Source organism: Limulus polyphemus, unplaced genomic scaffold (assembly GCF_000517525.1).
Source record: "Limulus polyphemus unplaced genomic scaffold, Limulus_polyphemus-2.1.2 Scaffold159, whole genome shotgun sequence".
In the NCBI taxonomy this organism is placed as follows: Eukaryota; Metazoa; Arthropoda; class Merostomata; order Xiphosura; family Limulidae; genus Limulus; species Limulus polyphemus.
This window is the reverse complement of record NW_013665769.1, coordinates 476,233-532,006: the sequence shown is the minus strand read 5'-3', so window position 1 is coordinate 532,006 and position 55,774 is coordinate 476,233. Positions and strand designations below refer to the sequence as shown.

The window sequence follows — 55,774 nt, the reverse complement described above, 5'->3', positions numbered from 1 at the left end:
AAATTACTTCCACGTCATATATATATATATATATATATATATATATGTGTGTGTGTGTGAAACGGATGATGCGCTACTTTGGGCATATAATTAGACTTGAAGGTAAGTTGGTAGAGATCGTGATGAGTAATAAAATCGAATCGGGTATACGCGAACCCAGGGTTGAACTTCTCTATTATAGTTGTTTGGTTGTCAAGGAGACACCGTCGCAACATCAACAAATTTTGTCCAATCGGAACCCTCGGCTACAACTATATAATACACCGCATGTTTTACCCGCAGCACATTTCATTTTTGTAAATGCCCAAATCAAAGCCTCCTTCTTCAGCTCAGCAGGCTTACAAAGCTAAAACCAGATAGACAGTCCAAATAGAAGACCCCGAAACTCGTAATAAAAGTTACAGCCTTTACCATCACAATTAATAATTTGCAGAGTCATACAGTTGACCAAGTAGGAATATGTCTTTGAGAATCAATTTTTTCGCATGTTTCAATCTATAAGGATTTACCAAGAAACAATCAGTACATAACTTAAAAATATACAGAAGTCAAAATACTAATCAAGCAATACTTAAAGGAGATGACCAAATATACATAAAAAATGATGTTTTTGTGAAATACTAGAAATATAATAGTCATTTCCCATACATATATTGTTATTAGGTTATAATTAATTTTTAGAAAACATATTCACAAAACATTTATTTAGATATAATTTTGAAGAAAAAAAAATTAATCATTATTTGCCGTCATATGATGGGCATTCAAGTTGAATAAAGATAAAGCTACTTTATAACCTACAGTGAGGCCACCGAAGTTAAAATGAAAGCCTGCATTATATAAAGGTAAAGTTGCTTTACTACCTGGACAGAAAGACATAGAAGTTAAAGCGAAAGCCTGCTTTACATAAAGGTAAAGCTTCTTTATATCTCATGATCGTTGAGCTTTATTTTTCGAAGGAATACAGTAGTACTGATTATCTGTGCTCTGTATCTTACTTCAATATATAAATACAGGTGACTGTAATTTTAGACTTCTTACTTGAACCTTAAGATATCGTCTTCCAATATGTATTGGCTACAGTGGTTGAGAAAAATATTTGCTTTGCAAACTTGATGGGAAAATTTTGGTCTAATATAATATTTAGCATACAGAATTTTCAGGTTTTGGTGTAATTAGAATTAGTAGATAATCGTGTGATTCAATGATTTTTGGTCTCATTGTCATTTCTTCGTAAAACCCGATCACATTATACACACTATTTGTTCTCTAGTGCTATGTTGAAGCTAAAGTACTGTCTTGAACTTAGTCGACTTAAACATAAACGCCTATATCGTAATTTAAATACAGGTAAGCTATCAAGTACTAAGCGTGACATCTAGTGGTCGGAACAAATATTACAAAAAACACCACAAATGTATTTTAAGGTGACAAATAAGGTGACACATCTTGTTCTCCTAATTTGTATTTCTTATGATAATTTTATTTGATTTTTATGAATTTATTCATGTGAGACTAACGAACGGAAGTTAATACTGATAGACGGTGTATCCCCACGCAATGTGGGTTCTACTTCCGCAGTCACCTCCAAAATCCAGGGCACATTTTATATCCCAGATTATAGACTGTACTCTGGGAATCCTTTTGATTTATGCAGCGACTTTAAGTTAATTTAGTTTTTATGATTGGGCTTGATTTTGTTCATTTATATACACCCATACACACAATCTACATCTTTTGTCCCCGAATTTAACTTGCTAAAAATAAAAATTATTTTGCCTAGTATGTTTAAACAAGTTAAAATGTTATGAACTCAATATATACTGCTTTTCCAATCAGATCAAACATGTTTAGATAATATGGCTTAGTTAGCTGTTTGAGTAACTCTTAAATGAAAATATTTTAGTGTTTGAAAAATTTTCTACTGAGAATTATAGTTACTAACTGACACTTTAATATATTCTTCCCGTTTACATTAATTTACAGTACAAGTTATGCTTAATGTTGATTCACCCGTGTGACATAAAAGTTTTATTATAATTATAGTTACTAACTAATACTGTAAGATACCTTTGTCGTTTCCACTATCCCCCAGTGGTACAGCGGTACGTCTGCGGACTTACAACGCTAGAAACCGGGTTTCGATACCTGTGGTGGGCAGAACACAGATAGACCATTGTGTAGCTTTGTGCTTAACTACAAACAAACGTTTCCATTAATTTATAACTATAGTTACTAACTCAGGTTAAGTAGTTAGCACACAGGATCACCTAGAAAAGTTGTAATATTTTCAAAACGAGACCGCAAACTCGAGCGCTTTCGAATAGTTGACTATTCTTCTTCAGGAGAATGAAGGATTATGTTTAATGAGTGTGATGAAATATATAGGCACGGATGTCGACGTCACGTAAACCGGATGTTTAATATGAGTTGGCCTTTAAGCCGACACCAGGTGGATGTCAACCTTTCAATGGCAAGCGATGTCAAACTTGTAAGTTCATGCAGGAAACGGACAAATTTTCCGATAAAGACAACGAAAAGCAGTTCAAAATCACTAATTCCATAACCTGCTCTACAAAAAATGTTATTTATTTAATCCAATGTCGAAAATACAATTTCCAATATGTAGATCAAACCAAAACAGCTATACGGGTATGTTTTAATAACCATAAATCAACAATAAAAACAAACAAATAACTTCCGGTTGTAAAACACTTTAACTTGTCTGGACACTCATAAAACATTTTAACATGTCTGGACACTCGTAAAACACTTTAACATGTCTGGACACTCCCTTGAAGACATTATCAAACTTACGGGTATGGAGACAAATTCTACATCTAACAGAAATAGGAAAATTAAAGAAGTTTATTGAATAGCACTATTAAATACTGTAACGCCAAATGGTATCAATCTCGATCCCGGGATTGTTGACATTCGCAAGTCTCTGAAAAGATTTTCAAAACTAAATTCATAATTAAACTTACTTTACGTTATTAGTATTATTCTTCCTTAAATTTATCTTTACGTATTGATTTGATTTCCTATACGTTGAGCTACATTATTATTTTCTCTATTTCCCACCGCCTTTTGCCGTAATTTAATTTAATTTCTATTGTTTATTTTATTTTTGATTTTATCGTTATAAAAATTAGTTAACAATTCTTATAACTATTATCCCACATAAGTCTTTTAAGGACTTTACACAAAACTAAACCTGACAACAACAACTCTAAGTTATGATTGGCCAGTTCTCAAGACTAACTCATATTGAACATCCGTGCCTATATATTTCATTACACTCATTAAACATAACCCTTTTTCTCCTGAAGAAGAATAGTCAACTATTTGAAGGCGCTCGAGTTTTGGGTCTTGTTTTGAAAATATTATAGTTACTAACTTATAGTGTAAGATACTTTTGCCGTTTCCATCAATTTACCTTGCAAGTTATGTTTAATGTTGATTCACACGTTTTATTATAATTATGTTACATTTTCTTTATTTCATTCCTTGATCAAGCCAGCAGTGGGTCAGCGATGAGTTTACGGAGTTACAATGCTAAAATCCGGGATTCGATTCCTTGTTACAGAGAGAGTGTGCAGGTAACCTGTTGTATAACTTTGCGCTAAAGCAAACTAGAAACCTCTTATTATATAAACGATATAATAATCTCGTCTATGGAAACATGAAAGTCCATATCTCGATATCACTGCTTATAAATAAAGTATCTGTACACACACACGACGCTTTAGAATTTTTTTTCGTTTCAGAAAATTTTAAATTCATACATTAAAAATATTTGTTTGTGTGTTACAAATACAAGATTATCTTATTTAATTGTTTTCAGTCCTAGTAAACTTTCTTAATGGTATCTCAACTTTGTTTACATGCTACCAACTTTGCTCGTTAGTGCAGATGAGAAGAACGTTTAGAGAAAAGATGCGGAAATATTTGATAGGCACTACAGATCTACACTTTGCAAAATATATTTATATTAATTTATTATTTTTATATTGTAACTGTAGAATACTTGGGATAGTAACTTAGTGTTTGCGATTATCAATATAACTCTACTTAGTCTCAGCTTATAGAAGCATTATGTTACCCAGTTTATTAACATACCACACCTCCAGCTAGTTGAATTTCCTTGTGAATCTAATGATCCACTGATATAAAGCTAATAAAAATCAAAAAGTACCTCACATAACCAGATGGAGTCAATATTTCCTGAAGAAAACAGGCCTTTAAAGACACATATTTATTGAATGCTACAATCGTATAGTGTGAGTGTTCATTTACTCATATCTACATTCATTAAGAATAATATGTAGCTTTCTGCTTAATTACAAACAAACAAACTTAAGCAATAAAGTAATTTTATCAAATTGCATTGTACGGTTTTGTCATTCTATATTAATGGACCTGTAAAGCAGATAACGACCAAGAGATGGCAGTGTTTACAGCTCTAAGAATATTTTCTAATCGAGTCGGATATCTGCCCTTTGTGTAATTTATATTTGACTGTTACCATGTTGATGGTATGTAATGTTATTATAATAATTCTGTTTTTCCTTCGATATCATTCATAAAAGTTATTTTTTGTTACTTACAGAAAGTGATCACCAAACTCAAAACTGCAAAAGCTTAACAAGTAAAAGAGCAAACAAGCAAAACAACATAAAAAACGCAACTCTAAGATGTGTACAGAAAGCTCGTGTTACAGAATAATAGTTGACACCGGATTTAGACGTGGGATTACGGAGTGGTATCACACGTTTAAGGCACAAGTAAAGAATCCCGTATTTAAAAATAAAGGAGTATACAGTTATTTCAACGAAAAGATTTTTACTTTAGTTTAGCAGAGTTGGAGTGTTAAGTAATACAAACTGATCTAGCTGAATTATATAAATGAGTTGGAATAAAAATATCCACAGTTAAAAATTCACAAAACTCGCCAACTGAGGGCACCACCAGTGAAACCACGGAATTATAAATATATACATGTATTTTTCACCCTCATTGAAAAAGAACAGGCAAAGAAACTAAGGTAAAGTCTAGTAGATCTTTAATTTGAGTATGAATAATACAGAAACCAAACATATTTAAATTTAGCATATTTCTAAGCGACACATCCCTGGACTGTGACATCACCACAAGTGTACAAAATCATTACACAAACTTGAACTGCTACAAATAAGTTAAATAAGTTTGTTTCTTTGTTTTGTTTGTAATGAATTAAGCACAAAGCTACAGAGCGGGCTATCTGTGCTCTGCCCACCACGAGTATCAAAACCCGGTTTCTAGCATTGTTAGTCAGCAGACATACTTATGTGCCACTGGAAGAGGGGGGGGGCGCTACAAATAAGCTTTTGTTTGTCTTTGCCATCTGTGATCTAAAAATGGATGTATAGAATAAATTTTACGGACAAAACAGTATATATCTTTATAATTAACATAAAAGTGCTATAGTATTCTGGAAGAAGTTGTCATAATTAAGTCATTTATATTTTGTACGTGGTGAGAAAAAATACATGAACAGTTATTTGTTTCATAAAGCAAATCATGAGCTGTCTTAGCTGTTGAGAAAAAAGTTGCTCTAATAACCATCATAATTCTATATCAAATGTTCACTTTCTAAAAGAACCGTAGAATATATATAAAATAAACAAGTGCATGTTTAGATGAAACTTAGTTGAATTGACGGCGGTAGAAACATAAGTGTAGAGAACGAAGTTTCGAAAGTCATAATTGAACATAGAGAAATAAACAACATATACAAAGTTAGTTAAATGAAATTCAATGCTGTTTTAGAATGATCCGCTTGAACTAGAAATACATTAAGTTCAGTCATAATGAAGGAGGAACACATCAGTGTCTTGAATGTGATCATAACACGTCAGTGTCTTGAATGTGATCATAACACGTCAGTGTCTTGAATGTGATCATAACACGTCAGTGTCTTGAGTGTGATCATAACACATCAGTGTCTTGAGTGTGATCATAACACGTCAGTGTCTTGAGTGTGATCATAAAACGTCAGTGTCTTGAGTGTGATCATAACACGTCAGTGTCTTGAATGTGATCATAAAACGTCAATGTCTTAAGTGTGATCATAACACGTCAGTGTCTTGAATATGATCATAACACGTCAGTGTCTTGCGCGTAATCATAACACGTCAGTGCCTTGAGTGTGATCATAACAATATTCAAGGTAAACTGTTATATTTAAAAACATTTTGATCATGCCCTCAAGACAACCATCTCTTTTCAAGGAACATAATGAAGATATTCATTTCATTATGAGATTTCAAGGAATCAAACTACCCCCGCCCCCATTGGCTCAGCGGTAAGTCTGATGGATCACACCGCCAAAAATCGGGTTTCGATACTCGCAATAGATACAGTACAGATTGTGTAGATTTGCTTAACAACAAATAAATAAACAGAACTACTGATACTTTTCTGAAGCATACACAGTTGAGGTGTGTACCTCATTAACATTATGTTGTTTATGTTGTTGTTGTTTGTAGTTAAGCACAAAGCTACACAAAGGGCTATCTGGGCTCTGCCCACCACGGGTATCGAAACCCGGTTTATAGCGTTGTAAGCCCGCGGACATACCGCTGTGCCACTGGGGGGCCCAGGTTGTTTATGAGTTTTAAAGTGATAAAACATTGTGTTGTTAATAAGTTTTAAAGTGATAAAACATTGGGTTGTTAATGAGTTATAAAGTAATGTAACATTGTGTTGTTAAGTAGTTTTAAGGTGATATAACATTGAGTTGATGAATTTTAAAGTGATATAAAATAAAAATAAGTCAAAATTTTCCTGTTCCAAGATAAAACTCATCAAGATGCTAATTCATAGTAAAATCCTGTTCGTCGAGATATGATGTCCACCAAAAGACGTTTCTAAAAGCTCTGTGACTCTTGCCTTACTGCTGTGAGTCTTTTAATGTTCCTTTCATTAATAATATTGGTTAAAATATTTAATATATTTATTTTCATTTTTTATTATAATATATTTTCTTTATAGATAATATTTTAGATTGTTAGCTTATCAAATAGAGCTAGAACTGACCTACAGCTCTTACGCTGGCTGAACCTCGTGAAGTATTACTGGGATTAAGGCCGAAAGTACCGCTATCAACACTTGTGTTAACCGAAATTGTGAAATAATGCATTCTAACGTAAGAATAGTGCTTTAAATTAGCTACATTCATTTCTGGATTGGTTTTTAGTTCTGAGCCTGTGTAGGTAGCTTGCTTTGAACGGACGTTAATGTAAGTTATATTAACTACTATAACACAGGCCTACGATGATTTTATTGTCTTGACATTTGTACATGTTCTACAGTAATTCATGTACGTTGAATCCGAAAAATGATATTCCATTTTTCTCCATCACGTACAGATTTTTCACGAAACGTCATAACACAATAGATAAAAGAAAGACCATAACACACAGTTTTGAGACTAAAAGACATAGATTTCACAAAAAAATGTCAGGATGAATGAGGATGAATATTCGTTTGACATCAATTTTTTTTCTCTTTTCTTCGGTTTGTTTGTATTTTTGTTAACAAATATAATAATAAAAAATGTGGTAAAGTAAATAATAATTTGTTATTAAAAACAAAACAACTTCTATGAAATGTAAATTTGCAAGCTTGTGTTATTACTGTGATCCTTGTTTTGGTGTTGCGAGTCTTTTAACGTCTTTACTTTTATTAACAATGTTGATTAGAGTATGTAATATATTCCTTTTTGCTTTGCAATTTTGAACTCTATGGGAGGTAAGAAAAAAAAAGGTAGGCAAAGAATCATTCATATTTGATATAAATTATCGGTTATTGTTTTAATTTCACATGAAACTAGTAAGAAAAGCAAAGCTGCAATGAAGATGAACAAAAATAATTTCAGCCATTGATTATCATCCGCACGCTTTCATCGTTATGATTTAATTTATGTCTATATCTCAAAACATCCCTGTTCTACTCAGAAATTTTAAACATAAAACGTGTATAAGTGAGAGTGTTTTAAAAATATTTTTCACAAAGTAGATTTTTCCTGATGCTGAAGTTCCATGCATTTCATGTTTCTAGAGTTTTGACGAAGAAAGCATCATCACAGATGTTGAACTTTCGCCCACCCTAAATTCCAAAATGATACAGCCCATAAGCGTTTGAAGGTCATACGAAAAACATCTTATTTACACTTATTAATTGACTAAATAATTTCTATAAAAAAAATACGTAAAGAAACTGGAGTGCAAAGTATTATATTTTAGAAGCTTTTGAGAAGTTATGTTCTTTATCTAAACATTGTAATGCAAGTTTCTCCTCCATTTTCATACACAATGAGCTCAAAATGTGCATTTTAATGACTTTCACCATAAAGATTTTACTACTTACTATCCAATGGAGCTTATACTGTTGATTGATGTTGGTCCTTTTCTGTTCATTAAAGCATCATCAGGTTTTGCTATTGCGAAGGTTTTCGATGTAGAAAACTACACATCTTGAGTAGCCAATTTTCAATTTCCAGCAAAATCTTGTAAAATGTTTTTCATTTACTTCATAACATATGATAATTTTGCTGTCTAAACTTAAACTCTTCATTTGCAGAATGGCTATAATCGGTTTCATAACCAACTTTAATCATAATACTGTTGTAGGGTGGTTGTACATGGTTTCGTAACCAATTTTAAACATAATGCTGAGTAGAATGGTTGTATTTGATTTCGTAACCAACTTTAAAGAAAATGCTGTTGTAGGTTGGTTGTACATGGTTTCGTAACCAACTTTAAACATAATGCTGAGTAGAATGGTTGTATTTGATTTCGTAACCAACTTTAAACAAAATGCTGTTGTAGGTTGGTTGTACATGGTTTCGTAACCAACTTTAATCATAATGCTGTTGTAGGGTGGTTGTATTTGGTTTCGTAACCAACTTGAATCATAATGCAGTTGTAGAATGGTTTTACTTGGTTTCGTAACCAACTTTAAACATAATGCTGTTGTAGGGTGGTTGTACTTGGTTTCATAACCAACTTTAAACATAATGCTGTTGTAGAATGGTTGTATTTGGTTTCATAACCAACTTTAATCACAATGCTGTTGTAGAATGGTTGTGTTTGGTTTCGTAACCAACTTTAAACATAATGTTCTGTAATTAATAAACTATGTTATGCGAGTTAGTGAAGAGAAATAATGTGGTGTGAGTTTGTTCATTTCTACAAAATTTCTTATAGTTTTTTTTTATTATTATTATGTTTCTCACCTTGATTAAAGTTCTTTGTTCTTTGATGAACCTTTAATAACAACTAACTGCAACATATATTTTACACTTATTTCTGGCTTAGGTCTTCTTGTAGGCCAGGAAAACGTCTTGCAGTTATGTCTAGTTCTAGAGAAAACATATTTATATCAGAATGCCTTCTTCTTTTACTTTCAAAGAGCATCTAAAACGTTTGGCGTCTACGGCGACCTCTGTTGACTGTCAAGCATAATAAGCTCCTGTCCCTATTATCTTCAACGTAGAGTTACTGTGAACATCTACAAAAAAAACTTAAGCTGATCGAGAAACTAAAAAAAAAACGAAATATGAAGATACCATATAGTGAACTAGGTTTTGCCTTGTAATGAATTGTCAATGTTCCTGAAAAAGACAAAGAACACAAATAATCTTGAACTTGGTGCAATAGAACACGAATTTAGGTCAAAATATCAAAAGTCCAAACTTTAATGTTATGTATTGCGTATATATTTTCACATTACCGACAGTTGTGGTGTGAATCGATTTTGGTACAATTTTAGCAGCATTCGAAACGACGTTTCTTTATTCTTGCTCCATTTGTCAGACGACTGTATTCAAATATTAACCATAGTACCTCAAATAAATATTAAAATATAAGCATGGATTTCACGTAGGTAACTTACCACACTTTTACATGTCGTTCTAAATGCCAGTTCAATAAATATTTTTATGATTTAACCGTTTTCATGAACTATGAGCCTCAGGTGGTGTGATTTGAAAATCGTAATAGTATCATTAGTTAAACTAAATACGGATTCAAATAGCACCATTATTTCACAGTCAGAGCTTTATATTAAAATCATTCTAAAATTCCTCTAATAAAATGAAACCATATTTTAGGTATACTATAGTTTTACTTAAAAGTTCATGTTTTTCTGTAAAATTCATTAAATGTATATTACTCACTATATAACATAAACCATAAGCTCATAAATAAATTAAGCATATTTTTAATAAATAAATATCCTCATTTTCAAGTTGCTAGAGCAGCCAAGTAAAGATAATCAAATTAATTAAACTACGTATAATGGATCATAACTTTTGTCAATGATTGCATTTAGTTTGCAAATCGATTCAGTCTTTAATTAAGCGTAAGCAGATTGCTTCATTAAGACTGGATGTAGAGGCCTTAATTCAGCCCATTAGATTTAACTTAAGTAGTAATATTTTAAGGTACATCTTAGTTTATTCGTGAGTCTAGAGCTGTGTTACTAATGTCTTGACTTTTTAAATTAGTTTCGAATTTCACGAATAATGTCTGTTGTATTTTTCACGAGTTAAATTACTATTATAATTAATTAAAAGCAATGAAGTGAAAGAACACCTTTAAGAGTTGAATATATATATATACTCATCTGTTCTTTAGTTTCTAGCAGTAATTATTCCTTTTGGAAGTAAATATTTGTATTTATCATATTTGGAGATATATTCGTAAAAGAAATAAATAAACGAGAATTTGCAGTACCACAAAACATTTTATTACACAACTAGCCCAAAATAGTGTCTCCAAATCAAACAGTGTTACTCAAACACGTTGGAGTAACGTCATTGTTATTAAATAATCAATAGAAACTTAATATTCTTTATATTCCTTATACAACATCTTTTGAGAAAGAAACTTAGGTGGTTACAGTAAAATGCTATGGTGGTTAGTTTCAGCCTTAGGTGGTTACAGTAAAATGCTATGGTGGTTAGTTTCAGCCTCTTATCGTGACATTAAAGTAACGAAATGGGAAAAGTAAAATGATAATACATCTAGATCATATATATTAAAAGTATGTAAATAAACCAAAATACTGTCGTCCATGAATTTAAATACTGTATTAAATAAAGGTTCATCTCACAATATAAAACCAAGTTGTTTTGTTTATTGTGCAATGCTACTCGAGTGCTATCTGCACTAACCTAATTTTGAAGTGATAGGCTAGAACGAAAGCCCTTACGCAACATCAAATCGTGGGTTGTTCTATTTGAATAGTGGGATTGGATCATCACTTTTAAAACACAAGCAACATCAAATCGTGGGTTGTTCTATTTGAATAGTGGGATTGGATCATCACTTTTAAAACACAACCACGGCCCCAAAATGCGAAGCGTGATTATATTTTGGTGATAATAGGGCGCGAATTATAGAACTTCTCATCCTTACCAGGTACGATGTCACCGGGCTGCTATTGAACCACTACTCATGACTAACTGAGTTTCTGTTGTAGAAGTCTGTTTCAGGGAGATGATGGGTAAAGAATAAAAAATCAAGTTTTTATCAGAGCAATTAGCATAATAAACATAAAAATTAATAATTAATTAAAATTACGAAAAGATGGCTAAGACAATATCACTAACGTCAGTATCGAGTTTAGCGTATATTTAAGTCAGTTTTGAACTAGAAAAAGTTGTGCGTCAAGCCATTAAATTAGCAATTAATAACAGAAATCAGTTCTTTTAAAAATAAAGATAAATTAAATGAAAAACGCTATAATACATTTTTCTCTATTCTAAATAATCCTTCATCAATCTTTTCAACTAGTGACAATTCGGTGAATGTATTTGTTCTTGGATTTTGTAACATTAACGTTACTATTATTACTCATTCCTAGCATACGAAACACTGTCACTTGCACAGGCTATAAACGAATGCTAACTCCTATCTATAAAGTATAGATTTAGATGACACATACAGGTTTGGTTGCTGGAACTAAATTTGGACTTCTGGGTGAAGTAGGAAAAATGAAATTGTTTATTTTACTGAAGTACTTTTGTAACTATGAAAACGTAAATATTTTGAGATAATATATTTCAATCCAAGTTTTGACATACAGATTGTCGAAAATACATAAATCACAAAAACTATTTTTTTTCCTAAGTTTAGCAATACTTGAATGAAGAACCTAAAAAAGAAATGTAATTTGAAATATATAACTGCAATTAGATGCTCTTAAAGTATACAAATCACATCCTCTTCGTCTTCAAAAGGAAAGAAAATTCCCTGAAAAAAAACAACAACATAAAGCGATGAATTTCTTCAGAATATTCAATAATACGTGATTTACATACACATAAATAACACAAGCAAAGCATACATCCCCAGCATGGTTCAGATTAGCATTATGCAATATCTAACTATTTTGATTCTTGAAGTTTACTTGTATTTATATGTTTTCTTACGTTTAATATCAGAAATTTCTAACTATTTAGATTAGCATTATGCAATATCTAACTATTAGTTAGAAATTTCTGATATTAAACGTAAGAAAACATATAAATACAAGTAAACTTCAAGAATCAAATTAGAATCTCAAAATTGAAGTATAATCTATATGAGTTGAAGCCTCATAATGTCTTTAAATTGTACGAACTTAAATCACGTATTCTATGCAGAAAAGTTTCGTTAGAGCGCTGTAAGACGATAAGGTAAATGCCATTTTCTTTATAAAGAGAAAATCAAACTGTGCACTCTTCAAAACATCATTGATTAATAATTGAAACTCCGACAACTTGAAAGTCGTTTTTCGTTTTAGTAGTATGTAACGCAGAAAACATTTATAAATTATTAGACATTTTGAATTTTCATCAGTTTTGAAATGTATACAAAAGATAAAAACAGTAATTACAAAGAAAACCTAACGATAAAACAAAACACAAACGTAATAACAGGAAACATTTATTAGACGTTTCGGAATCGTTGTAGTTCCATCATCAGTAATACATGGTTATTAAACAAACAAACAATATTTGTAATTACAACAGAAATATATACATAAAAAATGAACAAATCGAATATACAAATATAACATGAAAAATGAAAACTGAGGCACAAGTGAAATAGTTAAAATAGGTTTAAATCTAGTGAAGACTGTGTGTTATTTGGGGATGGAAGAAGAGCTTTTATATATATAATGTTTCTCTTATCTCAAGTTCAGTGTCATGTTTGGCTTATAATAAATAAATAATAAACGCTTCCTTTTATTATGTTTGTGTTTTGTTTTATCATTAAGCTACGTTTACCGAAAAATGAGTCGAATAAAAGAAAACCTAATTGTATATTACTCTTTTCCAACCTTTCTAAAAACTCGTCTGTCCAAGAAATCCGAGAATAAATAAGACACTTAGCCACTAATATCAGATTAAAAGAAGCGTGCAACATCAAACTAATATCATAGAAGAGATTTCCACGTAAAAGTTACTATATGTCGAACTTATTTTGGAGACCATCTACATCACCTTTTCAATTTTTTCCCCACCCAACTCGAAAGTTGTTTCTCTTAATTGTATCAGTATATTTTTGGAAGTGCTTTATGTGGAAGAATTTCCAAAGTTACTGCTTTGCCAAAGAATCTGATCTGAGCAGAAAAATAATCACACACTTAACATTTCTCTAGCTTCAGGTGTCCGATTTTTTTCTTTCTAGACGTTTTGCCTCACAACTCCTGTTTAGCTAACTTAGGTTGTTACATCTAACTCTTTTACTAAAAGCACTTTTACACTATTTTGATCGTCAAATGAGATTACTTAATCTAGGAAAATCCATAAGTAAAGAAGAAAAGTTTAATAAAACCAGATTAGTTTTTGTGTTTGAGTCAGGCTTCTCTTTATTTCTTCTTCTAATATAACAGCCTTACTAACCTTAAATGTTAATTAATCTTACACGGACCTTCGACGTCTACCAGGTGAAAACCTGTTGGCCCAGAATTCATGGTCTTGTTGAGCCTTAAGGAATTCAGTGTAGTCGCAACCGTGGGTCATTCCTGCATTCATTTTACAAGTTCGTTTTCTGATGGATAAAGCAGATTTGTCTAAAATCTTCATTTTCTTACAGCCTAAACTTAGTAAACTTTTGACTTTTTTCAGCATACAGACCACATGTAAAGAACCAAAACTGTAATGCTAGTTGAAATCCAGTTAGTGACATTATACAGTTATGTAAGCTTGAAACACAAAAAGAGCAAAGTACAAACTCATAAAATGATAAAACTCTCCAAGACCTTAGTCGGTCCAAGAAAAAACTTTGTTGATTCTAACACAATGATACAAGCAAAAATTACTGATATTACTTGAAAACATGTATAATATTACTGTAAACATACCGTGAAAACAGTTAAAGTTGATATTAACAGAGCATATTCTTCATTTCATTTTCGTACGAAAATGAAATTGAACATTTCCCTGTAATAACTTGATTATCATAAATGGTTATAAGAAAAAAAAGATACCTAGAAATATAAGCAAAACTATAAAATCTAAATTACCACCATGAAAACTCCCTACACTTTGAGTGATCAAACTCTTAATTGTACTTAATAAAACACATGTCATTCAGTACGATCATAATTCTAACTGTAATAACACAAACCACTTAGTTGGATCAAAATGCTATTTATACTTAATAACACACCGATTATTCAATCGAAAAATAATCCTAATTTTATTTTGTAGCAAATGCCACTAGGTGGCTGTAACGTAGTTACCCTTAAATACAAACTTATATGGTTCCCAGTGGCTCAGTGACAAGTCTGAGGGTATATAACATTACCAATCAGGCTTTGATAACTGTAGTAGACAGATAACAGACAGTCCATTGTGTAGCTTTGTGCTTAAGAAAAACAAACAAACTATTTAGAATTACTTACAACTATATAGTATCTTTAATTTCTCCCAAACACTAGTATCGTCATTAATCCAAAAGTACATAAAAAATTAAATATGTAATTTCGTTTATTCTTTTCTTAAAATGACAGAATTTTGTTTTGATTAGCAGTGTTATACTGAAATATATTCATTTTTATTGTGACGTTGACGTTAGCGTTTAATCTTCTCCAATCAGTAAGTAATGAGGCGACACAAAAAGTCAAATGTTGTCTAAAAAAAACAAGTGCAGCCATCCGATTTACATGCATTTGAAAATAATCATCATTCGTGAACACTATGTTTCAGATTCCTTGCTCAGTTTCGTGAAAAGTATGTTTCAGATACCTTGCGCAGTATAATGAAAAATATGTTTCAAATCCCTTGCTCAGTCTCGTGAAAAATATGTTTCAGATCGCTTGCCCAGTCTCGAGAAAACTATGTTTCAAATCACTTGCTCAGTCTCGTGAAAACTATGTTTCAGATCCCTTGCTCAGTCTCATGAAAACCATGTTCCAGATCCCTTGCTCAGTCTCGTGAAAACTGTGTTTCAGATCCCTTGCTCAGTTTCGTGAAAACTATGTTCTAGATCCCTTGCCCAGTCTCATGAAAACCATGTTCCAGATCCCTTGCTCAATCACTAGGTGATAATACGCACTATTGCTTGACACCCTAGCTTCCATTGTAACAAGTACTGCGAAAGAGAGCGAGGACAATCTTAAACAATACATCTTCACACACTTCCCATGGATCCTTCATTGTACTGTCCATCAGCTTCCAACATCACGTTTAAACTGACCAAAAACAATGGATTCAAGCTGCATCGGGAAACTTGAAAAGAACATGGTTGATCGGGATTGTTATGATTCCAGATTTTTCAGCCATGTTCTCATGTGTCAGTGGCTCCCCCATTCGAGCCATTGTGTTTCTCACACATGTTTAAATGTTTAAACGAGAAACGGTTGTTTGAGTTGACTACACTATACACTTTAGAAGACTTTATGAAACACAACGTTTTGCTTGTGGTTTGTGGAATAGCGAATTATGTAATAATAACAACGAAATACAAACATTTATAAAAAAAATGCATAACTATTCTAAAGACTGGCCCCCAAAAAATCATCAGGAATATCCATTCTTCTAGTTACCATGGTTACGTCATGTGTTTATTTCAATTATTTCTCGATAATCGTATATATATTTTTTAATTGGCTTAATAAATATAACTGTGCTAGATGACATGGTTGTTGGCATTGGAAGCTTATAATAATAGATTTTGGGCCATCCGGTTTAAAAATGGTAAAGATATACATACTCTCATATATCATATATCCTCATATATCTTAACTCCCTAAAGATACAGCTGTTCGATCCAGCATGCGTCAGATAGTTTTTTTATAACTATTATGTTAATTCTGTAGCCAACCAATGCTGTCGTTCAGTAGTACTTTGCCTTCTCCAACTTCCATTGAGCTTATTTTTATTTTAGATTTTTTTAAAGTTTAACTCTAAATGATATACTTACTTAAGCATCACGAAGTTGTTGTCCAGTTTATTAATCAAACTTTTTATGTAGGAGAGTGTTTTCCTCTTCTCGGTTATTTCTTCTAAAAATCTAAAGGAGAAATCATGGTTTCTTTTAATATCGTCAGAAAAGAGTAATTGCACAAAAGAGATAATTGCACTCAAAATGTTATGCTATTTTTAAGAAAGTAGTACTATTTAAATATCTCTATACCATCATACATAATGAAAATGCGTATTTACCTCTTCCTCAAAAATCAGTATCTTTGCAATATATAGCGAAATTCTAGAACCTTTGGCTAATCATACTTGCTTTGCTTGTTGTTAAGCACAAAGCTATCTATGCTGTGCCCACAACGGGTATCGAAACTCGTTTTCTAGCATTATAAGTCCGCAGACCTACTGCTAAGCTATTGGGGGCTAATTATGCTTGCAAATATATACACAGGCAAGGCTAGTGTGACATAAACGTTCTTTAAAAAATGGTAGTACGTTAAAGATGCCCTGACTAATAGAAACATAGAAAATATGCTGATCTGCTTTGTGTAATTATATGGAACTAGAACAAAGTCGACGTTTGTTGTATTAAAAGAATATTGTTTATCAAAATAATGAACGACTATCTATGCTAGTATTTATGACATCTGATTTGATGTTATTTAAAGTGGTTAAATCTATCTATGCTATTATTTATGATCCATCTGATCTGATGCTATTTAAAGTGGTTAAATCTATCTATGCTAGTATTCATGACCCATCTGATCTGATGCTATTTAAAGTGGTTAAATCTATCTATGCTAATATTTATGATTCATCTGATTTGATGTTATTTAAAGTGGTTAAATTCAGTTATTCAGATGCTAACTAACCAACATTCAAATTTCCTGAGCAATTTCATGACACATATAAGCTTATATATTTATTACATTTGTTTGGTTCTTGGTTTATTGAATTACTTTGAGTTGTCTGAACTTCCTAGAGTGTAATTACATTACAGACGAAAAGAACTGGCAACAGGCGTTGATGTGTAAAACACACTATAAGTATTATCTTGTTTGATTAGATTTCTTTACAAATCATGTTGTTATTGTATTTCATCATAATTGAAAATACCTTAAATAGTTATTTAATCTAAATCTCAGTGATTAATTTACATCTTGGCGCTAGGTACTTTATGATATGGATAATTCTAATGTAAGTCTAAGTTTCTTACACGTGGGTTAATTTTAATGCTTCGCATCACCGAACTTCGTGATATATAAACCAACATAGCTACTTGTCGGTGAATATTAGGAGCTGAGATTAAGCTTGCGACCGATCTTTGTATTGGCCGCTGATACCGATCCGATCTGAAAAATTCCCCGATGTTTTTACATCGGATCGGTAAGTCTGCTTACCTGTGAAAATACGCAATACATTCAGGCGCCTTCGCGATGGACAGAACACAGTGCATCCCGATATGAGGTCAATCACGGAGAAGCGTAAAGAAATATTGGTGACCGTCAGTCCAGGTCATGTCCTGATATACATACTAACTGCTTCTTAATTTGTCTTACAAAGGTAAATGTATTTGTAACATAGTTTTATTTGTCATAAAATATCTTAGCATCACTCGAAAAGTGCCTTTATTTCTGGTATTCATAACTATTACTAGGTTCAACTTCCCCCCTTCCTGTTTTAGTTACAGGGAGGTTTGCTATAGGGTTTACATCGATGAAGAAATACTAAGTGGACACTATATACAACATTTTGCAGTCAACTTAAAGTCCTTAGGCCAACATTCCAATTTGTGTGTGTGTGGTCTGATAAGTGCGTGATTTATTTGAAGACGAGTTTGAAGCTTGACGCACGCCACTAGTATATACATATTGGGAACATAACATTAGGGACGTCCGGACATGCGGAAAACACAGATGCAGACTGTCAAAATCCGATCCCGATATCGACCGATCCTGAGCGCTTCGTCATCGATCCGATATTTCACTCAAGTCGCAGACTTAGCTCATATTAACTTCCAACATTATTCAAGTAATTTTAGTATTTGGAATACTTATTAAAAAAAAAACTACTTTCTTAGCAAGAAAAACCAACCAAAAACTACTGAACCCATCATGACTAAATACGTTGCAATCTTCTCGTTTGAACTCATCGTCTACCTTCGATAGTATTTATACAAACCATCATTATTTATGGAACCCTTGACATTGACCAATGTTTAATGTGACGTTCAACGAATAGTCTTTGCTCATGAAGACAGTATTAGACATGCCGCAGAGTTTAATTATCAACGTGTTTTCAGTTGAATATATATATATATGTATAAACATAATTTTACAATTAAGTCTGATGGCTTATAACGCTAAGAACTGGGTTTCGATACCCTTGGTGGGCACAGCACAGTTAGCCCACTCTGTATCTTTGTGCTTAACTACAAATAAAAAACAATTAAGTAGACGTTTTTTCGGCTAAAAGCGCCCCACATCTTTATTATTATTTTTTAATCTCAGAAATTAGTCTTAATGAGATCCTTCCACACATCTTAGCCTAACTTAAAATACTTGGTAAATTCAATTAGGTCACATAATACGACACATAAATGTATAAATAATTTTGAATCCTCTAATACAACCCACTGACAAGACATTTAAATAACTTCATTAGATAAGTCTACATTATTAAGCACACCTCTTAATAGTCCAACAAATTGCAAGGTTTTGCATAATAGCTTTTCATCATAATTAAAGAGACCAAAAGGGGAATTTAAACAATCGTTTAGGTGTTATTAGGTATCATAGCACTGTTTGATCTAGTCTTGAATGGTAATTAGGACTACAATTCTATCATAACTTTTAATGCTTCATACTCCAATAAAATATAAAGCATTGATGTATAACTCTTTCGTGAGTTAAACATATAATAAACAATTAAGACTGAGTAGTTTACATTCATTTTAATATTATAGAATAACTAGAGAACATTTCCGATAGTTTATACTACAGCTAACTTTGTATCACACTTTAACATATTTCGTTAAGGACCGTATTATATAATGTTATAGCAAATACTGCACTGAATACAATTATTGTCTTTAGTAATGAACTTATAAGGATCAACAGCTGCGTATTTACAATGTAACAATAATTTTAATATATTCATAAAGAGTAAACGAACAAAGTATAGTTAATATAATAGTTAAAAAACATTATAGTTAACAAGTAGTGATAGTTTTTACCATTATAACTAAAAACAATAATAGTTAGTAAACATTATAGTTAACAAACAATAATAGCTAATAAACGTTATAGTTAACAAACAGTAACAGTTGATAAACGTTATAGTTAATAAACATTATAGTTAACAAACAGTAATAGTTTATAAACATTATAGCTAAAAAAGTAATATATAATGTTAACTATAATGCTTATTGACTATTACTGTTTCTAGCTATAATGGTAAAAACTATCACTGTCTGTTAACTATAACCCTTATTAACTATTACTATTTGTTAATTACAATGTTTGTTTACTATTCTTATTTTTGGCTATAATGTTAAAAACTATAATGTTTATTAACTTTACCGTTTCTATTGATAATGGTAAAAACTGTTTCTTTTTCTTAACTATAATGATTATAAACTATTACTCTTTGCTAATTACAATGTTTGTTTACCATTACCTATAATGTTAAAAACTATTACTGTTTGTTAACTATAATGTTGAAAATTATTACTGTTTGTTAACTATAATGTTAAACAGCAATAATGTTTAACAGTATAGTTAACATAACAATAATAGTTTTTACCATTATAGCTAAAAACAGTAATAATTTTTAACATTATAGCTAAAATCAGTAATAGTATACAAACATTGTAATTAACAAACAGTAATAGTATACAAACATTGTAATTAACAAACAGTAATAGTTAATAAACATTGTTGTTAACAAATGGTAATAGTAAAACATTTAAGTTAACAAACATTGTTGCTAACAAATGGTAATAGTAAAACATTTAAGTTAACAAACATTGTTGCTAACAAATGGTAATAGTAAAACATTTAAGTTAACAAACATTGTTGCTAACAAATGGTAATAGTAAAAACATTTTAGTTAACAAACATTAATTGTATTAGTAATAGTAAAACATTTTAGTTAACAAACATTAATTGTATTAGTAATAGTAAAACATTTTAGTTAACAAACATTAATTGTATTAGTAATAGTAAAACATTTTAGTTAACAAACATTAATTGTATTAGTAATAGTAAAACATTTTAGTTAACAAACATTGATTGTTGATAAACAGATTTATGAAGAGTATCGGTTAATAAAAATTAATAGTTAACAATTTGTAAGTTGTTGTAAACTCTTACTTTCTAAGATCTTCTTCAGCTGATATTGCCACAAAGAAACATAAGACAATGCTCAGAAAAATTCCGGTTTTAGTTTCTCTTCTCATTGCTGTTTTGAAGTGCCTACGTTGTTCGGAGTTAACTGTTATTCTCCTACAAATGAAAACGTTCGAAGTCTTGAAGGTGATCTAACGAAATAAAAACCTGTCATGCGTTAAACTTAGCAAAGCTATGTAGATTACAATATGTATGATATAATTATATAATGTAGTTTTAGGACAAAACAGGCAAGACAGAATACACTCAATATGTACTTATATTTGAATATTATAAAATTTTAACCTAGGTAAAAAAAAGTACTAATTTATCCTGGTGGAGGGTTTGAAAAATAGAAGATAATACACCATAACGTAACACAACACTTGAGTTACGCATCATAGAATGTTAAAGCTATGTTTGAAATACTAAGCTGAGATGCATAGTAATGAGTCAATGAATGGCGAGCTTCAAATTCCTAAATATAAACTCTTTAAGTTTTTCTACCACGTTACTACAAATTTACACATTTGGCGTTAAATAGGCAAGAAGAAATGGTTTTTACGTCTTTGATCATCTATTACTACTGGTGAATGTTATTTGATAATAATTAGATATACCTATGCATCATTTTATACTTTAATTTACAAAATATTAGAGAACAATCAGTCCTATTGTTCATGACAATCACCATGAAACTGGTCTGTGTAAGACTTAAAATCCATACATATGTATAAAATAATAAGCAAAATTATTCTGATGTGTCAAAGTCTCAACACGAATACATTTCCAAAACAGCAACTTTGTTTTGTTTTTTTAACTATACACATCTTAATTGTTATTTTTTCATTCATCATTTATTATATCCATAAGGTTTAGTTTTTAAAATGTTATTCATTATCGAACAGTTGATTAATGATTTTTGTAAGTAAAATCAGTTTATCGGTGTCAACTGTATGTTCTAAACGCAACTCGAGGTTCGTTAATAAATATATCTCTTCATATTAAACTTAAAGAGGAACTTAAGACATTCTACACAATATATAGTGATAAGTTCTTGAATACTGTTTTTAGTGCACCAATGAGTAAAATATATGTTATACACACAAATACGTATGTATACACACACACACGCACGCATATGTATGCATATCAAAATATGAAACATGCATGCATATATTTGCAAAGATAATTGACCAATTCAATTATAATTGTAAGTTGAATTTGATCTTTCTGTAACTTTTGTTTTTGAATTTATTTATTACTAGAACATTAATTCTCTCACGTTTTAATGATAAGCTCTTAGTCTTCAGCCGTTAAAAACTGGAAAATATGACTCACCGATCAACAAACAAAGAATAATAACTCCAAGATGAGTGCGCTCTTTCTTCAAACCCAGTTTCTCAAGCTATTCTCTGCTAGCTAGAAGAGCTTTCTACCTATTTACTCGTTATTATTCTTTTTATACAGGCAGAAATAAGCTAACATGATCAAGGCGGAATAACAAACTTGATATGTGACGTCACTCGTCTTCTCCAATTGGTTAGGAGTCTTGCCCTCTATGCAATAATCGAGAATTGCTTTCCTATGATTGGCTTATTCTTGAATTTCAAAAAGAAAAACTAAATGGGCTTATCTACCAATTAATGGTTGTGTTGGCTACACAAATATATTATAAATGTAGATAAACATGAGAGTGGCGAAAGATAATGGTCATTATGTGTATTTATTAAAATACTAATCAAACGATTAGCTGTGTACAACAAAATACTTGATTAATAAGAAATAATGTCTATAACTTATTATATTAATAAATTCATAAGTTTTAAAAGTTAGTTACAGATTATCATTTTCACTTCATAATTACACAAAAATATGTTTTGCTTATTATATTTAAGAAAATGTATTTTATACTAGCAATAACATCTTAAAGCAAGAAGCACCTTTTAGTGTTCTATAACAAAAAAAAGCGTCTAACTGAAGTAACTGCCACTTTAAAGTTAGAGATATCGCAAGAGTGACAGTCCTTATGAGTATTTCTGAAATATTAACAATTCTCTAATAGTTTAGCCATCTCCGTCGTCTAATGGATTTTGGTATAAAAAGTTCAAATCTATCCATCAGCTAATGCTGTCTGTTGAGGTCTAAAGCTTTGAAAATCCTTTTTTGGAAAGTTTGTTTTCATTTTTCAGGTTGATTTGTTAATATATTTGTAAAAGAGAATCGATAAGCACTTTCAAAGAACTCTCGAAGAATTTCATATTCTGTCATCTTTGTTCGTAGTAATAGCGAATACTTAAAAGGATGAGCTGTTAAACTATAACATTGGTTTCTTTAGTATTGTAGAAGTTTTATAGATATGTTCGTAGTGATAGTGAACACGTAAACAGGTCCAGCTGTTCAACATTACGTCAGTGTCTTTAGAAGTTATATATATATGTTTATTGCAATAATGACTACGTGAATATGATCAGCTCCAACGTAATTGTATTTAGTATTATTTGTAGTTGGACAATAGATGTATTTGTTAACGTCAAACATGAATGGAATCAATTAACAAAGTTTTGGTTTTAACTTTCCTAGTATTGTTAGAAATGTGATCTTGCATATTTGCGACAAAGTTGGCCATTATTGATTCATGATCAGATCAGTTATTATGATTCGTACGATGAAATAAAAACAAACTCAATTGGAAAAACCAATGTTCCATTATTAATTAGAAGCATTATATGAAGCACATCCTACATATGGAGCAACTGATTGTAGATCAGCGAATAATCTTATTTTTAGTTCCAATAATTATTATTCTTTGATTTATGATTGCATTACTTAATGATCCAATAAAAACTTTGTTTAACACCGTTGATGAGGTTTGGAGGTATACAAATGCTGAAATACAATTTATATAAGAACTCAAAACTTTAAAAATATATATATACAATAAAGGTATTGAACATATTGATTACCAAAATATTTATAAAAAACACACTCTAGGATATGAACCTGTTTCTCGAATTACTACAAATTATTACAGTATCACAAGCATGTTTTGTAGATTTTCGTATTATAAACTTTTGCTAGGCTTAACTCACGTTCGCGAAATCGTGAATAATTACAGCTCTTCCTACGTAATAAAATGAATTTCAAACGTCCACAAGATTCCTTCTTGAGAGGGTTATTTTCATGATTGTAAGACAGTAGCCTACAATTTTCATTTCAAAACACAACTAATTAATAAACCATATTCAAAAGTAGATGATTTTTTGAATAGTAAATAATAATTATATTTTCTTCAGTTATGTCTCTATTTTTATTTTCTTAAGATTAGTTTCATCTATTAATTAATTCCCTATTAAACGTATTTAAGTATAACGTTATTGTAGATTAACTGAAAATCTACTATTGTTGGGAAAAATTATAATTGTTCTTTTATATGGTGTTTTGTATTATGTTTTACTAATTACAGTGACCCGTTATGACTCAATGACAAGTTGTGAATCGAATGATAGATTGAACTTCATGTTTATTTTTAACTGTACCTTCGACTGAGCCACTGTAAACACTTGCCATTAACTATATCTATCTAGTTTGCTTCAGGTATCATTGTAAACGGTAGTCTATCGGGTGTTTTAATTTAACCACTGGTATGGAAATAAGTCAACTTTTAAAGTAACATAAATAATCATGTAACAGCTAGAAAGTGATCTCTACTGGTGTTATTAAGCCTTAAAACTTCCACTAAGCTTGGACCACTTGTTAATGAAATTATCTGACGTCGAGTAATAAAGCTTATTCGTGTTGGTGTTTACGTAGCTTTCATCTCTACAGTTTATTTGAGATGTTAGACGACAAATTACGATTGATCAATTGTTATTATCGCAATTTTACATTAAATATTAGCCTTACTATTTACTCAACACTAATGGAAAAGTCCTCCAGTAAAAGTTTACAAGTCGCTCATACACATTTAGCTGTAATGTAAATATGCATGAAAGATTAAGTTGTTAGGGCAGAAAGAACGGGACGTGTTGACAAATACTTTGTTCTCCAACGATAAAATCATAACAGAAAGTTACTGCAGGCGTATTCAAAAACAACAGTTAATTAATAAGAAAATGGATTGTAATAGAAGAACCCTCATTCTATTTCTTTTATAGTGACACAATTTGTTGTTGTTGTTGTTATGAGAATGTTCCACACAGTTTCACGATGGATTGTATTGTACAAAAGATATAGAAAAATACAAGAAATTTTACCTGGACGCATACTTTCTTAATAGAATCCTATTATATAACTTAGGTTATTGGAAAAAAATAATTTCTCTCTATCTGTCTTCTCTGCTGATCGGTTTTGATACAACAGTAAACATCTGGAAACACAATACTCTTCATAATGGTTGGAAAATAACCTGCTTGTTTGCTCCAGAATTCTCGCACAGATTTTAATCGATATACTCAAGGGAAGGCAGCTAGTCAGTAGCACCCACCGCAAACGTTCGGGGTACTCTTATCTGACCGAATAGCACAATTTGACCGTCACTCTTATAACGCAACTATATTGTTAGAGTCCGGGGCAACATTTTTCTGCAGCGAGACGCGAACCATAAATCCTCGGAATCATAGTTTTAAAACGCTAACCACTAGGTGGGTATGTAAAAGTAATTTACATAAAATTCTTAACCTAATTATGCACAAGAGTATGAAGCAATGTAGGTTATGTAAAACTGTTAGTCTGATTGTGCACGAGAACATAGAACAAAGGTAATTTATGTAAAATTGTTAACAAGAATACTAAGAAAAGCGGGTTATGTAAAACTGTTAAACTTGTCATGTACAATAATGTTTAAAAAGTAGGTTGTGTAAAGTGTTAAACTGATCGTACACAATAATGTTTAAAAAGTAGGTTATGTAAAGGTAATTTTTATAAAATTGTTAAACAAGTGCTATACAAAGATAATGCAAAAGTGGGATATGAATATAGTTTTTCAGTGATAAGGATATAATATTATGATTTTAAAACAAGATGGAACTCTAACCTATTCTTGGTATTTTTTTAAGTAAATAATTTGACGAGTATTTACCCAGTTGTGAGATTTGGCGTATTCTCTAGTACAGCGTTTCTCCACCTTTTCCATATCAAGGACTGGCTCGCAGCCCTCCCTAAGCTGTCGCGGACCACAGAAAAAAAGCAGGTACAATGAGAAACCATTACGATTTACACATGGATATTCTGTCAGTTTTTGTTTGTTTGTTTTCGTTAAATCCTACAGACCGGTGGTTCAGAAACACTGATCAAGACACATGTTTGTGTCACAGTTATTAACGCAAAAAAAGAAGCAATTTACGACATGTGTATGCTTTTAAACTTATTTCAAAATGTGAAATCCAAATATTGTCTCGGAGAAGCAATCTAAGTAAACGGACCGATGTAGTAATTTAATATATTGTACAAAACCAAGCTCCTAGTTACAGTTCGTTTAAGGGTGATTTTAGAGGACACCCACGATATTGTTTTGTTATTTCATTATTTATACTTACTACTAAACTATTATAATAACTTGGGTAATATATCGGTATTTGTTCCGTTTACAATACAGAATTTGATATCAAAACGTATTTCATGACAAGAGTCCATATGTTAAGTTCATTGACCGTTATTATTTCTAATCTTGATATACCAGGCAGAAGTTTGAGATCTTCAACAATCTAGAAAACACTTTTGGATTATGATCGTGTTGCCCCCAGTGATGGAGGTGTATTATGGTGTTGACTAGCTTCAGGGGTTCCATGAATTTTGTGGCATGTTGGACAATACATTAATTTAACTTTATGTGGAATTGCTGTACTTTCCTTCACCCAGATAAATATGTCTACGTATCTTCTTCTAATTTTGAAATATCAAGCAGGCAGTGTCAAGTAAAGTGTGTATTTGTATCTTTCTTTAACCATAATTGTTAAGCAGACAGTGTAAAGTAAAGTATGTATTTGTATCAGTGTAAAAACAATACGTCTTCGTATCTTTCTTTAACCATAATTGTCATGCAGACAATGTCAAGTAAAGTATGTATTTCAATCTTTCTTTAACCATAATTGTTAGGCAGACAATGTCAAGTAAAGTATGTATTTCTATCTTTCTTTAACCATAATTGTCAGGCAGACAATGTCAAGTAAAGTATGTATTTCTATCTTTCTTTAACTATAATTGTCAGGCAGACAATGTCAAGTAAAGTATGTATTTCTATCTTTCTTTTACCATAATTGTCAGGCAGGCAATGTCAAGTATAGTATGTATTTCTATCTTTCTTTAACTATTATTGTCAGGCAGACAATGACAAAAATGTACGTCTTCGTATCTTTCTTAAACTATAATTGCCAGGCAGACAATGTCAAATATAGTTTTGTTTCTTTCTCTGTTTCTAAAGTTATCATAAAAGCAATATGAGAAGTTCATTCTCTGTTGTTGAGTTGAAATTTAAAGCGTGTAAAAGAAAATAAACATCGTTCGAGTCGTTTCATACATGACGCATTCTTCATTCTTCATGGCTGCAAACCATGAAACAATATTGCATTTAATCAATAAAGCTCTTGTAATTCTACCCAGACTTAGCGATGCACAACTGTCGTGGGAGCTTTCTTTACGTCATTAAGACTTAAATACAGTTTCAGTCATTTTTTTGTCTGCTTATATTCATATAATCGGTATCGATTAGAGGTGAAAGAGTTTCTTTTGCCTAAGAATAAACATAAAAAATTGAGATCAAACTTGTACACCCAAACAATGGTGAAATCCCTTGAATCTTCTTCATGGCGGTTAAAACTACATTTGTTTTAAGAAACTAGCATTACTGAAGTTAAAAAACAAAACAGAAACAGCTAATTGTCTTAAAATGTCTTCTTCAACGTAGAGATATATCATACACTTTAAATTCATTGTATATTTCAACCATCATATCTCGCCTAGAATTAACAAGAAAAATTGGCATAGCAAATTATTCCAGCATTAAGCAAAACACTAAAATCGTTTAATAAAAACAAAATAATATATGTATTTGTTATAATAGTAAAAACTAAATATTAACAATAGAAGAGGTAGTAAATAAATACAGCTTAATAACATAGTTCAAAATTAGCTTATTTTAAATAATTCTGTTGTGGATGTATAAGTTTTTTGTTTTTGTGTTTTCGCTTTGCTAAACATTAGATGTAGCTAAAGTTTCTATTTGAAACTAGACCAACGGATTAACGCCATCTACAATATAACTCTTAATTTTAGATTTCCAACTTATTTTTATCTGGTTATAATAATAAATATAATATTTCTTTTTTAAAAGATACTCACTTTGTTATTATCATATATAAGGTTTTTTGGGGACAGCTTCTGGAGAGAATACTACATTTCGTGTCTAGAAGATGTTTCAAGAACTTTATATGTAATAAATATGACATATTCTTTGTCATATTAGTACAGTATTTTCTCCTTTAAATAACACTTCAGATGAAGGCGATGACAGGAAGTGCAATGTATGATCAAAATATTGTTGTTGTTTTTTTAATATTAACGTGTTAGAATTTTGCCTGTTTTAATCAAACAGTGCTCATTTAAGAGGCACGGTTGTCGTTATAAATTTATAAAATACCAAAAAACAACTTTATGTTATGTAATCTATTACTTTAGGCCCACTTCAAGCGTTAAATAACAGCTAGGAGAAACATTTATCAAAATTAAAACAGTTATAAAAATTATGAGTTTTATAATGAGAAATTGAAAAACAATATGCATGCATCAACTGTAGAATCTCGGGTAATCCTATAAATAAACCCTATTAGTAATATTACGCAAAATGTGGAAAAAATAGGAAACTCGTATGAATAAACCAGTTTTCAATTCTCTGGATGTTTTAACTTAGCATTTATAGCTGTAACATGTAACAATTATATATCCACTGGAAAAACTTTCGCAACGTGCTCTATGCAATTCTTGAAATGTAATATCGCTAGTAGAAAAGTAAGAAATTATCCGTACTTTTGTAGACTTTCAAGTAGACATACGTCTCGCTCAACTTGACCGCATGCTTCGATATGTCAAATGTCAGATAATGGTCACACAGCTTTCGACAGTTGATCTTGTCTTTGGCTATATATTTCCGGAGATTCCTAGTTTCAATAAACCATTGTGTTCATGAGTTTCTTCCAATGACAAGCTGCTTAACTTTCTTCACTACCTCTGATGTGCGGCTGGTAGCCGGTTGTGGAGTAGTCTGATTTTCCCTTGCAGTTATCACGATCTTGCTTGCTTCATTAATATCTATCAACTACAGAAGTTCTTTTTTTTTTCAAGTCGCTAGAATTTCGTGTTTTATATGTATTTTTTAAATCGAGTGTCGGCTGTTCTTTAAATTGCTATACTCCAACTGAATTGCTGCAAGAGGGTTAGGTCTTTTAAACGTTATAGTCATAGGTCATAGGAATGATCAGAAACTAGGTAATTAAGCATCTAAAATGTTATCATAGGTTGTGAACAACCATTTCTCTACTCGAAACCTGGTTGGTAATACACACTCTGCTTGCATGCACTAAAATTATGTTTCATGAACGCATGTAAATAATATACATGAAATGTTTTTATCTTTATTTATTCACATACTGCATCCTAGCCTTTGAAATTTATATCTAGTAATTATAATCTTTCCTAAAATAGATTCTACATATTCCTGAAGCGCAGATTTAAGAAGTACTAGAACACACGGAGAGATACCGAAGAAAAAAGTTTCACTAATTCTTGTAGTATATATATAAAAAAAATGAGCTACCAACCTTAATAAAATCCTGTAAACTTTGCAACGAGCACGTGGTTTTTTCTCTACTCTATAAATAAACACGTAAAATTTAATAGATACTTTTTGGGGGTTTGAGTGTTTCTTATAGAACAAAGCCGCATTTGGACTATCTGCTGTGTACACCGCGGGGAATCGAACTCCGGGTTTTAGCTTTTGTTTTTAGTATTCTTGCTTTGATTGTTTGAGAAAAACCATACGTATCTACTAACCACCAGATAATACCGCTTAACCAGTTGGTTATCTGGAATCTCTATGTATAAAAGAAATGACTTAAACATATTTTATCATGGCATTACATCAAAAGGTGTATCTGTTATAACACTTGAAAATTTAGAATAAAGTTTTTGAACAAAAGAGGCACGTTTTCTAAAGCAAAAAAGGGGATTTTATAATATGTTATTGATAGTACAAACAACTATAAGAATAATATAAAGTTTCTACAATATTTCATTCATCGAGGCATGGTTTCAAACAGATTTTCTCATGTTGGGGAAAAAAAATTAGTATCGCGTGTTTATCAGAGATTGAATAATTTTGTGAGCTCGATAACGGGAAATCTCTGGGATCGTTGTATTTTAGTTCATATTCTTTAATTCCTCATACACTCATCTTAAACCTTACTATTACCAATACTGAAACAATTGTTTTTACATGAATTAATACCTAACATATTTATCACGGTAACTTTTAAAAAAGAACGTTGTTGTCTTTGAATAAGTAAAGTTAACATTTTCGTTTCAAATGGTGACGTTGGTGATGACGCTTCAATTTGCTTTATCAAAAAGTAAGTAAAATCATTTGACTATATATGATTGATACTTGAAACCGCCGGTACTTGGTGGAACTCCATAATTACAGAATTGAGGAAAAACAAGACAATTGTACGTTTCACAAACACACCATTTATTCGCCACCATGGTTAAGGCATCATCATGTGAAATGTGAAAAGGTAACATGATGTGTACATAAACTTTTAAAAATGCGAGGAGATAAATAACATGTAGTGTAAATAAACTTGTAAGATGTGAAGGGATAATATGATGTGTAAATAAACTTGTAAAGATGTGAAGGGATAACATGGCGTGTTAAAAAAATTGTAAAGATGTGAAGGGATGGCATGATGTGTTAAAGAACTTGTAAAGATGTGAAGGGATGACATGATGTGTTAAAAATTTGTAAAGATGTGAAGGGATGACATGGTGTGTAAAGAAACTTGAAAGGATGGCATTGGTAAAGTATTTAGTTTCTGAATGGAGAACTTTTAACATATAAATGCCAGCAGGATGTACATGAGTACTTATATATTTGTTTCCTTTCAAATGAGTTGATAAAAAAATCTCAAATGAAAATATATTATGTAGCTTACACAAACCCATAACGGAGTTACTCTTACATGAGTCACTGTGATTGAAAATGTCAACCTGATAAAAAGCCATAGGTTATTAGAAGGGTTAATACAAAATTTACTTAAGCGTATTTCATACATTGAATGAACAACGTTTTTTAAACTAAGTCCACTTGTTAAATGTCTAAGTGACTTATGTTCAACCTTTATTTGCCTAGAACAATAATATATTAAAATTTCACAGAATAAAAAATATCTGTTTTGTTTCACTTAAGAGGGCCTCAGCAAGAGATAGAAATGTCAAAACCCTCAAAAAATATAGCCCATTACAAATTCCAGCTACAAATTCATTATTATAATTATTTTTTCTGTCAATAATTATATTAATATTTTTCGAGAATTCAACTTTATACAAAAATACATGACTTGGAAGGAATCAACGTCTAAACAATATAATGCACAGAACTAACACTTAGAGCATTTACTTTAACCCTTCATTAGTCTTTCGGGGTCTTCGCGGACCCCAAATATTTTGTAAACATCGGTGCCAACAGATGGAAGCACATACATGTTTGTTGTTCTCAGTAGCTTCAGTATTCGGCTAGATTGTGTTAAATTGTTACACTTAGTTTAGGTGGTAAAAAAAGAAACAATTTGTAATATTCAATGTTCATTTACTGATTAATAAAAGAAAATATTTTGAGTGTTAGTGTTTTTTGTTTCCAAAATAATAGTTTATTATTATTTAAATATTTTTAATTTATTTTTTTTTATGATGGGGTTCGCTAGGACCCCGGAAGAGTGACTATTGAAATATTTTATAAAAGTCTAACGCAGGGTTAACTAAAACTGTGCGTTGGCCCTGTGGTTCGAGTCTTCAAGCTGTCAGTCCCTTAGCGTGGATAATGGCTAGTAGAGTGCTTCTCACTGGCTGTCTTCTCTCTCTGGCTAGTAGTTCAGAATTAGAGACGCTGACAGATAGTCTGAGTAGCTAAAAATATACTAAAAATATAAATATAAATACTTCAGTTAAATCTTAGGACTTAAACGCAATATTTTCTTTAATAATCTTGTTAGAAAGTTTTCAAGTTAACTTAACGCTTTTATTGTTCTGAGCCGTGATTCAAATAATTACATGTATTTAAAAATTTATAATCAAATAGAAAATAAAACAAAAATATTTATGATGTTTATTACTAATACTTTCCATCAAAACAGCTTAATACCCTATTCTAAACTTGTTATTAATCGTGTTCACTAGATGCCGCCACATAGCAGTGATACTTGTTTGTTTGAAGGTGAGCACAAAGCTACATAATGGGCTATCTGTGCTCTGCCCACCACGGGTATCGAAACCCGGTTTCTAGCGTTGTAAGTCCACAGACATACCACTATTAAGGATCTTCATCCCAATGACGTTTGAGAACAATATTGTCATATTTAAACCAAAAAAATGGCCTATACATTTAAAAAGAACTTTATTTTCTTTATAATTTACAATTTTAACATCATATATATATTAGAAATAGTTTCAATGAGTATACGGCGACATTATGAAAATTAATTTTCCGTTTAAGTTATAAATGTATTTTTAAAACAAATTGCTTAATAATTTATCATAAGGTAGTAAATGAAATAAATATTAAGTGTCCAAAGTTATTTGTTGAAACCCTATTGAATGTTTATCAAGATTATCAGAAGAGCCATCAATAAAAGTAACACACAAAATGTCCCCTGTTGGCTTAGCGGTAAGTCTTAAGGCTTATGACGCTAAACATCGGGTTTCAACACTCACAGAGGGTAGAACCAGATTGCTCATTATGTAGCTTTGTGCTCAACGGCAAACAAACACTTAAAATTAAAAGTGTTGATTTTCAAGTCCATCAAAAGTAAATTACCCTAGCGGTTTTAAATCCAAATACACGGTACACTCGCCCACTTTATCTTCCGAATGCTGTTACAGCACGAGTCACGACTGTAACTTCTCAAATATAACATTGATCTTCTCACCATCTCTCAGTATGTGGTAACAGTTCGTATTAGAAATTATGTGTGATTTTTGTCATTAGTGTTAAGTTGGCGGGGTTGTTGAAAGACATTATATTAATCATGGAAGAAAGATGGCACCATAACTGTCTGAAGAGAAAGAGGCCAAATATGCAATAGATAAATTATGATATTTACACCCCACGCAAATTTCACTCACTGAATTTAGAACTGCCACTGGTCTGAAAAATATACGCCACGTATCTTTCTGTGCATGTTAAAACATGGAACAAAGTATCCTAAGCATTTTGCTGTGCACAGCAGGACTTGAAACAAGTATCTTATTAAACATATTTCATATGTTATGGCCTGTAACAGATACCCTAAGCACCTTTGTATACATCTTAGAACCTGTAACAAGTACCCTTACTATATTTGTGTGCATATTAGAGCCTGAACAAGTATCAATTACCCTAAGCACTAAAATGAGTAAGGGTTTTAACCTTATTTAAAAGAATAGAAAACACTCACCTGCGATTTATATGTTTAGTATGATTTATGTTAACAACTTGAAATAAGAAACGTACATTTATTTAATCATACACAGGGCTACAAGATTTGTTCAAACTATCAACTTCTTAGCTTGTTTTTATCACACGCGCAAGGTGTCTTATTAAGATTTTTTTATGCAAACAACAACCTCGTTCTTATTGAGTTAAACACTCTTAACGTCGTAGCTCGTCGCTATAGCAACATTTGTCAAGACTCAAGGGTAATAAAAAAATACTAGAACCACATAAAGCGGAACAAATCATAATAAAGATGTTATGGTTACTTGTCTATGGGATAATCTAAGTTTAATTATTAGTTAGTGACTAATTATATCCTAATCATATCCAGTTGACTAGAAATTTTTCATCAAAAAGACCAAGAATTGAATCGTGTCCACTATAGCAACAGAAATGGTGCTTCTCAGGACATTCTAGAAAACGTCGGCAAATTCGGATAAACGTAATTAGTATTTAGTTAAATATATAATTAATATTAGTTACATGTATATAATGATTAATATATTCAATATTTAGACTTAGATAATCGGATAGGTTACTAACACAACTATTTATATCCTATGACCACAATCTTAAGTATTCCTAATAAGGGAGGGTTACATATCATAGCTTGGCGAATGTAAACTTACTACAAAGTTATGAATGTATATTCATAAGTTACATCCTTTTTAGCCTGAAGTTCAAAAAGAAACCAGCATTTTAAGAGATATGCCTTTATTTTATCTCAGAAACAGAATCTGAGTGATAAAACCAATAATACATATGCCTTTATTTTATCTTAGTAACATAATCTGAGTGATAACATCAATAATAAATATATACTTCCACTGCAACTTCCTTAACCACATGCTTTACAATTTAGAAATACAGGTAGTGTGAGCTGTTTGATAAAACAAAGCTAGGAATTACCTTAACGTTTAGCTAGCATATGATATTAAATTTTCATTTCAAATAGTCAGTTAAGGGCTCTTAACTGAAAAAAAAAGTTATTCTATGTTAATTATCATTATAATGACACGGGTAAAAAAATAATTAAGCAATTACTATAAATATCTAAAACATTTAATACCTAGACTCAAATAATTAGTTATATAATGCTGCCATCTATTGCTGATACGTGTAAACAAAGGAATAACTATAAAATAATTGTTTTTTAATGCAAAGCTGTTGTTGTTGTTTGTCAATAAGCATAGAGCTATACAGAGGGGGTATCTGTGCTCTGGGGGGGTGGGGGCAAATGCAAAGTTATGCAATGGGCTTGATGCACTCTGTACAAGACAATGAATCAAACTCCGTATTTGTATTTTAGCGTTGTAAGTCCGTAAATGTATCGCTGATCCAATGAGAGAGTGGAGGAAACAGAAAACATAAAAACATTATTTATGCTCTAAAGTTTTAAACATTTTAGCCTGATACTTTAATTTTAAATAAAGTAAAATGTTTTGCAAACAATACAATAATACTTAGGAAAGATTGTTGTCAGTAAAATTGTTAATATGACGATATTTTAGTATTTTTATTGTTTTTATAAAATTTACTTCCCAACAGTTATGCGTGCCCTTTCTCAAAAGGCTCGGCATGGCCAGGTGGTTAGGGCGCTCGACTCGCGGGTTTGAATCTCCGTCCCAACTAACATGCTCGCCCTTTCAGCCTTGGGGGCGTTATAATATGTCAGTCAATCCCACTGTTCGTTGGTGAAAGAGTAGCCCACGAGTTGGCGGTGGGCGGTGATGACTAGCTGTCTACCCTCTAGTATTACACTACTAAATTAGGGACGGCTAGCACTGATAGCCCTTATGTAGCTTTGCGCGAAACTCAAACAAACAAACCTTTCTTAAAATGAACTCTCTGTTTCACACAACTGAATTTTCTCTTGCGTTATCATTACTTGTAGTTATAGTGATTCGTAGTTATCTTACATCAATGCATGTGCATTACTAATGTTTACTTTTTTACGTGTTGCTTATATTATGGTTGGGTTAGGCCTAGTGACTGTAGTGATGTATGCTACTCACAGGCTGCCTTAGTTTGAAACTAAGGAGGTTATCAACTTGGCTGGGGTCTTTAACTTGGCCAAGATGACTTTAACCTGGCTGCTTATCCCAAGTGTGCGATACTTACGTTTATTGGACTCTGTTTCTTACAATAATAAAGCCGATAAAAACTGTTAACACTTCTTTAACATTACAGAATGATCGAAATCTCTTTTCTAATAAAAACTTAATCAAATATTTTCCTTTGGAAAACCACTTCATTCGAATAAAATAACAGAGAACAGAAGTAATTTATTAAACCCCTGACAAAATTCTATTTTTATACGTTTGATAGAGAATAAATATTTTCACAATACAACTTACATAATTCAGTCTGTAAGTTAAATGTGAATTTTCTATTACTTTCATTTATTTACTTGACCATACATAACTTTTATAATCAAATTTATATACATATATAATAAACTTTCCATTAACCCTATGTAAACTTTACTTATTCCTATTTGAAAGCTAGGAACTCTTAATTAGACTCAATTCAACTTAAAATATTTTATGAAATTTATTCAGAGAATGGACGAAGAAATCTATTATATATTTATGAATGTGTGTCTGTTTGTTTGTTCCCAATACAAATCGATATGGACCACTCTACAAATGTCAATATACGTTCATTTGGACTAACTTTTCATCAAGAATGTCATGAACACATTAGATTTCACTTTCGAGGCCATCTGAGGTTACAGGGAGACAAAATAAGGCAAAAACTGGTAAAAATTACAGTCTTCATCGTCAAAAATTGGTGAAAGCACTATGAAAATCAATTTCAAACATACTACAACTGCCCAAACATGTTCAGTTTGCATAACAGCTATTCATCACCTTGCTCAATTTCAGAATGTCAGAAGTTTCTAGAATGTTCAGAGTCATCTCCAAACAAAATTTCCCTTCCACTGATTTCAATTGTTGTCACTACTGATTTCAAAACTTCTAGAAGATTCTAGAGATCTCTCCATACTACTTGAACGTAACAGATCAAGCTACTGATTTCAAGACTTCTAGAAGATTCTAGAAATCTCTCCATACTACTTGAATGTAGCAAATCAGGCTATATAAGGCCTGCATTAAATTTTTTCTTCAGATTCGTCAATAATAAACTCAAAAATATCTCCATACTACTTGAATGTAGGAATTCAAGCTACTAATTTCAATAATTCTAGAAGATTCTAGAGATCTCTCCATACTACTTGAGTGTAGTAAACTTCCTGCTGTGATTGTTCAATAAGTGCCACTGCTGTTAACCAGTATTATACCAAACTTCACCTCAAGATGAGACCAAAGAAACGAAAAAATATTGGCAGAAGCTCTTCAAAACCTCGCAGAGTTCGAGAAAAAGGGATCAAGAGACAGCTGAAGAACATCAATCTCGCATCATTGCACAAGCCTCCAGACAGGGACGTAACAGGCAGCGGGAAACAGAATTGCAGCGCCACGCCCATCTCAGTTCTCAGGTCTCAAGACAAGCAAGGAGCAGACTACAGGAAACAGAAGAACAGCATCAGGCCCGCCTCAGTGCTGATGCCACCAGACATGTAAGTGGCAGGTTACAGGAAACAGAATAGCAGCATCAGATTTGCCTGAGTGCTCATGCCTCAAGACAAGCAAGGAAAAGACTGCAGGAAACAGAAGAGTAGCATCAGGCCCGCCTGAGTGCTCAGGCTTCCAGACAAACGACCATATGGAGAACACCATGGTCGATTCAATGAGCCAACTTGCAATGAGGTTGCCTTGGTCATGAATGGCCAGGAACATGGAAAAAGAGGCATTGTCTTAAAACTTCAAGATAACACTATAAAGAGGATAAATGAGACAGATAGATCTTATGATGCCTTCACTATCCACTTATCTGTGTACATGGAGAATATGGATACCACTTTGGAATTCCACAAGCTCATGGATTTCTATGCCTACAACTTCATGATTCGAAATAATTACTTAAACCATTTGCAACATTGTCAAGATCTCTTCCAACAGTATGCTGTTGATATGTATGCCAAAATGGAGACAGAAAAGTTTATGTACATAATAACACACCAACAAGAACTGCGTGTTGACTCCTACATTCATCTTAGAGATAGCATCAACAATGATGAAGGTAGAGGCATTGGTCAGCTGTGCATTCTTCCATCCACTTTCACAGGAAGCCCAAGATGCATACATGAACGAACTCAAAATGCCATGATTTATGTCAGAACTTATGGAACGCCAGATATCTTCATCACTTTAACCTGGAATCCCTCTTGGAAAGAGGTGAGTGATGAGCTGTGATGAGCAGAAGAGTCTGTGAAGGACCGACAAGTTTTTCGACAAAACTCATAAAATGATACAACTCATAAAAGGTATGAAATATTTGGCCCTATACGATGTAACATGTACACTATAGAGTAGCAGAAAAGCGGCCTTCCTCATGTACATAGACTCGATTTTCTCTGCAGAGCTTCCAAACCCTATAAATGACCAAAGCCTCTTTAACACCATCAAAAGAACAATGATTCATGGACTATGTGGGCCTTTAAATCCAACGTCTTCATGCATGGAAAACGGAAAATGTGTGAAAAGTATCCCAGGCAACTGATATAAAAGACCTAAATTGGTGAAGATGGATATCCTCTCTACAAAAGGAGAAAGCCTGAAGGTGGAGGATTTACAGCCACGATAAAAATGAGAAATGGTCAGGATGTTGACATTGACAATCGATGGATAGTGCCTTATTGTCCTCTGTTATCAAAGGCTTTTGGTGCACGCATCACTGTTGAGTTTTGTAACTCAGTCAAGTCAATCAAATATGTGTGCAAGTATGTCAACAAGGGATCTGACGCTGCTATGTATAATCTTCAAGACCAAAACACAAACGACGAAGTGACTCAGTTCCAACTGGGAAGGTACATTATCAGCAATAAAGCATTTTGGCGCATTTTGGGATTTCCAATTCGTGAACGACATCCCACCATCCAACAACTTAGTGTCCACCTATAAAACGGACAGAGAGTCTACTACACTGAAGAAAATGCTTTGCAACAAGCATTGGCTCAAAAAAATACAACACTGACTGGATTCTTCAACCTTTGCCAAGAAGATCCCTTTGCACGCACATTACTTTATTCTGAGATCTCGTCTTTTTTACACTTGGAGCAACAACAAATGGAGTAGGAGAAAAAGAGGTACTCCTGTAGTTGGTCATCTGGGTTTTTTTTAAGATGAAGCCTTGGCAAGGGTCTATACTGTTCATCCCAGCCAGCAAGAGTGCTTTTACCTTTGTATGTTGCTTCATGATGTGAGAGGACCGACATCCTTTGAGGATTTGCATATTGTCCAAGGTCAGCTCTGTGCCACCTATAGAGAGGAGTGTTTCAAGCGAGGCTTTCTTGAAGACGACGCAGAGTGGAAGTCCACTCTGACAGAAGCAGCAGTCTCACAGTCATCAGCCCACCTCAGAAGTTTGTTTGCTGTTTTTCTGTAAATTTGTGGTGTTTCAAATCCAGTTGCCGTGTGGCAAAATCACAAAGGAGATCTGTCAGAAGACTTCAAGCACCAGGCTCACCTACAAAATCCCAATATAGAAGTTAGCCACAATGATACAATTTTTAACTTGGCTCTTATTGCCATTGAGGACAAAGTATTGTCTCTGGGAGGAAAATAGCTTCCATAATTTGGCCTTCTTGAAGTTCAACAAAATCAGGATAACAACTTCAATGGTGATGTTCTGCATGAGACCACGTACGATATTCAAGCTTTTAACCAAGAAGTTTCAGTTAACGAGCCAAAATTGCTACCTGCCTAAAGAACAGCGTATGCAGCAATAATTGACAGTGTCCAACATCAGAACGGTGGAGGTTTTTTCATCAATGCACCAGGAGGAACAGGGAAAACATTTGTTATCAACCTGTTGTTGGCAGAAGTTCGTCAACATAAGCAAATTGCACTTGAAGTTGCCTCATCTGGAATTGCAGCAACTCTTTTGCCTGGAGGCAGGACAGTCCATGCTGCATTTAAGCTCCCATTGAACTTGACCATAAATGAAAATGTTACATGCAATATCAGTAAAGGAACTGGGATGGCAGAAGTTCTCAGAATATGCCAAATGATTGTTTGGGACGAATGTACAATGTCTCACAAAGCAGCATTAGAAGCTTTGGATAGAACACTGCAAGGTATTCGTGAAAGCAAAAAGATAATGGGGGATTCACTTTGGTTTTGGCTGGAAGTTTCAGACAAACATTGCTGGTTACTTAAGGATGAACTTAAGGCTTGCCTAAAATCATCATATCTTTGGAAAAACGTAAATAATTCCACCTATTTACCAATATGAGAGCCCATCTGCATGGAGATAAATTATCTGGACAATTTGTTGACAGTCTATTGCAACTAGGCAATGGCAAAGTCTAACAAGATCAACAAGGAACAATTGACATAGGACCAGTCTGTACACAAGTAACATCTGTTGATGAACTCATAGCAAAGGTTTTCCCATACCTTTCTGAAAACTATCAAACGCACAGGTGGCTGTGTGAAAGAGCAATATTAGCTCCAAAGAACAATGCTGTCAATGTCATCAACACAGAGCTGTTGCAGCAGATACCTGGTAATACCCAGTGCTACATGTCAGTTGACTCAGTGGCTGATCAAACCCAAGTGGTCAACTATCCTCCAGAGTTTATGAATTCACTTGAACCTACAGGAGTCCCACCACATTGTCTCAGTCTAAAGGTAGGAGCACCGATCTTGGTACTGAGAAATTTTGATCCACCACGTCTGTGCAATGGAACAAGACTGGCAGTAAAGCAGGTTATGCCCCATGTTATTGAAGCTACAATACTTTCTGGATGTGGCAAGGGTGAATATATTTTCATCCAGAGATCCCAATGATTCCCACTGATATGCCATTTGAGTTTAAGAGACCACAGTTTCCCATTCGCTTAAGCTTTTCCATGTCCATCAACAAATCGCAAAGTCAGACATTGAAGGTAAGTGGCTTGCAGTTGGAAAAGCCCTGCTTCTCTCATGGACAGCTCTATGTTGGATGTTCACCTGTGGGAAGCCCAAAAATTTTTCATGTAAATGCTTCATGTGGAAAACTAAGAACATTGTTTATCATGAAGCCCTTAACTGACTATATTTTCATGAAACCCTCAGCTGACTATGTTTTCGACAAAAGTCAAGTTTCTTTGAATTGTGTATCTCTCTTACAAAGAAAATAAATATTTTGTCTGAAAGAATTATAATTCAGGCATAATTACCATGAAGCTTTTTTAGTTATTTTCCTCTTAATCAAGTGGTCACCAAACTGAGTGCTTCGGTCCCCGGACAACGCCGGGTATCCTGCTAGAATATACATGTATATACATATTAACAGTCATGCTTCACACTAGCACAGCGCCCTCTTGTGGCACAATAATAACTTACAGTGCTCAAAATCGGGGTCGATACTCACATTAGGCACAGCGCAGATAGCCTATTGGGTAGTTTTGCCCTTAATAACAAACGAACAGTAGCACAAAATATATACCCAACGTAGAAGTATAAATTAACACGGAGCAACTTAAAGGGAATTCTTTAATTGATAATTTAGGCAGTGTGTTCATGATGAAACTTTCGTCTTCAGGTGGAATACTTTCGAAATGTCGTCCTCTACACTTATGTCTCTACAACAGGAACTTGTCGTCCATTCTACAAAGAATTCATCATTCAAGTTTATGTGAATATTTGATAAAAAAACAACTGACGTTATATCAAGTATGAGGTAAATTCAAAATGAAACTAATGCATCCAGATATGTTAAAAAAATCGTGTTAGTGTACTTACGAGTGTTCAGAGTACTATTTGTGCCTTAAAGCTTTGGTTTCCAGTGATACTGTGATTCCTTTGTCCATAAATTTTACAAACCAACGTATCTTTGCTTTTTTCTAGCATCATTTATTTCTTCACATTGTAAGGACGATTCATATTTTATCTTTTAAAAAGTTGAAAAGTAAAAAATAAAAGTTGACTTAAACAACACTGATTGTCTGTTTTAGCGGAGTTTTAAGTAGAGTATATAATACTAGATATGAAAGTTTAATAGACTACATCTGCTAGAATTTTTGTTTGTTTATAGCGCAAAGCCTCAAAATATGTTATTTGCACTCTGTCCACCACTATTCACCCACTTTTTTTCGCCTACATCAGATTATTGAGGTAGGATGCAGGGCCGGGTTTTGGGTTGGGGAGGGGTGCAATGTCACGTGCCCCTGTACTAAGACAACGATAAAATAAATTAATCAAAGACTGGATAGCTTATTGAAAAGCATATGTTAGCAACTGTCTCAGCAATTTTAGTGATTTCATATAAACCTATTTTATTTTATAATGTTTTCATTAATATGTTCTTATAGCTTACTAGACCAATTAACAAAACAATTCGTTGCTTACATAATATTTGTAATGGATACTAGATTCGATATTATGTTATTTATTCATCGCTTGTGTTTGTTTATTGCTCGAAAACTGTAGTTAATAAATAGTATTGAACTGTATTTGACTAAATTATGAAGTTCACTTCTAAGGATCCCTCTACAAAATTTGCCTCGGCCCCCCGGGTTCTTAATCCGGCCCTGGTACGATGACAATATTTATCACACGAGGTCTTAAAAAGTTGTTCTACCTAGAATAGACAGTAGTATAAAGTTTTTATAAAAACAAATAATTAAAAATGTCGATTAATGTTAGCTTCCGACCATAACAAACAAGCTATGTACTTGGAGAGAAACTAAAACATCAAGCTGACAATTAGTACAGCTAATTAAAGAAACCTTCTTACGTTTCTACTTATACAGATTAGAATGCATTGTTTTGTCAGATGGGTGCCCTCGCTGTTAAAGATATTTTCGGTCGTAATCCCAATAATATCTAATGAAGCTAGGCCAGCTTAGGAGGTTTGGATTAGTCCTAAATACATGCATTAATACAACTATGCAAAAAAATTAATTATACTTGTCATAAGACATTGATATTAGGTCTATAATATATTTTAACACGGTATTCTTTATCTAGCCTCTTTGGGATTTTCAAGAAATAGAAGAATGTATAATAATAGTATTCCAGCTGCACTATGTTCGCCATATCCATTACCGACGACAGGTTTCGCTCCATTCGAGCTCATTAGGCTGGCTGAGACACAATACTAATGTCTTATGATAAGTATAATTAATCATAAATATACTTCTTCAGCTTTGAAATGACTTTCACACCATAACGATTGCTGTTGTAAAAATGGAATTTCTGAATAGTGTTTCGACCACTACTGTGTTTGTTGTGTCCCTGCCGACTTGATGAGTTGTTGATTGAGCGAAACGCGTCGTCAATAATGAATATGCAAAACATAGTGCGGTTAGAATGCTCTTATTATACACTCTTCTAATTCTTGAAAATCCCTAAGGGACTAGATAAAGAATACATTATTAAAATACAATAGAACAAATACTAATGTTTTACGACAAGTAGAATTGATTATAACTATTCCTTGCCAGCTTGAAAAAGGCGTTTACACTATACATAATGTTTATAATTATAAGTATAAAATAAACAATAGATTAAAATAAAAAAGTAATGACAACTGATCTATTAAATATTATGACCAATAATTTAAATGAAGGTAACAATAGATAATCAATAGAAAAAACTGGTTGACGTTCCCAAAATTAACCTATTTTATAGATTAGAAATGAAAAATAATGATAAACAGGGAATCCACGGCCAGGAAGAATGTTCCTTACAAATAGACGAAAATTAATAATTAATTTTTTTGCTTTGTTAGCAGCACAAAACCCACAGGACCTCAAGCTCTTGGGATTATTCATTAAGTGCTTCATTTTCTATTTACAAAACCCAAAAGTCCTTTCTGAATAAATTAGTCCATTCATTAAACAAACAAACAAAAAATAGAATATTTCGTTTCGGCATTAAAACAAGAACATATTTTAAGATGTTCTAATTTCTGTGGATAAATGATATAAACATCATTTATTACTATTATGATACTCGTAAATGCACGTACATTGTGCATTTGTTACACATTTTACCTATTCTAGATAATGTCATTTTAATTTATTTTGCGCATCTAATTAGGTGTCATCGTTCTATAACCATAAAGGTACAGCTCCTTTCCAGTAAGGTAATAAATAAATAAGTAATACTTAAATAATATTACTGGAACCATAGTGAAGACAGAAGATAGAATATTGTAATATACAGATGTATATATATACTTTTTATGAATCACAACTCAGCGCTTGAGTCTGTCAAACAAAAAATGTCGGAGTGCTAGTGCTTGCTGGAAAACGTGTACTGTCGCTTACTATTGAAAATTGTTAGTCAGGTGTATTTCGACAGCTTATAGTTGTTCGTGAAAATTACGTAAGTGCTTTTTGTGTTAATGGTATTCGCTTTCTAAAGTTATGTTACGTAATTCTATTTGTTATTTTCAACCAGATAAGAAATCTCAATGTCCAGGAAAACTTCAGTAATTTAAAACTGCTGACCAGAGAAAAGGCAACCAGGAAGCGGCACCCCACCATCTACACAGCAATTCTTAACCGAAATGCGAGACTGACTTTCTCTTTTATAACGCACCCACAGCTGAGAGTGTGGATTATGTTCAACAATATATTGCGTGTTCGAACTTTGAACCTTCTGAGCCACAGCCTGGAATACTAGCCACGCCTTGATCTTTAATTCTACCTATTGTAACAAGTTTGAAGTATTACAAGATCGGGAAGGTTTATTTACTAATTGTTGCTTCTTTTGTATTGCCTGGTCTCGCGTAATGATGTAATATTGTTATCACGGTTTCTGTGTGTTGAAAGATATCAAGATATACGTTCGACCAGGACAATTAGAATTACTTATTTTTAAATATGTACAATATTATATATATGTATGTATGATATTATATATGTATAATATAAAATAATATTCTTGCCGAAAGAGATACTGATTGGAAGTCACTTAAAGCTCTAAATGTTTGGCTTAATATCTTACATAGTGATCTCAATTTTAGCTGTATGGTCACCGGAGTAATTTAGTTTAAAAAACTATCAATCCTGTTTAAAATATCAGCTTTAAGGCGTTATAAACAGAGCAGTTCGCTTTCTTTTTAGTATTTATTATTGTTCCAGATCAGTTATTTCTTTATATTTTTTGTACTTGAAACATATTTTATTTTATTTGTATTGTTGCGTCATCGAGATCACGTGACTATTCTCACGCCCTCTAGTTTCTAGAACTATCCCGTACCTTGGCGAATGCTCTAGCATTTACTAGATAGGGTAGGCTGGTATATATATAAGAGGGTGACAACGTGACGCGTTAATGTAATGTGTGTGTGAAGACAGTGAGTAATTGAACTGCAGTCAGAAGTATTATTGACGTTCGTTGATATAGCGTTTGTTTTAGCGCGATTGTTGAAAATAAGTGTATCGTAAAGTTGTATTCGGAAAGAATAAACCAGTTTTATGAAGTAAAGAACTTGTGTCGCTAAAGTTTTGTCGGAACGAAGTTACGGAAAGTTAATTAACAAACGGAGACGTAACAGTATTTTTTTTTACAGGTTAGAACAAAAGTACTTAATAAGATAAAATTAGTTTTTTTTTAAATAAAAATCAGTCATTTTAAGTCAAAGTTAAAATTTGAAGCACATATAAGTATCTAAAATTTTTATTTGACAAAAGTCTATGTTTGTATTCGTTTATAATTAGCGAACCGATTGCTAACAAACCTAGCATGTACCCTTACGATCCTCTAGGGGAGTGACAAAGAGGGACGAGTTTTAAATCTAGCCCCTCTAGGTCACTCCCGTAGCTTATACGTCTTCCCTGTGTGTTGAACGGGTACGTCAGCTAGTAATACTTAGGTCAAATTTCACAGTCGTGGTGTTTCTCGGTAATACTTTGACTTATTCGTGGTGTTTTCACCGAACTGAATTAACCGATATTTTGGTGTAGTTACTAAATTATTGTACTAAAACTGACCAAAATTATTTGTTTATTTCCGTGGATTAGAAAATTTACGGCTTTTAAAAGGTATATTGCTTTCAAAGTATCCTTTCATCATAGAAATAAAAAATGATTTATATTGTAAAACTGTTCAATGCTTATTTTCTCGTGAAGTGCTGTTGTTTTTATCATACTGAAAGACAAAGCTTAAAGTAGTATGTGGAAAACCATAAAATAAATAGCTAAGTATTACATGATTTATAATAGAAAAGCATACGAAGAGATGCATCGTGATCAGATGGCATAGAGAAACATATGGTTAACGTTCCAGTGGATTTAAAAACAAAACGCTTTATTTACCACACTGAAATATATATAACAGAATTAAGAAATGTATCCGTCCAACAAGTGTGTGAAATATTAGTTTACCATGGCAACGTTTATAACTCGATATACTGAGTGCGTTTAGCTGAAGCTGCATTCTTCGTGTAACAATGCTTAGCAGACACTTGTGGAATATTTCGTTGGACTCGAGAAAATAAACCCACAGCCTACAGATATCGTTCATGTTGAAGTGGAAGAAGGAAAAGTGGAAGTTGTGTCGTTAGAGACAGAGAGAGAAGGTCCTTGAGGATCTAAATTTCGTGCATAGAAAATAACAGTACATCAAAAGCTTTACTGCAACAACGCGAATGAAATCGACACGCGTATAATTCCCCAAAGAAACTCTGACCCTCTAAAAACCCTTGTAGGCGATGGTGGAATATCGCAGCTAGATAGGTTTTCATGTCATTTGGTTTACAAATTTGAGTTGTTCAGCTCAGACACGTGGATGAACACTCGGACAAACTTTAATATACAACAAAGTTTGCGATCAAAGCGTTCTTTTTATTCTATCCATTACAACAGAATAAATAAACAATACTTCAAATCAACTTATTACAGCTTCTTCACTTGCGATTCTTCCACTAATAGGTTAGTTTCAGTATTGATAAATATGTAGGAGTTTGTTTTGTTTTATGTTTCACGTTGATGTTACAGATGAACTAAATTTATAATTAATAGCAACCTAATCACACGTTAAGTTTTATCTTTTACAAACTCAAAAAATATTTATTGTTTATAATACAACCTCAAATGTAGCACAAATACTTTAAACGAATATCTTGTGATATGTAGCTAATTCCAGGTTAATTATAACAGAAACCTTAATACAGATATATCACATATAAAACCTAAAACCCATTCACTGGTTACAACATTTAAAATGAAATTGATTTACAATATAAAGACGCTTCGAAGAGTAGCAAAGCGTAACATTTAGCAAAGAAGGAGATACAATAAGGATAGTATTACATACTTTTCAGAAGCCGGTCTTTCGTGGTAATACAAGGCGTGTATTGTGGCAGATGAGGAATAAAGAACAAAAATAAAATTGAAAGAGAAGCGTTGAAATAAGTGTGAAACATCCCACACATGAAATACCGGATATCAAATTATAATTATACTGAATTATACGTGAATACTGAACCAACAGATCCACAGTCCTACATTCTAGCCTTTGGGCCACGCTCGGTCCATGTTTTATAGTGAGTCATTATATTCATAGAATGTCCTATAACAAACTCGCGTTTTTTAAACGTTAAATAACTTCAATATTTTGTTCAAGCATTTGTAAATTTGCTTTGCTGAACCTTTGGCAAAGAAGGTCTTTACATTTTTTACAGAAGGGTGCTAACAGTAATGATCTAATAATATATTCATAATGTGCACCAACCAGTTGTTGCCAAACCGATTCCTCAGACTATTAACGTGATGAAACAACTGCTACTTTGTTTTGCTGTAACAGGATATCATAGAAAAGAAATAGAAATATTAAATATATACTGTTTGTGTGTAATTAAGCACAAAGATACACAATGGACTATTTATGCTCTGCCCACCACGGGTATCGAAACCCGGGTTCTAGCGTTGCAAGTCCGCAGACATACAGCTGTGCCACTGGGAGCAAATAGATACTGCAAATTAACTTTACTATTGATGAAGTAGTGATGTTTGAAAAACACATAAAAATATTAATAACTTTTATCCATAAGAACTAAATTTTAGCATCCTTTTTATCATTCTGTTCAGTCATGTAAATATTTGTTTTTGTTAAATACTTACTCAAAATTTATCTTTGTTATTTCGTTTTATAGGCTTCTTGAGGGAATTGTCTTTTTCAAATAAAATCTTATTCTATAATTATATTTTATTGATAAGATAATACAAATTAAAAGATTCTGAACAATCCTTGGCAGTTTTAAATCTCGCATAAATTTAAAAATGTTTTTAATCATATCACAGGCATCGTTGGAGTTACAATACAGCATTGATCATAGAGGTAACAAACAACGGAGAGAGGGATAATAGGATTCGTGTAACAAGCATCGTTGGAGTTACAATACAGCATTGATCATAGAGGTAACAAACAAAGAAGAGAGGGATAATAGGATTATTGTAACAAACGTCGTAGGAGTTACAATACAGCATTGATCATAGAGGTAACAAACAAAGGAGAGAGGGATAATAGGATTCGTGTAACAAACGTCGTAGGAGTTACAATACAACATTTGTCAAACAAATTAGAAACAACGAACAGAGAGAGAAGCTTATTTTTGTGCTTCGAAGTGGTGACATCCTCATATCATTTGTCTCGCTCTTTCCATAATTGTATGTAGGATAATATCAATCATAGAAGTAGTGTTTTTTCTTTCATTTCAAATTTTCTAAGCTATCCAATACTTCATTGTTTTCATCAGAATAGCCAAAGAGATAGCTGAGAGTATTGCTTATAGGTTTCCTTCCATGTGGTTGGCCACTCAAAATTACGGACGACGGCAGGTAACATTTGTAGCTTTGCCATAAACATATAAAAAATAGTTATTTTTATCATAATCAAGAAATATTTTATGATCTTACTGAGGTTTGTTTTCAATAATATTAAGTCATTATCTATTAAATTTGCTATTTGCTTGTCTATTCAGGATATTTTATTTTAACTTAGTGTGGAGTGGGAAAATCTAACCTTTACAACTCAGGGGCAGGACGTGGACTAAAGATTAGTTTGCTGAGCTTCGAATTAGAAGATCAAAAGTACGAGCAGCCATACATACGTTTCTGGACAAACTCCGCGCTTTCAATTATGGGGATGTTGTAACAGTGGCAGCAAATTTTGTTATCCCACATAAAATAGCAGTACAGATGGTGGATACTGTTCAGTGGTTGATCTTCTTTCGGTTAACAGTTGCAAATTAAAAATGGCTTTCCTTGAGCCTTTGACTTGACCATTTACTCCTTGTTTCGCATATTACTTTAAAAACTTCCCAGCTTTGGACTGAGAGGATTCAGAAAGCACGTTTTATGTTATGTAGAATTGTCAACCGTACTGTCAAACATTATTTTCCTAATTGTAAAGCCTTGTGACAAAATCTTTCTGTTAAACTGATTGAAAAATGAGATAATGCATACTCAGTTCTTTTCTTATGTCAGTTGAACTAATTGAAATCTCTCATCTTTGTTTGTTTTTATCTTAGAATATTCCTGATTTAAAATGTTGAATTTTTTTTTATTTGTAGTTAAGCACAAAGCTACACAAAGGACTATCTGTGCTCTGTCCACCATGGGTATCGAAACCCGGTTTCTAGCAGCACAAGTCTACAGACATACCGTTGTGCCACTGGGGGGCATTTGAAAAAAAAAGTTTATGTTACTGATTGATAAAAACTTACAGAAAGGGGGGAGATCAGATAAAGAAACATTCGACAGCTCAATCTTCAGCACATCTGATCTCTACTTTATCATGTAAGAACGTTGTAGCATCCCTACTTCTCCTAATGCTGATATAATATTTATATCCTCATCCTATTATAAACATTTGATCTAAATTCGTTATTCTTGAATATACATGTATATATATTTCTTATAATTAACTTTAATTATATGTAAATACTACTATGTAAAGAACGTATATTTTATTGTGTTATTATTTCAGACAGTGATCAATATAACAGTGTGTATATAGTAGTTATATTTACATTGCGTCTTTCCCGCAAAAAACAACAACAAATTATTATTTAATGGAACCTTTGATAATCAATGTGAAAGGCAGTGCTTTACACATTAACATTATTCGAATCGAACTTTTAGTTTGAATTTAGTCTTTGGCTAATGTTGCCTGTATAATACCGAATAATAAATAAGATAAAGCGTAATGTCATAACATTATCTACGCACCTAAATTTATTTAGGTTGATGTACGATGAGTTGAAAACAACTCAAAAACCCCATAAACAGTTTGCTGAATTTTTAGAATTTTGTTTCGCGCCAGACACACGAACGAGGCTAGGACGTGTTTATTGTAAACAAAAAACAAATAAAAAACTCAAAGTATTTTTTGGTAGTCCCTAGTAAACAACTTGTTTGGTCTTCGTAAATATTCTAACATATCAGGTTAATGTAATAATTACTGATGGCTTAAAATAGTCCACTTTTTTAGACACATTAACAATTTCGTTTTGAGTTTAGTTACTGATTACAACTTACAGCTTTTAAATATTAAAATCTTTTTTACTGTTAAAACATGTGTACTTGTTTGATCGTACCAGTGATCAAAACGTCGTACCTGTTTTAAAAATATTATTCCATGCTGTAAAAGCTGTAACTTGTAATACAAAAAGCATTGTTGTACAACAAATCAAATTAGTATACAAGAGCCAAAGAACAAGGAACTCAAGTTTTCGTTGTTTTTTTTTCTGTTATGGGTGTTAGGGAATATAAATATTTATCTGACTTTTGTCTTTTTTTCCTTTTTCATTCGAGTTAAAATTTCTTCATGTTAATCATAAATTATTCCTAAAACAATGTTTGTTTATGGACTCATCCTGCGGGACATTTTTCTTCATTTCCGAATAAAGTAGCATGCATTTCCTAGACAAAATATTTAAAATTGCTCTCTGTACTGACGTATCAAATAAGTATATATATATATATTATTCAGATTATCCGTGTTTCTATATTCTTAAGAAGACTAGATACTAATAGAACTATTTCGAACTTTCTCTTCATTAGCGATTTTTAATAATAATATTCTATCAGATTAGCGTATTTTATCCTCCTTGCGAAGATTTAATATGCTAGATTTCTTTAACTTGCTGTTTTGTAATTTCGAACTTTAACAAGACATCTTTGGAAATAGTTTTCTCCAATTTATTGTAAATACAGTCATCTCTGGATTATCATGAAATCAAAATTTTCAATAATGCACTTTCTAGAAACTTTAGCAATTATCTTTCTTCAAATTTATAACTATTGCAGATATTCTGCAAAGGATATAAATTGTTCTGTTTTTGAATAAACAATGGTAAAATAGGCAGCACTTGCCTAGTTCAGCTAGATAACTGTGGAAATATTCTTGGAGGACTAATCTTCAATGGCTAAATAGGCAGCAACTGCCTAGTTCAGCGTTATAACTGTGGAAAAATTATTGGAGGACTAATCTACAAAGGTTAAATGGGCAACAACTGCCTAGTTCAGCGAAATAACTGTGGAAAAATTCTTGGAGGACTAATCTACAAAAATAGCACCAATAGAAAATCGACGTTTTGAAAGTGTTTCGTCATATGCGACTTGAATGCACTTGTGATTGTTTATATTAAATTATTTTCTTAGCCGATTCGTGGTGCTGATATTTTACCCGCTTGTTATTGACGTTCATGTGCTTACGGTTATTTGTTTCACATTTATACACAATGGGTATGTATACATATAATATAAAACTGTATTACACAGTTTCAGTAAACAGTTTTATTGCTGGATAGGAAAATTTATTGTGGTCATAGTTTTGTTTTAATATCTTCTTCAAATATATAAAAAAATGTAGGTCGAACATACCGACATAATGAAGTTTAGAGGATTGACATTATGACATCAAAGGAAAAAAATATTACAACAAGAACGAACATTTATTTGGTATGTTTGATTATACATAAGTACATTTATATGCACAGTTGTTGACATATTTGAAACGTAATATTAATCAGACTCAGAACTATTCCACATACAAACATTGGTAATATCTCCTTTGAGACCTTGAGATGGAACATTAACAGTTTCAGTGGTGTACGTTACATCTCCATGGTACCACAAAAGAGATGCAACAGATTAACAGCATCCCACCATCCCAGCTCCAACCTTGCATTGATACTAACATCTTTTGGTAGACTGAATTCCTTGTCCATACTCAATCTAGAGGTTGTAGCTATTATATGATGTGTGTGTCTGGATTGGATCTTAGTGGTAAAAAGAAATCCTAAAATTTGTGTTTTATGAGTAAAAAAAGAAGACTCTTGTCAGCATCGCCCGATTGAAATGGTTTCCACTGATAATATGTACATTGATTTATATAGTTAATGTTATAGCCACTTTTGTATCTCTGACCGACAGATTGTATAAATATACACATGTTTGAATAGTTTTAATCTGTATAGCCCATTCTTTTACGTTTTGCTGACGGGAAAATAAAATGGATAACTTTAACATCTGCTTATAACTACCTTATTCATTTGATAATAAATTGTATTAATATCTTTGTCAAAAAATAGGGTACTAAATACATCAAATAGGCGGAGTGGGACCTAGTGGTTAACGTGTAGACCTGCGGGTCTGAAAGTCCGATGTTTGAGAAAACTGGTGGTATTTTACGCGCTCTAAAATTGTAGTTGTTAAAAAGTGTCAATCATTATCGATGACAGCAGGTGCTGCTGGCTGACTATCTACAGTAGTTCAGAATGAGGGACAGCTAAATTTGAAACTTAGGCGCTTAACTAATGTGCCATTCAGGTTGAAAAAAGTCCAATTACTGATGAAGAATTCTGAAAACGGATTCCAAACTTTGTGAGAAAGTGTAAGAAAGTTTTTACTTCAAGCAGTTTCCTAACAAAAGGTGTAATAAATGTATAAAGTTTTTTTAAGTCATTCTTTCAGTCTAAAAATTACAAAATGTACTAAGGGTCGTAGGTACAATCACTGTTACTTTTTTTTTCCAAACTTTCTACCAATACTAAATTAATTTTCAAAAGTTAAGTATCTACTGTAAGTTTGGGAAGAACATATAAGTTATAAGAATCTCTCTCATGTGTAGTAGTTTATAAGTTCACCTACGTTTAATCAAAATTAATTACGAAAGAGTGGATAAACCCCCGTCTTTCTAATAACTAAGAAAACCCGGGTTTCAGTCCTGGCTCATGTTACCATATACAGCTGTTCACGGAATTTCCCTGAAGACAACAGCGGATTAGCTATCGAAAGGTAGGATATAAACTTATTAATAATTATTATTTTATAGTAGTAGTAATAAGAAATTTGTAACTAGCTACAAGTTTAGGCTTAGACGATCGTATAAGCTAATAACGATCATAAGTTATATCAAGTTTTTGTGTGATTAATGAATATTATAAATTAACCCTAATCTAAAACACTTGTTTTAAACATAAAGATAGTCGAAGTTTGCCTGTTTTTCAGGTAGATTGCCTTCAATTTAGGTTTAAGAATTATAAGGTTAATATCAAGTGCATATTACAGTTATAAAACATTACCAAAATGGCCTGATATGGAAGGTTCTTGAAATGCTGTTATCGAACTGAAATAACAAAATGGTTATTAGAAGATTCAGTTCATGGGTTAGCTAACATACGCGCTTGTATTGGAATGTAACACGTCTTTAAGAAGTAACATCAAAACAAAAACAATGTCTCAAGTGAGTATTCATACTTATATTCTGCTTCATTATGCAACTAGCCCGAAAAGCATGGTTCAATTGGTTTCGAATAATCGCGTCTTTAGTATTTACTTCAAAAGTTTATTGTGTATGTTTAAAATTTTTCTACTCCACCTGCGTTAAATTTCTACTTCACAGCCACTAATCTCGATAATCCCAAATACCCAAAGCGACACCTATGTCGAGAACTTTCTTACAAATTGTAATACCCGTTCTTTAATATACAATATTGTAAATGTTGACAGCAAGGTTCTCATTTCAAGAGGGAGTTCCATCTGGAATAATTTCCAATAAATAATGCTTGAATTTGATGATACCAACTACAGCTACAAAAACCTGCATGTCTTTAACATATACACTTATGTTATCTTATGTGTTTTCTCTACGCATAAAATTAATCGTTTGATGAATTAATTAGTTCGCCATCAAAAGTATAATCTCCTACATAACCAGTTTAAGTCATGCGATTAATATATTAAATTTAAAAAAAAGGATGTATAGAGATATTACAGAGAAAAATATATAGAGACATTATAGAGAAGTATGTATCGAGATATTACAGAGAAGTATGAATAGAGACATTACAGATAAGTATGTATAGAGACATTACAGAGCAGTATGTATAGAGACATTACAGAAAAGAATGTATAGAGACATTACAGAGAAGAATGTATAGAGACGTTACAGAGAAGAATGTATAGAGACATTACAGAGAAGTATGAATAGAGACATTACAGAGAAGTATGTATAGAGGCATTACAGAGAAGAATGTATAGAGACGTTACAGAGAAGAATGTATAGAGACATTACAGAGCAGTAATGTATAGAGACATTACAGAGCAGTATGTATAGAGACATTACAGAGAAGTATGTATAGAGACATTACAGAGAAGTATGTATAGAGGCATTACAGAGAAGAATGTATAGAGACGTTACAGAGAAGAATGTATAGAGACATTACAGAGAAGAATGTATAGAGACGTTACAGAGAAGAATGTATAGAGACATTACAGAGAAGTATGAATAGAGACATTACAAATAAGTATGTATAGAGACATTACAGAGCAGTATGTATAGAGACATTACAGAGAAGTATGAAAAGAGACATTACAGAGAAGAATATATAGAGACGTTACAGAGAAGAATATATAGAGACGTTACAGAGAAGAATGTATAGAGACGTTACAGAGAAGAATGTATAGAGACGTTACAGAGAAAAATGTATAGAGACATTACAGAGAAGTATGTAATTTTGAGAACAAAGTTGGTGAAACTTCTTTACACCAGAAATAAAAAAGAAAGTGTACATATTTTAAGTTTAGATTGTTTATTTTTCATAATACATTTTTCATATCCAATAGCGCCGAGAAATTAAAAACATAAAATAGTTTATATTTAAATAATCATGCGCTAAAAAATAAAGGAACGTAAAGCAGTGCAAGGGTTTCTCTAATGTGTATACTGACAAGTTAAAATGATTCCGTTTTGAAGAGGTGTACTGTTCCTCACATCCTTTACTACTTTCGCTTTATCCTAGATTAACTGAACGATGTAATTGGCAAAATGTATATTATTATTGAGATTATTATCCACATCATTTGGTCTAAAGCACTTAACTATCACACCCATTCTCAACATCAACACTTAGGGGAAAGGTTTACGCCCAACAGCGAGCAACAGCCTCTTTAAAAAGGGCGAAAAGTGCTTGGTTACAAAAATATATACATTAGCATTTTTTAATATCTCATTGTTGACCGATACAGAAACAAAGGCGTGTGATATTAGAAACATACACTTTCGTGAAAATGTCAGATGTTTAGAATCAAGGAGATACAAGGAAATCCAAAAGTAACAGGAACCTATAACAAGTGTTTATTAACAAAAATATTTATCCAGATTACACACATTTTAAGCACAAACATAAATTAAAATGAAATAGAGAGTTCAAAATACATATTTCATCATATATATATATATTGCTGGTGCTACTATTTCTATACTGCTAACAAGGGCTATCTATAAATAACCGTCTCTGAATTTTAATGGCAAACAAGAGAGAAGGGAACTAGTCAACAGCACCTACCGCAAACATTTCGACTATTCTTGTGTGATCGAATAGTGGAATTTGACCGTCAGCCCAAATTGTGGAGCGCATTTTTGCGGCAACAAATCGTGTTTTGTACACCTGTTTCTTGTTCTATTCACGTAAATATTAGGTCTTCAAGAAATTAATGTTGTGTTTTAGAAAACTTTCATTAACCCCCCCCCCCCCAAAAAAAACAGGAAAACAACGAAAATATTTAAATTAACCCCCAAAACGTCACTTTGGTTGATTCTAAATAATTTGAAAATTTAG

At 32.3% G+C, this 55,774-nt stretch overlaps 1 protein-coding gene across 2 annotated transcripts; it reads right to left on the bottom strand.

Annotated features, from left to right (window-relative positions):
- Nucleotides 1-10,781: 10,781 nt before the first annotated feature.
- LOC111084895 lies at nt 10,782-22,284 on the bottom strand. 2 transcript variants are annotated; one of them, XR_002609781.1, is made up of 5 exons: nt 22,189-22,284; nt 20,833-20,999; nt 16,464-16,553; nt 13,940-14,087; nt 10,782-12,302 (listed from the first exon to the last, which is right to left on the bottom strand). XR_002609781.1 is itself a non-coding variant. In XM_022381393.1 (5 exons), exons 2-5 carry the CDS (start codon nt 20,916-20,918, stop codon nt 12,266-12,268), a joined length of 333 nt encoding a protein of 110 aa, XP_022237101.1. In that variant the 5' UTR covers nt 20,919-20,999; nt 22,189-22,284; the 3' UTR covers nt 10,782-12,265. The 2 variants fall into 2 exon arrangements, 1 of the variants encoding a protein (XP_022237101.1); XM_022381393.1 differs by having other exon boundaries at nt 13,968-14,087.
- Nucleotides 22,285-55,774: the final 33,490 nt, after the last annotated feature.

Excerpts from the sequence above, each read along its gene's own strand:
- LOC111084895 (XM_022381393.1), bottom strand. The coding sequence starts at position 20,918 with ATGAGAAGAGAAACTAAAACCGGAATTTTTCTGAGCATTGTCTTATGT. Across the intron at positions 14,088-16,463 it reads AACAACTTCGTGATGCTTAA|AAAACGAACTTGTAAAATGA; the intron begins GTAAGTATATCA and ends TTTATCCATCAG. Across the intron at positions 12,303-13,967 it reads TCACCTGGTAGACGTCGAAG|GGAATTTTCTTTCCTTTTGA; the intron begins GTCCGTGTAAGA and ends GTTTTTTTTCAG.